This window comes from Arachis hypogaea, chromosome 3 (genome assembly GCF_003086295.3).
Source record: "Arachis hypogaea cultivar Tifrunner chromosome 3, arahy.Tifrunner.gnm2.J5K5, whole genome shotgun sequence".
In the NCBI taxonomy this organism is placed as follows: Eukaryota; Viridiplantae; Streptophyta; class Magnoliopsida; order Fabales; family Fabaceae; genus Arachis; species Arachis hypogaea.
The window spans coordinates 137,406,730-137,478,818 of NC_092038.1; the positions used below are offsets into that span (position 1 = coordinate 137,406,730).

At 30.7% G+C, this 72,089-nt stretch overlaps 5 protein-coding genes across 8 annotated transcripts; 3 read left to right on the top strand and 2 right to left on the bottom strand.

Annotated features, from left to right (window-relative positions):
* Positions 1-11,233: 11,233 nt before the first annotated feature.
* Positions 11,234-18,720, top strand: LOC112735604 (very-long-chain 3-oxoacyl-CoA reductase-like protein At1g24470). Its single transcript, XM_025785130.2, has 3 exons — positions 11,234-11,880; positions 16,129-16,198; positions 18,228-18,720. Exons 1-3 carry the CDS (start codon positions 11,234-11,236, stop codon positions 18,471-18,473), a joined length of 963 nt encoding a protein of 320 aa, XP_025640915.1. The 3' UTR covers positions 18,474-18,720.
* Positions 18,721-22,051: 3,331 nt separating this feature from the next.
* Positions 22,052-23,327, bottom strand: LOC112734336 (uncharacterized). The gene has a single exon (XM_025783596.3). It carries the CDS (start codon positions 23,202-23,204, stop codon positions 22,452-22,454), a length of 753 nt encoding a protein of 250 aa, XP_025639381.1. The 5' UTR covers positions 23,205-23,327; the 3' UTR covers positions 22,052-22,451.
* Positions 23,328-40,351: 17,024 nt separating this feature from the next.
* Positions 40,352-44,292, top strand: LOC112734337 (ultraviolet-B receptor UVR8). Of its 3 annotated transcripts, none has more exons than XM_025783598.3 (7): positions 40,352-40,579; positions 41,334-41,373; positions 41,500-41,785; positions 41,863-42,212; positions 42,309-42,710; positions 43,023-43,407; positions 43,813-44,292. In XM_025783598.3, the coding sequence occupies exons 3-7, from the start codon at positions 41,558-41,560 to the stop codon at positions 44,053-44,055; spliced, it is 1,608 nt and encodes a 535-aa protein (XP_025639383.1). In that variant the 5' UTR covers positions 40,352-40,579; positions 41,334-41,373; positions 41,500-41,557; the 3' UTR covers positions 44,056-44,292. The 3 variants fall into 3 exon arrangements, with proteins under 3 accessions (XP_025639383.1, XP_025639382.1, XP_025639384.1); XM_025783597.3 differs by having other exon boundaries at positions 40,354-40,579; positions 41,334-41,402; XM_025783599.3 differs by lacking the exon at positions 41,334-41,373 and having other exon boundaries at positions 40,427-40,579.
* Positions 44,293-44,487: 195 nt separating this feature from the next.
* On the bottom strand, positions 44,488-46,614 carry LOC112735605 (uncharacterized). The gene is made up of 4 exons (XM_029291286.1): positions 46,242-46,614; positions 45,976-46,157; positions 45,157-45,864; positions 44,488-44,631 (listed from the first exon to the last, which is right to left on the bottom strand). The coding sequence occupies exons 1-4, from the start codon at positions 46,612-46,614 to the stop codon at positions 44,488-44,490; spliced, it is 1,407 nt and encodes a 468-aa protein (XP_029147119.1).
* Positions 46,615-55,289: 8,675 nt separating this feature from the next.
* LOC112734338 (protein terminal ear1) lies at positions 55,290-57,556 on the top strand. 2 transcript variants are annotated; one of them, XM_025783600.2, is made up of 5 exons: positions 55,290-55,959; positions 56,240-56,660; positions 56,738-56,863; positions 56,948-57,092; positions 57,185-57,556. In XM_025783600.2, exons 1-5 carry the CDS (start codon positions 55,443-55,445, stop codon positions 57,386-57,388), a joined length of 1,413 nt encoding a protein of 470 aa, XP_025639385.1. In that variant the 5' UTR covers positions 55,290-55,442; the 3' UTR covers positions 57,389-57,556. The 2 variants fall into 2 exon arrangements, with proteins under 2 accessions (XP_025639385.1, XP_025639386.1); XM_025783601.3 differs by having other exon boundaries at positions 56,951-57,092.
* The last annotated feature ends 14,533 nt before the right edge of the window (positions 57,557-72,089 follow it).

Genomic DNA, 72,089 nt, shown 5'->3' on the forward strand with positions numbered 1-72,089 from the left:
TTTACTAGTGGTAACTGAGTTTATCGCAGTATGAATTTTTTTTTAATTTTATAGGTTTACAAAATAATAAGTCATTATTCTGTATTTGTAAATTCAAAAAAAAAAAAAAAACTAGCATTTTTTTTCGTAATAACATTACGGGAATATAAATTTTTTAAAATTATGTCGATTCTAATATTATAGATTATGACACAAAAAAATTATAGCATTAAACTATTTTTATAAAATAGTCGTAAGGGACAAAAGTCCCCTCAGCTAAGAAGGCCAGAGTCTCTGTAAATAAAAAAAATTAAATAATAAATTTTTTAGTTATTATTTTTATATGAAAGAGTTTAATTTTTTACTAATAATTAATTTTAACATTCGTTATCTAAAATTTGAAAAAATTTAACGTATATACTTTTATATTTAATTAGGTGTTAAGTCTTTTGCACAAATAGAATTAATTAATTTTTATGCTTGTTATTTAAAAATAATAATATTTTCTCTCTCTCTCTCTCTATATATATATATATTATATAATTTTATATTAATAGTTATAAAATTAAATCATTTTTTTTAAATAATTAAATCTTAATTCTAACTTTTAATCAAAATATTAGTATTTCTCTATGCTAAATTATATATAATAAATATTTGAAGAAAAAATATAAATATAAATTAAAAAGAAAAGCAGTAAAAATTTAAAATTAAATAAAAAATATGTAGATAATAATATTTTTTATTTAAATTATATTATATTGTTAATTTTATTATTTTGTAGAACAGAAAGGTAAAGAAAAATAGAGAATGAGAGAAAAAAAAGAGAAAGATAAAGAAGAAGAATGAGAGAAGAAATTGTTAATTCTAGAAGTTAAAAAAATTTGTATTTTAATTATTATAAAAAAAATCTGGTGACATATTTTAATTTGTCAAATTACTAATATAAAATATAAATTATATATAGAGTGGGAAGGATAGAGAAATAGAAAAAAAAAGAGCTAGATAAGAAAATGTAAGAAGGAGGTTTACTAATTTTAGAGAAAAATATTTTTTCTAAATTTTAATAAGATAATGTCATGTGACGTATTTTAATTATTAAATTAGTTAGTAATATATAAATATAATATATAATATAGCTATATTTTGCAATTAGATAATGCTATGTTGTATATTTTGATTGTCAAATTTGTAATTAGTCATTGATAACGATATATAAGAGAGATAAAGTGAGTGAAGGAATGAGAGAGATAGAAAAAGAAAGAGAGATCGAGGAGGGGAGAATTTTTTAATTTTAGAAAAAAAGATTTGATTTCAACTGCAATGAGAGATTGACATGTAGCATATTTTTGTTATAAAAATATGCAGATAATAATATTTTTATTTAAATTATATTATATTATTAATTTTTTTTTTGTAAAACAGGAAGGTAGAAAAAAAATAGAAAATGAGAATAAAAAGAGAAAAAGATAAAGAATTTAAGAAGAATGAGAGAGGAAGTTTGTTAATTTTAGAAGTTAAGAAAAAAATTTATTTTAATTATAATAAAAAATATCTGGTGACACATTTTGATTTGTCAAATTACTAATATAAAATATAAATTATAAATTATATATAGATATTTTTTCTGAAATAAATAAAAAATATTATTTTCAAAAAAAAATATTTTAACTTTAAATACCAGGATTTTTTTTTTAATTTTATGAAGTAACTTCAATTCGAATGCTCCATAAATAACAATGATAACTATTAACATCATCTCTAGAAACATACAAGAGTACACAGGAATAAGTCTTTTTTTTTAGGAAAAGAATGATTTTTTTTAATTTATAATAGAAAAAATCTTGTTAAATATGGCTTATTTGTGTACCTATATATTTTTAGAGACGATAATAATAGTTGTCATTGCCGCCGACAATGTTAAAAAAGTCATGCTTGTTGTCTGTGTACTCTTATATACTCTTGGAGACGATGATAATAACTTAGAAGTTTGAGTTGCGTCAAAATTGGGTGAAGTTTGCCAGGGTGCGGCGAACTCTATAAAATTATAGAAGTTCACGGGGGATGCGGTGAACTCATCCTAAAAAAACGTATTTCGAAAATTAAAGTTGAAATAATTTGTTTTTGGAAATAATATTTTTTTATTTGTTTCAGAAAAAAAATTCTTATATATAGAGTTGGAAGGATAGAGAGAAATAGGAAAAAAGAGAGAAAGATAGATAAGAGAATGTAAGAAAGAGAATTACTAATTTTGGAAAGAAATATTTTTTTCTAAATTTTAATAAGAGAATGTCATGTGACGCATTTTAGTTATTAAATTAGTTACTAATATATAAATATAATATAAAATATAGCTATATTTGAATTTTAATATTTTAATTTTAATTTTAATTTAATTTAAATATAATTAGAGAATATCATGTTTTATATTTTGATTGTTAAATTTGTAATTATTCATTGATAATGATATATAAAATAGATAAAGTGAGTGAATGAATGAGAGATAGAGAGAGAGGAGGAGAGAATTAAAAAAAAAGAATTGATTTTAATTACAATAAAAAATGATATACGATATATTTTAATTGTAAAATTAATAATATATAATAGATATAGAAAGAGTTTGAGGGAATAAAAATGAATATAATAAAACTAAATAATAAGTGGATAAAAGTTTGATGAGTGGATATAATAAAACTAAATAAGAATAAAAGTGTGATGATAAAAAAAAAGAAGATTTTTTATTTTAATAAATAAAATAAATATAATATTTACTGAAATAAATATTTTTACGAGAATTTATCAATTTAAATTTTTTTGTTATATCTTGTTTACTGTGTAAATGAGATAATTTTTTACGTTATACCGATATTTTAAAAAAAATTAAAATAATAAAAAATATTAATAATATCAATAATCTAAACTTTTGGCATGCAATTAGTACATAAAAATGTTGATAGAAGAGATTAAAATAGATACAATCTCACTACGTTACTAATAGCATTTCTGCCAACTCTGATTTACAACTGTATTTAATGGAAGTGTCTTTGTGAATGTGTCTAATAAAAATATTTTTTTTATGGCGGTGTCTAATGAAAATGTCTTTATAGATGTATTTCCTAGATGTGTCTCTATACATGTGTCTAAAATATAATAATTAATATTATTGATAATAAGTTGGCAGATAGTATATTGATACCTATATTTTTTCAAATTGATATGTTTAATCAAGGGAATTTAAATTGGTAAATTCTCGTAAAAATATTTATTTCGGTAAATATTATATTTATTTTATTTATTAAAATAAAAAATTCAAAAAAAGAATGCATATTAGATATAAAATTTTTTTATAAGCGTCAATTTTATAAAATGGGAAGAATAATTAAACTTATTATTTAGTCTTTCGAGCCTTAATTATTTAGAGAGTGAGCATAATCCTTAATTCACTGTAAGAGAGAGTTAGTGATTATATTTTGATAATATTAAAGAGATAAAATCTAAAATTATTTTATATAATATAATAATCATAATTTTTATATACAATATTTATAATTATATATTTATTATATTTAAAGTCATATAATTATTTTAATAATAACTAATAAATATTAAATAAAATAACTTTAAATTATTTAGATTAATTTTTTATTATTTTTTAAACATTATGTTTTTTTTTTTTTTTGGGTTAGAAAACTCAAAAAGTGAAGGGCCTAACGAGCGCGTCACTAGGCACGACTGATGCATTAATTGATTATACATTATGTTGGCTGGCTGAAGTTATGTTGACATAAAGAGACGCTCGTTATCTTCATTGTTGGTTTTGGTTTGCTAGTCCGTAGTGAATGCAGTAGTAATGAAGGGCCAAACTTATTATTCGGTGGATGCAAAGTTGCAAACCTTCTTAACTGTTTTTAACTTTTTATTTTTTTGAGTTTTCCCCCAGTTGGTCCCCTATTAGCTCAAATAAAGTAGCGTCAAGAGTCATGTGATAGATCTGCGTGGCTCAAGTCATGTTATGGATACCAACATTTTGTATCAATTTTTATTCGATTTTTATATATAGTTCTTTTTTCTGGTGACTATTTATATATATAGTTAATGCTAAAAAATAATATTCTAAATTTATATTATTTATATTATTCAATTTAATATTTATAATTTTATATATATAATATTTATAATGATATATTTATTATATTTAAAAGTATTTAATTATTTTAATAATAATTAAAAATTATAAAATAAAAAATTTTAAACAACTTTAAATTTTTTTAATTGTCACTCAAATTCTTTGTATATATAAGATATTATTATTTTTACAAAAAAAAAAGATATTAATAACCAATTTCATTTTCTGCCATTAATATAACAACTCCATAAACTTCTTATTTAATCCTTATTTTAAAGGTTTAATTACTCTGATAGTTTCTATAGTTTCACAAAACTTTTAATTAGATCTCTATATTTTTTTTAATTGAGTCCTTACACTAAATTTTTTTTAATTGGGTCCTATATTTTTTTTTCTTTTATTTGGGTCCCTAAACCAATTTTTTTTTAGTTGGGTCCCTATAAAATTAAACCAATTACTACCTAGAGGGACCTAATTGAAAAAAAAAATTGGTGCAGGGACTCAATTAAAAGGAAAAAAAAATCTTAATTGAAAATTTCGCAAAACTATAACGACCAATAAAGTAATTAAACCTAATTATTATTCATATATTGTATTATTTTATTTTTGTTATTTAGAAAGAATTTGATTAAAAATGTTTTAGGAATAAATAAGTTTAAAAGTGTGAAAGAAATATTTTTATTGAATTTTTTATATAGAAATATGATTAAAAAGAGAAGGTTCAATTATGCGGATATATCCTATATTCGATCCGATCCGCACTTTTGTGGATCGGATTCGACACTAAAAAGCGCGGATATCATATTTGATCCGATCCAATGGAAATTGTGCGGATCGGATCAAATTTTCGGCCATATCCAATTCGATCCGATCCGCGTACACCCCTATTTAGGACATGTCTTATTGAGATCGGTGTAGTTAACACACATCCTCCATTTGCCATTCTTTTTTTACTAACACCACGCTTGCCAACCAGGCCGGATACTTGACTTCTCTAATAAAGCCTTCCTCTAGCAGAGCTTGCACTTGCTCTTCGACCACTTGAACCCGTTCAGGTACTAGCTTCCTTCTTCTTTGCTGGACAGGTTGGGATCCTGGATGAACAACCAATCTATGTGACATGAGTTTGAGATCTATTCCAGGCATGTCGGAAGCTTTCCAGGCGAAGATATCTGAATTCTATTGCAGGAGCTATACAAGCTTATGCTTCAGATCTTCTACTAAAATGGCTCCTATGTTGGTGTTCTTCCCAATCTCTTTCCCGATCTGAACCTCTTCGGCATTTCCTCCAGATTGTGGAAGTAATTCTTCTTTAACTCGGACTCTCTCGAGCTCAATGGTATTGACTTCTTTGCCTTTACCTCTTATGTTCAGGCTTTCATTGTAACACTTTCTCGCCAATTTCTTATCTCCTCTTATGGTAGAAATCCCTTCCGATATTGGAAACTTCATCCAAAGATGGGGGGTAGAAACCACTGCTCCAAACTGATTTAGGGATGTTCTGCCTATCAGGGCATTGTAGGCAGATGCTACATTGACGACAACGAAGTCGATGTTTAGAGTCTTGGATTTTGTCCCTTACCAAAAGTTGTATGTAGGGGCATGAAGTCCAGTGACTTGATGGGAGTGTCCCCTAGTCCGAAGAGAGTGTCAGGGTAGGCCCTTAGCTCCTTCTCGTTCAATCTCGACTTGTCAAATATTGGTTTGAACAAGATGTCAGCTGAGCTCCCTTGATCCACCAGAGTTCTATGCAGATGAGCGTTGGCGAGAATCATAGTGATTACTACCAGTCGTCGTGCCCGGACACAATACCTTGCCCGTCCTCCTTGGTAAAAAAAAATAGTTGGAAGGTCGGCCCCTTCATTCCCGATTTGGTAGACTTCCTTCAAATGCTTTTTTCGAGATGATTTGGTTAACCCTCCGCCTGCAAATCCTCCCGTTATCATATGGACATGTCGTTCTGGGGTCTGCGAAGGCGAACTTCTTCGTCCGTGACCTTCATCATCTCTTTTTCTTTTTCCACGATTGTCCGACCTTTCCATGAGATATATGTCTAGCCGACCTTCCCTGGCTAGCTTTTCTATCACATTTTTTAGGTTGTAGCAATCATTAGTGAAGTGTCCATACAACTTGTGATATTCACAGTATTCATTACGGTTTTCCCCCTTTTTGTTCTTAATAGGTCGTGGGGGAGGAAGCTTTTCAGTATGACAAATTTCGCTGTAGACGTCGACTAGGGAAACTTGTAAAGGAGTGTGTAGGAGTGGTATCTTTTGGGCCTCTCGGGCCCGACTTCTTCCTTTTTCTTGGGTTCTTTCTCCTTTTCTTTTGATTGGTGAGGGTGCCCCAGCCGCCAACTTGGTTCTCGTAACCTGGTGTTCTCTTTCATGTTGATGTACTTCTCAGCTCGCTCTTGTACATCACTCAAAGAAGTCGGGTGTCTCTTTGAGATGGACTGGGAGAAGGATCCTTTTCGGAGTCCATTGATGAGACCTATTCTTACTACCTCAGTGGGCAGGTCTTGAATTTCTAAGCACTCCTTATTAAATACTTCCATGTAGTCTCTCAGAGGTTCTCCGACCTCCTATTTGATTCCTAAGAGGCTAGGGACATGCTTGACCTTGTCTTTCTGAATTGAAAATCGCGTAAGAAACTTGCGCGAGAGGTCGTTGAAACTGGTCACCGACCTGGTGGGAGGCCATCAAACCACTTCATGGCTGCCTTTGTTAAAGTTGTCAGAAAAACCTTACAGCGAGTGGCGTCCGACGCGTCGGCTAATTAGTATATCCGACTTTTGAAATTGCTGAGGTGATGCTTCGGGTCAGTCATCCCGTCATACAGGTCCATGTCAGGGGCTCAGGGATTTTAAAGTTTATGGAAACTTTAGCCCTCATGATATCCTCAATGAATGGGTCTTCTTCTCCCAATGGGGTGTCTTCTCGATTTTTGTGGGAATCCTTATTTCGGAGGTTGGATTCCAGCCTCCAAAGCTTTTCTTCAAGCTCTCTTCGTCGCTCGATCTTTCTCCTTAGGCTTCGCTCCGCCTCATGCTGACGTTACAGCTCCTGTTTTAGTTGTTCAAGTCGACCTTGGTGGCCATGTAATAGTTCCATTAAGTTAGTAGAGTGAGGTTGCCCATCTTTTTCGGGCTGATGAACTTTAGAGGAGATTTTTTTCGACCCCTGGGTATTCGAGGGGCCTTCACCGTGTAGTCATTCTACTCCTTGTAGAGATATTATCGCTCGGTCATTGTTGACCACGTCCTGATGCTCTTGTTCGGACTCAGATGCAATGTGTTCGTCTTTATGCTGGTCGTCCGCCATTATGCGATGATCTCCGAGTCTCCGGCAACGGCGCCAATGTTCTGGGGCTTTACCTGAAATTGGTGGATTGGGCTGTGAGGGAAGGCCCCTTGATCTGCGTCAAGGAGTCGCCGTCCGAGTTGTGTGTTCCAAGAGATGGGGGTGGTACCTGCAAGACACTCCGATGCCTAAGTCAGTAAGGGGTTAAGCAGGTTTTAGTGTATTGGAACTTAAGTTTACCTGAGGGTGTCAGTGTATTTATAGGGAAGGAACAAATAACCACCGTCGAAGTAGTTCCACTTCTAATGGTGGATAATCGTCCATTTATCTTAGGGTTGTTGGGATCTCTCTTCTAAAAGTGGGTGAGAGATTAAAGGAGGCAGTTATTCACTTGGATAAGTGCTGACTGCTTGCTGGTGTTGTTGACTCCAACTTCTTAATAGAGGTCGGATAGTCAGTGAATGCCAACCTTTTGGATTGGACCTCCTGACTTGATTGAGTCTGGCTTATGTTTTGGGTTAGGGTGTACACAGTTACGTTTCGTATGGTTTTTTTTATTAGGTTTTTTATATTTATTTTATAATTATTTTAAATTTTTGTTTTCATTTGTTTTTAGCTTTTTTCTTTTAGATTTTGATTTTTTATTTAATTTTAAATATTTTTTATGATAATTAAAATTTATATAAAAAAAAGTCCAATAGATTTTTTTATTAATTGATTATAATTAGTTGGACAGCGAGATTGTTTCTAAATTCTAAGTTTCAACCTTTCGTCCTATCCGTTCCCGTCGAGCTCTTGCGCCTTGTGGGCATCATAAATGGTGGATATATTCTGATTATATATATATATATATATATATATATATATATATATATATATATATATATATATATATATATTGATATGTATTTTTTAAAATTTTAGTGTGATTTTGTTATAAAATATTTTATATAATTATTTAATTATATATTTTTGTTAATAATTATTTACTTAATTAATATAAAAAATAACTATTTTGGTTTAAGTAGTATTACACTAATGAATATATGTATAAAATTATTTTATATTATTAATATATTAAAATTAATATATATATATTCTTAATCCTTGTTTTAATTTATATGCTTAACTATTAAACACTGAAAAAGACACGCGTATGATGACAATTTTCCATACCCTTTCTTAGAGTGAACCATATTATTGATTAAGCAATCGAACATTTTTTACGAGAACGGAAACAAATGAAGTTTGCAATTCTGCTGGGCGAAATAATTTAAGGAAGGTGTGGTGACGCTTACGTCTTCGGAAAATGTGTACATATTTTTTTCCTTTTGATTTATGCATTATTCGTTCGAACCTATTAGCTAGGATATAGCCGCAGCACATATGTATAATACTACCTATTTGATTCCATCTAGATCAATTCCTATAGTGAGCTGACCTAAAAAGTTCTTGACGTCTTTAAAAATTGAATGGATTAATTCTTTTGTCTAAATATCTCTGTTAGATTCAATAAAAAAATTTGACGTGGCTTCCGTAATACTTGTCACGCGTACGCGTGTGTTACGCGTACGCGTCGTCATGAATTCAGCAAATCCTCATTTCTTTATGAATTCTCCATTTTGCATGCTTTTTTCCATTTCTTTCAAGCCATTCTTGTCTTCAAAACTTTAAATCACTCAAACAAGCATATAAAGGCATCGAATGAGATAAAAGTAAATTAAATTTAGCCCTAATCCCATTACAACCCTTAAAAAAAGACTTCTTGATATGTGTATCTATGCATTGAATATATATTAATTGGTAGAAGAAGAGCAAGCCTTAGAAAGTAAGATTAGTAGAGAATTGAGAGAATCGACCCTCAAACACTAGAGAGATTAGAGTGCAAACACTTCCGGTGAGGGTTTGATGCTCAATCCCTTGTTCCTTACTTTCACGAGCTTTCTTCTTGCAAATATATTTATACTTCATTTTGATATTTGAATTAGTGGAATTCATAAATCATCGTACTATCTTAGCCCTACTTGTTCATATATGTTCTTAGATATTGATTCATTTTTAACCAAGTAGGTAGACGCATTTTGCATATTAGTTTATGAACCACAAGAGTTTAGCATGAGGACATGCTAATGTTTAAGTGTGAGAAAGTTGATGAACTATAATTTTATGGTTTATATTGTATTGAATTTGGTGGATTTTATCAACTTTTTTCACATTTATTGACTAAAATAGCATGGTTTTGTGAATTTCTCCTAAGTATGCTTAATGATTGAAAACATGCTTTCTAGGCTATTAAATTGCTAAATTTAATTTACTTTTCTCCCATTCGATGCCTTGATATGTTTGTTTGAGTGATTTAAAGTTTTGAAGGCAAGAATGACTTGAAAGAAATGGAAAAAAAGCATGCAAAGTGGAGAATTCATGAAAAAATGAGGGTTTGCTGAATTCATGAGAGGGAAGTCTGCCAGGCGACGCGTACGTGGACAAGCATTACGAGAGACACATCATACTTTTTCTTTGGGTCTGACGGAGGCATTTGGACGGAGGGACTGATTCGTCCAATTTTTAGGTAGCGTTTGGTAGAGAAACAGGGACTAAAAGACTGAGACTGAGAGACAAAGACTAAGAAACAAAGACTGAAATAAATTTCAGTATTTTGTTTGGTGCAAAGTTAGATATAGAAATTGAAATAAGAATAAAACTCTAATTTAATTTGCACAAAGGGTAAAATTAGAATTAATTAATTGAAATGAGGATATTTTAGGTATAAAATGTTATTAAAATTTCAGTCTCCGTCTCTAAAAATTTCAGTCCCATGTGTCCCTACTTTTTGAAAGTGCTAAAATATTGAAATTTTGGGATAGAGACAGAAATTTTAGTATCAGTTTTTAAGTCAACAAATATGATACTGTGTCTCAGTTTCTCATTCTCTGTCCAAATACCTCAAAACAAACGCTACTCTAAGAACGTCAGAGATTTACAAATATTTTTCAATGATAAAAAACAAAAATGTTCGCAAAAAAATAAGGTCATAAACTTATTTGTCCTTTACTCTAGATATAAAACTATTTGTCTATCTTAATAATTTCAGCTACACTTTTTAATTTATTCATATAATATTAATCTTAGCTTTATTTTTTAAATATTATCAATTAACAAAATCTTATATAACCATAGTACGTACCCACTTGAATATATAAGGGAAGTAATAAACGATAGTCTTTAAAGTTGTGAACCTCCCGCTAGCTTAGCCAGCTTAAATATGTGATTGTTACGTAGATATGTATTAATGAATGGACACCTAATTCCATTACTCTTAGCAAGCAACATATATTCCACTAATCTATGAATATATAAAACAAAAAACAATTTACCACAGCCATAATTCTGCTTAATAATGTTAGAGAAATAACAATTTAAAAGTATTTTATTTAATTTAATATTTATAATTTTATGTCTATAATATCTAAAATTATTTTTTTAAAATCTAATATTATAGATTTATTTTAAGAATAATTAATAAATATAAATAAAATAATTTTAAATTAATTTAAACTTATTTTTATTGTCTCCGATCCTACTAATCTAGTCGGCATAACTTAAAAAAATCTATTTAACCAAGATATCACATAATCATTTAAGTTTGATTTGACAAGAGAGTGAGAAACCAAAAGAATATAAGTATGAATTGACTACTTTAATTAGTTGAGATTTTGCACGTGTTTCATTTCCAGGAAGTTTGAGACATTTTTATTTGAACGGTTCCTACCATGAAAAAATTGTTATTGGACAGTAAGTAGTAGTGAAGAGAGAGAGAGAGAGAGAGATGGAAGAACACAAAGCATGCAGCAGTGAGCTTGCAGGTGTTAATATAATTTCAAGCTGGTGCTTCCTAATCGGCTTGGTGGTGACGCTGAAGTACTTGATCTCCCTTTCCAAATGGATCTTCGCCACCTTTCTCCGACCCGAAATAGACCTAATAGGAACCTACGGTTCCTGGGCCATGGTCACCGGAGCAACCGACGGAATCGGAAAAGCCATGGCTCACCGCTTAGCACACCGAGGACTCAACATCATCCTCGTCAGCAGATCCTCCAAGAGGCTCCAAACCGTCGCAACTGAACTCCAAGCACGCCACCCTCACATCCTCGTCAAGGCCATCCAGATGGACTTCTCCGGCGACATAGCGGAGGGTCTCCGGCAAATAGCGGCGGCCACACGCGAATTGGACCTCGGGATACTGATCAACAACGTGGGGATCACGTACCCTGGGGCTATGTTCTTTGACCAAGTGGAAGAGAAGGTGTGGAGGAAGATCTTAAAGGTGAATGTGGAAGGAACGACGAGGGTGACAAGAGCGGTGGTGCCCGGAATGATGGAGCGGAGAAGGGGTGCAATTATTAACATTGGATCTGGCGCTTCCGTCGTCATTCCTTCGCATCCTCTCTATTCCATCTATGCTGCTTCAAAGGCGTAAGCTTCTCTTTATCTTTATGGCAATAAACAATAATCAATTTTTATTCAGTTAACTTTAAGAGGAAGTATAGGGAGCCAATGGAATATCTGTACAATATGTACAATGGAGATTTAGGAATGTCCGATTTAGTATTAAAAATATAATCATTAATGATATTTTTTTATCAGCTTAAGTTTTTTGAGATGAGTGATTTTATGACATGGTATCTTTTGGAGAACTCCAAAGTCAGCTTATGATTGATGTTAATTTTTGAATGAAAAGTAATATTTTTGAACAATATGAATTAATATGGATAAAAGAGTAAATTTAATTAGTAGCATTAAATTAGAGTGTAGTGTTTTTTTATTTGATTGGTAGTTGTTCATATTGTTTAAGATAGTCATTGTTTATCCAGCACTCTCCATTTTTTAACTCATAACTCATTGTACACATTGTACAAATATTCCATTCTCTAGCGCGATTCTAACTTTATTAATTATAATTTTTTTCAGTTTAAAAATTTATTATTTAATATTTATATTTTAAGACTAAAAATTTATAATTTAAAATAAAAAATAATTTAAAAAATTTGATTAATATTAATTAAAAAGACTAACTAACGTTACTCAACTTTAAATTTCAAGAAAACAATTCTACTATTCTAGAGAATCAATGTTGTAGTATAACTATTGGGACTGGCCAATCAAACTAAATAAAACAAAAAGTAAACAAAATAAACATTACATTTTTTTAGAGGGTAAAATATATTTTTTGTTTTTAAAATTTAGTAAAAATTTTAAAAATATTTCTAAGTTTTATTTTATTCTAAAATTTTTTTATTTGTATTAAATATACTCTCGACAGCTAAAATTTCAAAAGATTTAAAATCAATCTAACAATAATACATAAAAATTATATTTTACCCTCTTTTAAATTAACCTCTATTTTCAGTTTTTCTCCTTTTCTTCTAACATCATAATTCCATCCACTCATCAGCAACCACCGACCGCCACTGTTGGCCACCATCATCGACCACCCCTCCAACTATTAATCATTCTAAATTTTTAACTCTAAATCCTAAATTTTATGATTTAGATTAGTTTTATTCCATTTAAATTTTAAATGGTTTTTAACTTGAAGTTTCAATGTTCTTATTATTTTTAGTCTTGGATATTATTTTTTAATATTTAATTGTTAGTTGATGAAAAATATCATAGTTGTTAGAATCGGATTAAATCAATTAATTTGACTGAAAATCGTTTAAAATGATGAAAACCAATAGAACTTCCATCTTCTTTGTGTGTACATACCCTTTTTGCCACTAAATTATATTGTTTGTTATTATTTTAAATATTAATTATTAATTATATAATAAAAATATATAATAATTTTTTAGATATTATTTTAATTTTATACTCACTTATATTTAAATTAATTATATTTGTTATTATGCATAATTATTAATATAAATGTATTTAAATATGTATAAATAAAAAATATCAAATATTTTTATTTATAACAATATAATAAATATAAGTTAATTAGTTAGTTATTAAAATAAAAAATATTTATTTTAATATAAAAATAAAATTAAAAAATTTTATTATGAAAATATATTAAAATTTTATATACTTATTTAATAATAACTAGATTATAACTTTTTTATTATAATTTGTTGAAATTTAATTGTTTTTAAAATATTAATCAAGATATATATTTTTTAAATTTTAATTTTAGGTTTTAGACTATTTTATATTTTTTATTTACATGAGACCGATTTTGTCAATTCAACTGATAATCGATTGAACCAATAAATCAGTAAATTAATAGTCTGACCAATTCAGTTCTAACAACTATGAAAAATATTGTCTCCTAATACTTTTTTATTTCTAAGAGTTTGAAGCCTTTATTTTTAACTAATGTTAACCAATTCTTTTTTATTTCAAATTGTGAACTATAAATTTTAAATTTTAAACTCTAAATATTAAATATTTTATCTAATATTAGGCATCCAAGCATTTTTTGAATTAATTGAATTTTTAACCAAGTTAGTACTTTTCCTTCTTTTCCTCCTTCATTATCATCATCATCTTTTTCTTCTTTTTTTTCTTTGGTGCTTCTTTCTTCAACGTCATTATCGTTATCGCCGTCGCTGTCTTCTTCTTCGTCATCCTCGTCGTCTTATTCTTCTTTTTCTCCTATAAATTAAATATTAAGAAAACTAGAGCATAAAAATTTTGATGCAAAATACATAAATTAGTGCACATCACACAAATTTTACACACAAATTTTAGTATACAATACAAAAAATTTTGAAAGACCACATATTCAAAATATTAATATCCAACCAATAATAAAATATACACAACACATAAATTTTTGTATATAACACAAGAATCTTGATACATAGCACATAAATTTTGATGTACAACATACAAATTCTTAGAGAACTATATATTCATAACATTGATTTATCGAATAAACAAAATATACTGGTAACAAAATTTGTGTGCTATGTGCAAAAAAATTATATATTATATACAAATATATGTATATTATATTAATAAGTTTATGTTATGTACAAAATTTTGTGTGTTATATCAATAAATTTTTTTTGTCTCCAATAAAAATTTGTGGATTACAAAAAATAAGAAAGAGGAGAATTGGTATTATGTTCGACATATACATGTGTTCTTTTTTATTGGTATTGCACCAATTTAATTAGACTTGATTATAAAAATAATTGTACATGTGATATCAAATTTTAAAAAAGATCGTTTTATAATAAAAAAATATTAATATTAACTGTTTAAAGTTGATTTTTATACTTTTTCTGTTTTTAATTTGTCTATTAATATTTAGAATCAAACTGGCAGATCAACGAACTATTTATCAACTAATATTAATTATTTTTTTTAAACAATTTTATTTATAATTTACATGATCATTATTCAAACAATCATACAAAATCACATATAAAAAAATATTTAAAATCACATTAAAAAAAGATTAAAAATATCTAAAGTCAATTATGGTTTTGTTGAAAATAAACCATGAAAAATTGGATGAAAATATATGATTGAAATTAAAGTGAAATGTTGATAGTGTAAATAAAGGAGAAAATTATTATTAAAGAAAAATATTTTAAAAAGACAAAGAAAAAAGTTGATTAAAATTAATTATAAAAAATTAATTCTATATGTTCTTACTCAAATATTTAATATAGGGTAAAGTATACTTTTTGTCCTTGAAGTTTTGCAGAAGTTTTAAAAATATCCCTAAGTTTTGTTTTGTTTCAATTTGTCCCAAAAGTTTTCGATTTGCATCAAATATACCATCGACGGCTAAATTTTTAAGAAATTTAAGACCAATCTAACAATAATGCATGAAAATTATGTTTGATTTACTTGTGTTGAGGGGTTGTTATTATGAAATTGTTGTTGAATTGGTCTTAAATTTTTTGAAAATTTAGCCGTCAAAGGTATATTTGATGCAAATCGAAAACTTTTGGGACAAAATTGAAACAAAATAAAACTTACGGGTATTTTTGAAACTTTTGTCAAACTTCAGGACAAAAAGTATAGTTTACCCTTTAATATATTAGTATATGCTAAACTACTTTAATTTAGTTTATGCAACAATTTGCTTCAGTTTATAAATTTTAGTTAGACATGACTATCACTTTTATTGCATATGCACGGATGAGAGTCTTTTTATTCAGACACGAGGAAATAGAAATAAATGTTAACTGCAAAAGATAATGACGTGAATAATAAAGTAGTCTTATTATACTACAAATGTACAAAATAAAAGATATACATATGTAATAAGGTACGTCATTTTAAATTAGTCAAATTTAATTCAAATATTGATTAAAATGTCAAATCATAAAACAATTACTCAATATATGTGGAAATTCACCAAAAGATAAATGTTATAAGGTGATAGTTCATTTTTAAATTCACCTTTCAGACTTATTTTAAGTGAAATTTTTGTTCCACTGTATGTTTATATTCATTTTAATTATTGTTATAAATTATGATTTTTGAACATATTTATTACGATATCTGTTTTTTATAAATTTGATAATCATGCATCTTTAGAAAAAGATATATTATTTTTTAAATATTTTTTGTAGACTTTCTTTTAAAATAATTATTAAGGAAAACATTCATATCTAATTTTTTTTTAAAAATATTTTATGTACGTTAAAAATCAATCGTCAAATTCATGATTATATATAAATTGACTACCAAAACATGCAGTTACGTGGATCAGCTATCAAGATCTCTGTACGTCGAGTATAAACAGTATGGGATTCACGTCCAGTCTCAGGTACCCACGCCACACTTCATTTTCTTTACTTGAGTAAAGTATTGTTGTCTCCAACATTTACCATAAGTTCTAAAATAGTTTTTAATATTTAAATTGGTGGATACTACAATGAAGATGACAAAAATATCTTTTCATGAAGATGCTTTGGTTAAAAGTGTGGTTTATTTATTTAGCCCCATTTTAAACAAAAACACTTTTATAAATATCAAAATCTAACCATACAATCCATCATCCAAGGGTCAAAAAGAAATATATTCACACGAAGATAATTATAAAATCTTCATGGTAGTATCCACCATTTAAATTATCCTATTTAAATTTTTAATATTTAAAAATTGATTCAATATTATTCTGTTGTTAGGAATGTGTAAACGAAATTAATGATAGGACAAAATTGAGATAATTTTAAAATATTAAAGACTTAAATAAGACGAAAACATTAGGAACAAAAATAATACATAGAAACAAATTAAATTTTAATTTTATCCTTCACTAATAATATCAATCTTTTATGGTACATAATTATTCAATTGTTTTTAATCATATCTAAATAAATTTATACATGATCACATTATTTTAATTCTAAATAATTTTTTTTATAATTTTACTCTTAAATATTGTTACTCATCATAAAATATTTATAAAATGACTAGAATCACATTACTTTATTATATATATATATATATATATATATATATATATATATATATATATATATCATTTTTTCCAACAAATTTATGTACTAGTCATTCTACAATTATTTTATGATGAGTAAAAATTTTTAAGAGTAAAATTATAAAAAAAATTATTTAAAATAAAAGTAATGTGATTAACTATAATTTACTTAGATGTGATTAAAAAATAATTGAATAATTATGTACCGTAAAAGATTGATATTATTGAAGGATAAAATTAAAATTTATTTCTATGTATTATTTTTGTCCCAACGTTGTTGTCCTATTTAAGTCCCTAACGTTTTAAAATTATCTCAATTTTATGCCGCCGTCAATTCTGTTAACCAATTACTAATGACAGGATAACATTGAATCAATTTTAAAATGTTAGAGATTTAAATAGAATAATTTAAATATTAGGAACAATTTTAAGACTTACTCCAAATATTGAGGACAAAAATAATATTTTACTCCTCTTTCTTTTATCGATAAAATTTGATAACCAGAGTCAATTATTTTTCATACAATAAATGAAATTGTGTAATGTATTAATATAAATTTAAATTAGTATATTTTACAAGTGTGATGTATAATATAAATTGTGTGTATCAATTTCTATAATAAAAAAATTGTGATTCACGATTTTAGAAATTATAATTTCTTAAAATTAAAAAATTTAAAATATTAACTCACGATATTATTTTTTATTATTTTATCTTATTTAAAATCGTAATTTATAATTTATAATTATTTTTTTAATTTTTTGTTTATTTAAAATCGTGATTCATGATTTCTTTTTATCCTGCATATCTTTCGTATCACTATATTACACCTAAATATCATAATATTAATAAAAATTACCAATAACATTCCAATACCAAAAAAAAAAAAAAATAGCCACTATTTTCTCTCCTTAGTTTTAGTTTTTCCATATCATGATAAAAATTTTCTAGAATGCTTTGGCAAAGGCAAAGGATTTATTTGAGTGAATTTTTTTAAAAAATTTTTTTTAAAAGATATTTATAAAAAATAAAAGTAATTTTATATTTAGATATCTCATATAAAAAATTTTTTTTTTTTTTTTGGTGACTAAAAAAAAAAAAAATTTTATTTATTAATTATGTTTAGTATAATAATATAAAAATATGTAAATTATAATTTTTAAAAACAATAATTTTTATAATATTTTTATTTTTATTATTAAAAATTGTTAAATATATTAAAAAATTAAAAAGATAATTTTTTATTAATATTTTTATAATAACATCCAAATAACCACAGAGTATTCTTCTTAAAGAAATGGTTTCTTTATAGAAATTAAATAAATGATGGTGTTGTCGTGTTGATGAATGAAGGTACCACTGTATGTAGCAACGAAGATGGCATCAGAGATAGCATGTATAGAGAAAGATTCACTTTTCATTCCAACACCAGAGGCTTATGCAAAAGCGGCCGTTCGTAAAATTGGGCATGGGCCAAGGTGCACTCCTTATTGGGCTCACTCTATTCAGTGGTTCTTTGCAGGCTTAGCCCCGGACCCACTTCTCGATGCTTGGCGCTTTTCTATAGCAATGCGACGCTGGAAAGGAATCAAATACTAATCCTATTATCCTATATATTAGGAAAATTATTTGACAAATGTCACAGACTTTAAACTTTAAAGTGTATTCTACATCTTCATTATATGGCGCATAATACCTATTTGTGTGGGGCTCTATGAAAGAGATACTCATCACAAGTGACTAAAAGTGATCATAGTATTATGAACCAAAAAAAATATAAGTATGATTCACATGTGATCGATGTAAGGCCTAATCAGCCATTAGTTTTTCCTATTCAAATTACGTGTGGGTGAAAGTGTTTTGACTGTTTGGGGATTATAAATAAGCATTCCTCAATTGACAAATGTCTTAATGTTTACGGCAGTAAAACGGATGTTTTGATAGGGTATGGCAAACTGACTGATAGATCAACTTGAATTTTTTTTTTCCAACTTTTATGTTTATTTTATTTTTCTATTTTTGTTTTATTTTGCCCTCCTATATATATATTCTAGTCTGTTTGACTTAACTTCTTTTAAAACACATATAGTTCTTTTTTTTTTTCAATCACGATATTCTGTTTTTTTTTTTGTGTGTTTTAAATTTTTAATTTATTCCAAATTTTTTTGTTAATTAAAAAATAATTAAAAATATTATTTTTTATATATTTTAACAGCAATTTAAGAATGAATATTGTGATAGACGCCTTATTAATGTGGAGAATTTTAAAAAATTATATTATAATTTGATTATTTTTATTTGAATTTAAATAATAGTTTTACTATTTAGAAAAGGTTAAATGAATTAGTTTAACACACTAACATAAAACATAACGAACTGATATTTTAGACCTATTTTACATCCATTTTTGAACAAGCCTCGCCCTGCTTTGCCACTCTTGGCCCCTCTGATATGAAGTGGGTCAGCCAATGACACAAAAAAACAAATTGCATATTGAATTGGGTGGAATAATTGATCGAGAATGACCTGTAAATAAAATAAATCATTCATCATCACATGCATATCCATGGTTAGTTGGGACTTGGAATTTAGACAAATTACAACAGTTATGCATTGTTGATAAGAAAGAACAACCCATAACTAATAGCTAGCCCATTTGACAAAAATAAAAAAACCAAATGACGAATTATACCCTCTGCTGCTAGTGTCCTGAGGTATATGAAGTGTTTGCTATTTGGAGAGGGTCTTATTTTTGTTTGGGAATGTGGATAACGTGAAATTCTCTTTAAGATTAATAGCTTAGAAGCTCTCAATACTGATTAAGAAAAAAGGACAATACTCACGTAAATATTAATAATGTGCATAGAATACTGATTAAGCTCTTCATGTTTATTAGTAAGTAAAAGATAGAGAAAAAGAAAAATAGAAACTCCTACATTAGACCAAAAGATTGTCGATGTAATTTCAATTTACAATAAAGAAAGGGGAGGTTAAACGATGTCATTCAGCAGCAAATTCTAATTGTGTCTCATAAAGTATGGACAGAACTATCCTAATTATTCTTGGTTGCATATTTGCATACCCCCTCTCTCTCATTAACTGTATGGAACTATGGATAGCTGAAGAGTACAACTTGATGTCTAAAGAATATTTTTCAGATAATATTGAAATAATGTTTAAACCACATCCTAATATATAACAGTATATATATATATATATATATATATAAAATGTTAACTAAAATATTGATTAATATTAATAAAAAATATATATTTCCTAACATTTTCTTTCAATTATATTTATATAATATTACTGCATTAACAAATATAACTAATTTTAAACATAATACTTAAAAATTATTTAAATCTTTGAATTTAATTTGACGATTTTACATTTTCATTACAACAAAATAAACACTACATATGAAAAAGAAAAATTTTACCATTTGTGTCATATATAAATGTATTATAATTAAAAAATGTTTATCACTATTATATTTTGTTCGTATTTTAGACGTTTAATTTATCTCCATTTTAAATTATCAAATTTTGATACAATTAGACATCTTTTAAATATTACCTTTTATTCAGTCTTTTACTAGAGAAATAAAATAAAAAATAAATAATTTTTTTAATTTTTTAAACGATTAATATATAAAAATAGATATTTAAATTAATTAAATAATAATAAATTTTAAAAAAAAAATGACTAAAGACTAAAAATAAAAAAGACAACTAACATTCTAAATGAGAAAGTATTGGGAACAATACTAATCGTGTACAATGTGTACAATAGATAAAAAAATATAATTAAAAATTAGATTATTAATTAATTATTTAATTTCAAATTTTAAATTTTGAAAGATTAGAATTAGTATTTAAATTCATTCACACTACATACGGTTATTTCTAATCTTACCGTAACCTTCAATACACGTTCAAAACTCACCGTCATCTTCTCCCGTCCTCACCTCACGTCGCTGAATTCCTCGCTGGCCATACCGACGGCGCTGCATCCTCCCATCGACACCGTCATCACCTTTGCCGGTCAGCCCAACGCGCCTCGCCCTTCGACGCTCAACGATGATTATTTTGATTGAATTGGGTTTAGTTATATATAATTAAAATATGTTAGATGTTTAATTCATTAAATATACGGATAATTATTTTTATCCTTAAGTGATGGTTCTTTTTACTAAGTAGGGATGGTAAAATGAGATGATTATTGATGAAGGTGGGTGGCTGCCAGTTAAAAAATAAGAGAGTTTTGGAGTGAAATATTTTAGTAAATTAAGATTTCATATGGTTATTTTTTTTAAAATAATTATCTAAATTTTTTAAAAATTTAAAATTTAATGTAAAATAATTAAATAAAAATTTTTAAATTTATTATTTATTTCTATTAGACTAAATATTCAACCCATTATACACATTGTCGAAATTTCTGGTTGGCTCTCTAGCAAGATTCTCTCCGAATTTATACCATGATCGCTCATTGTCTCATACATGAAAAGAGAACGTGTATCACTCAACCGTGAATGTCTTGGTTGACTTGCTGGTGATGGAGGGGATATTCCATATAAGACTAACTCTATCTTACTCAACAATATTATTAAACTAGTTTAATTTAAAGTCTATCTCCAGCGCACAGAGTGAATGGAATTAAAAGTAAACGCAATATTTAAGTGTTGTTCCTCCTAAGTCTCTGCCATAATAAGTTAATCAATGATATTAGCTGTACATTTAGTAGTACAAAAATAAAAATTAATCATTAAAATTAATTATTAATATAAAATATATATTAAAATATAATATATATATTAAAAATAAAAAATTTAATTTTAATATACTATCCGTATAAAATAGTTTTACATGTATATTTAATTACGTAATGTCACATCAATAAAAATTATTATTTTTCACATTAATAACGTGATCAAAAAAACGATGTAATTGTATGACTATATAAAACACACTGTCATTACATTAAAATTAAAAATTATATATATATAATAATTAATTTTAATATACAACTAATATTTTTGTAAGATAATAATCTACTATATCCAATAGTACTATGAAAATGAATGACACCACTAGTCGTCCTTTAATTTATAAATTCTAACATGCTCAACTTAATAAAATAAAATTAAAAAAAACAAACTGAAAGCAACTGAAGGGTATAAACAGTTATAAGTCATTGAATGGAAATATCCAATTATACTACTACACGGAAAGATGAGATTTCCAAAAGTGCTCAAAATCTTGTACACAGAGCGCAACTAAATGTGTAGTTTAAGCAAAGTGCCATCTTATCTATCTATCAATCTATGTCGTCACCTAACCAAATGCACAGTTACTATACGTTGCAATAATAACCCATGCCATTAGCCTCAAATTCCACATTCTTCATCATCACCACCGCCACCACTAACACTCTCCTCCAAAGAACAAAAGTAATTTTAAGCTTATTAAACAAAAAAAAGTTACAAAATTCACGTGTAACTGAGAAAAAAAGAAAAGAAAGATATAGAGTCGAAGAAGGTATTACAAAATGTTGGTTGTGGATGAGAATTTGTTATTGTTTGATTTTCTTGCGAAAGACGACCTCAGTGTCCAAGCCGAAGCCATCGACGTTGCGAACTTGAAGGAGGCGTGAGTTCTTGAACAACTCCACGAGAGGCTGCACGCTGAAGAGGTCGTTGGCGGAATACTTATCGGCGCGGCGAGAGAGTGCCACGTGGAGGACGCAGATACCGTTGGGCTTGAGCGTGCGCTCAATCTCTGCAACGAATTTGTGAGGGTAGAGAGCGTGGTCGAAGACGTTGGAGAATTCAAAATCGAAGGTGTCGTTATCAAAGGGTTGGTTATGGAAATCGCCTTTTACAACGAGGGGAGGGAAGGGAACAAGATCTATCCCGATGGAGTCGGTGACTCCCACGCGCCGCAAGGCCTCGACCTCCTGGCCGACGCGCGCGCCGATGCAGAGAGCCTTGGAGGCGTTGTGGAGAAGGTGTTTGTCCTTGAGTTCTTGGAAGAAGCGCGCGAAGACGGGGATCTTGCGGTTCCAATCGCGCGTGGTCCATACTTTCCGGAGCTTAGGGTTGAGGGTCTTGTTGAGCTGGTGCTGTATGTAGGCGTCGTAGGAGGTGTAACCGGGTCTGATTTTGAGGCCGGCGACAGTGGTGGTGGTGATGGAGGTGGAGGAGGGAGGAGGGTGGCGGGGTTGTGGTTGGGAGAAGAGGTGGAGGAGGAGGAGGAAGGGGAGGGAGAGGAAGAGGGAGATGAGGAAGCACCTGAGGATGAATGAATTGGCGGATGCGATTTTCATGTCTTTGCTTGGTTTTTGATGTTTCTTCTATTTTTGGTCTTTGACATGGGATTGGAGGGGCACTGAATTTTGAAAACCAGAGAGAGATGTTATAGGTAACAACCAAAGAAAGAAACAAGAAATAAAGCCAAACCAACGGAACTAACTATGGATATTGTAAACGACTCATGCATTATTGTTTCTTTATTAAGATTCTATTCTTTTTTATTCTCTCAATTATCCACGTATTCAAAATTATTTTTCCTTTGATTTAAAAGACTCTTTATTTATTTATCATTTTAATTAGTAAAAGAGTGAAATCCGATCCATAATCCATACCGTCTTTATTCTATCACTCATATTGGCTGGCTGTTTCTAGATGTGAAAATATATATGATAAATCCGCCGTTCATTATGACGAAGAAATGCGTGCGTGGGGCGTAGTGCGCATGCAGTGAATCACGGTGGCGTTGTTGCTTCGCTTTTACTGTTGCTTTTTGCAAGTTTTGTTAATATCAACTAACCAGCTTATTTTGACCTTTTTTTTTTAAGAAAAAAGAAAGAAACGAAAAGAGAATGCTGGACCATGGATGGATTTTGGAGTTAATGACAAAGTATCCTAGCTTACAGGTTATAGTTATACCTGAACCTGATAGTATAGAAAAGGAAAAGGGAATTTAATAAAGTATTATTAATGGGTCCAGTGCTGAGGCGGCAAATTAATTATGTGACAAGCAAGCTGGACAAAGCCATGATTGTAGGGAGTTAGGAGAAGTGAGGATCAAGTCAAAAATATACATGCATGCACTCATTCTTCTTCGTCCATTCAAATTGAGGAAATCATAATGCCATAAGTATGGATAGTATATATATAGAGAGGTTAGCATAATTAAGGTATACAAGCCTTATTCTTGATAGAAGGACTGACTGATCACGTGAGTTTAGTTGAGCCAGCAAGAACAGCGATAGTTACATGGCCAATGAGTTGCAGCGCAGTCACCATAGCCAAAGGCCAAAGCCAACGCCAAATTCATAATGAATTCATACACACGTCCGGAGCTAAATTTTTGTTTTTTTATTATTACCAAAAGCAGAATAAGATGGACATGGTCTCGCTCTCGTGTTGAACTTTCGCATGATCTTGTTATGTCACATTTCTTACTTAGCTAGGTCACACCTTTTAAATGGATAGTTAAAAATGCATGTTCACAAGTAGGGGTGGCAATGGATAGAACCGTGGTAGGGTTTAGAGTCAACTCTAATCCTACCCACGAGTTTAGATTTTTATATAAATTTAATTCTAATCTACTCGTGAGTTGAGAATATCTCAACTCTAACTTTATCCGTTCTTAACCCGTAGGAATCCAACTCTACCCGCGAGTTACAAAAAAGATGCAATATTATTATAAAAGTTACCGATAATTTTTTTTTGTGTGACTAAGTTAACGATAATCTAAAATAGAACTAAATTTTACGTAAAAAAAAATTAAATTATCAATTAATGGTCTTCTTTTAGTAGTTAAGGATTTTTTGCATTTAATGAAAAATTTTTAGTTTAACATTGACTTAAAATATATATATAGGATGGGATTGGTCGAATAAAATAAAAATTCAACCCGCATCATATCCGACCCACACAAGGATCCTAACCGTACCATACCCTATCCACTGCAGATCGGATTAATAACTACCCTACCAAATTAGGTAAAATCGAATTGGATATTTTCGAATAAGGTGCATATTATATATAGGTTGGAGGCCACTCAAATAAACACGCCTAAAACGTCTTTTTTTAAAGATGTTTTCATATTGTGTTTTAATTGGTTTCTGTATAATTTATTCGGTGTTCCTCATCACATATTATTAAATTCCTCAAAAGATTTTCTTTCTAAAAACACTAAAAAATATTTAATTTGGACTAAAACAAAAAAAGTAATAGATTAACTATTAGATTTTTTTAAAAGATTATTTACATAAAAAATATATCACATTCATAAATAAATAAATATATATATATATATATATATATATATATATATATATATATATATATATATATATAAAACAAGCTGCAAGCGTTTAAAAATTTTTATAAATAAAAAAATAATTAATTTATATTCGTACAATATATAAAATAATTACTATATTATTATTATATTATAGATTAAGATTCACTAATTTAATTTTTTTATTTTTAATATAAGTATTAGAAATAAATAAAATTTTTATAATTAAATGTAGTGTAACAAAATATATATAATATTAATTAGTTCTTAAAAATTTTTAAAAAATAGTTTCTCATTTTAGTAAAATAACTATTTATTAAAGTAGACAAATTAATTATTTTCTTCTCATATACGGTTTTTTTAAGACATAAAAGCAATTAATTAGGACATTAGTTAAGATAATTAAAGTCATTATTTCATTAAATTTTTAATTTAAAGAAAAATCCTAGTTAATTTTGGTATAGAAATTTTGAATTTAAAAACATTGATAAAAATTATGTTGAATTTTGATTTATTTGATTTTCATTTAAATTAATCACTACATAAGTTAAAGTTCTGTTTTAAAGTTATATTCGAGCTTTAATCTGATTTTTAAAGTTTCAATTTACTTAGTTTGATTTTTTAACTTAGGTATCCGTGACTCATATTAGGGTTTTAAATGTTTAGTTGAAAATAAAAAATAAGGTAAAAAAATTTCAATTGTCACATCAAATAGTCGCTAGAATGTATAATGTAGCAGTCGTTAGTCCATTTCAGCATGTTGTTAACGATTTTGTGAGACAGTGACAAAAATAAGATTAGGAACCAATGTGAGTCATAACTATTAAGTTGGGAGACATAATTGTTAGAACTGATTAGGAACCAATTAGGAGACATAATTTGTTGTTGCTTGATTAGGAACCAATTGTGAGTCATAACTATTAAATTGAGTAAATTGAAATTTTTGAAATTAGATTGAAATATAATTGTTAGAACTGAACCAGTGATCGAATCGATCAAGCTACTGGTTCACTGGTTTATTGGTTCAACTGATAAATCACTGGTTGAACCGATAAAACTGGTCTCACGTAAATATAAAATATAAAATAGTTAAAAACTTAAAATTAAAATTTGAAATGCATATCTTCACTAACATTTTATGAAGAATCAAGTCTCAACTTCTAAAAATAAATAATATAAAAAAAACATAAAATTTTAATACTACAATAGTATCTTATTTTGACACAATAAAAAAATAATTAATTCACAAAGCCTATCATCTAACTATAATATCATTAGATTTTAACACTAACATCAAAACAAATAACCTTAATCACAATACTAGCAATAAAATAGATCAAGTAAATTAATAAATTTTTAGTGAAATTTATATTTATATTAATAATGGTATATAATTAAAATATAATTAATTTTAAAAATAGAAAAAATAAAATTAAATTAAATTAGATATTTATGTACACTATATAATTAGTATTTGTCAAATATAATACTTAGAAGTGCAATGGCTAAGTGGCAAGTAGCGGTTACTTTTGCTCCAAGGTTCTTGGTTCGAGACCTTGTGGAGACATTTTAAAAATTTTTTCAAGCAAACCAGTTTGGTTAGACCGGTTTGCACCGATTCTTACCAGTTCACACCGATTTTATTCCTTAAACGGTCCAAAGAGTAAATCGAACTGGACTATAATCCAGTTCTAGTCTGGTTCACAAACCAACCGATCCAGTTCGGTTTTTGCAACTATGGATATAATAATGGTAATTAAGTTGACCATTCAGTTGTTTTAATGGTAATTAAAATCTAATAATAGTTTATAATAAAAGAAACATTTTTTTGCAACAATGAACCTATAGTAATAGTTAGGGGTGTTCATAGATTAGATCATATCCATATAAATCCACAGTATTTATCCGTATCTGATCTGTAATTTGAGAATATGATCTGATCTGTAAGATGATTGGATTGGATCGAATCGGATCCACACTCTAATCAGATAGAAGTAAATATGTTTAAAAAAGTAAACAAAAAAAATTATTGACTTTTTTTTATAAAAATAAATTTTTTTATATTTTTTATTTTATGGATATATTTGATATCTGATCCAAACATAAAAAGTGCGAATATCGAATTTGATCTAATGAGTTTAGTGCGGATTGGATCGAAATTTCAGCCATATCTCATCTGTAAACACCCCTAGCAATAATAACTAAAAAATTATAATGATTATATTTTTAACTGAGAGGAAGTGCAAAAAAAAAAAGTACTAAATACAAGAACATTTAATCAAATATTAAAAAAAATTTTACTTTAAAACATACAGTTGGACTTTTTTTGCTCATATATAATAATAATAATAATAATAATAATAATAATAATAATAATAATAATAATAATAATAATAATAATAATAATAATAATATGATAATTGCTTTGTATATCACACAAATATAAACGTTTTTTTTTTCTATGATCTTAACAAAGGTTTTGTAAGTCTCTAACTTTGTTGTCGATTTTTGTAGTGTTAACTCTCATATTATCAATTTGATTCATATATAATTCGGATGATAAATTATTTGGTGACGTGCTTTTTTTTTTATTGTGATATACTTGTTTATTATTATTATTATTATTATTATTATTATTATTATTATTATTATTATTATGTACATTAAAAAATAACAGGCCAAATTATTGCCATAACATAATAGAAGTATGGAAGTTTATCATTCTTCTCTAATGGAGGAAACAAAATTCTTTTCAATAATTTATTTAACGTTTAGTAGAATAAAAATAAATTTTATTAGAATAAATTTTAGTATGAGTTTAATATTTTTATTCATCATAAAATATTTATAGAATTACTCGTAGATAAATTTTGAAAAAAAGAAAAAAAAACATGATTTTTAATTTTATTTTTAAATAAACTTTATTTTTAATTTTAAAATAAATTTTATTTTTATTTTTTAATAATATTAATTTTTTACCGTATATAATTATTCAATTATTTTTTAATCATATATAAATAAATTACTTTAAATAAGACTTTCTTGTGTTATTCAATTATCTTTTTTTAAAAAATAATTAATTATTAAAATAATTAAATTTTTCACAACAAAAATAATAAAAAATTATGAATGAAAAAAATTAACCATCCTGATATTTTTTGTATTTTTATTCATATTTTAATTATAAACATAAATATAATTTAATTATATTATTTATGAAATGTGACTATAGATGTAGATAAAATTTAGTTATATTACTTATATATAGTTTCATTGTATTGTATTGCTTATAAAGTTAGATTATAATTATGACAATAGAATTGTTCTTGTATTTTTATATGTGTGATTAATTGGTGGTGTTAAAACATTACTCTTAATTATAAATAAGATTTATAATTTAAAAAATTAAAGACTCAATTAAAAAGATACGAAAAAAATGATGTTAAAATATTCTAACTCTTTAAAATAAAAATATTCGAAATTTAATTAAAAATTATTTAAAATTTAAACTCAATAAAAATTTATATTCAATGTGTTTTGTATTAAATACATTTAATAACCTATTATATCATATTATATCATATTGGTTGAAATTGGTTTTTATAATGTTAATTTTTTAATAACACTTTATTAGAAAAAACCATCTTTTCAGAATTTTTTAAAAATTAATTAATATTATATATATTTTATTACAATATATCTTGTTATAAAAAAATTATTTATTTCTAATGCTTATATTAAAAATAAAAATAAAATTTAAATTAGTAAATTTTAATCTATAATATAATAATAATATAATAATTATTTTATATATTATACGAATAAAAATTAATTATTTTTTTATTTATAAAATTTTTTAAGAGCTTATATATATATATATATATATATATATATATATATATATATATAAAAGATGAATGTGATATATTTTTTTATGTAAATAATCTTTTAAAAAAAATCTAATAGTTAATTTATTATCTTTTTTGTTTTAGTCCAAATTAAGTGTTTTTTATTGTTTTTGGAAAGAAAATTTTTTGAGGAATTTAATAATATGTGATGAGAAACACCGAATAAATTATACCAAAACCAATTAAAACACAACATAAAGACATCTTTAAAAAAAGATGTTTTAGGCGTGTTTATCTGAGTGACCTCCTTATAGGTTATGTGAAAAAAGACATACATAACTAAGGTCAAGCAAGGGGGCGGAGCCTCATTCATGGCAAGGGGCAATCACCCCCTTAAACTTTAATTTCTTTCTATAAATTATAGTTATGTTCTTTCGGTGGCTTTTATTTTATTTTTTGTTAGAGCCAACAATTCTCTTTTCACTTTTTCTTCATCATGAAAAAGCCTTACACACTTTTATTCATCTGTTCATATAGATTGCTGTATGCATAAGATGGAATTCGAATCCCAAATATTTATTTAAGCAAACAAGTGAGCTGGTCTTTCAACTAATTCAAGTTAATTCTATGTCTTTTTTTTTTATTTCTGTAATTTGCACAATTTTTTTTTTCCATGTGCACTATCTTTCTATTTTTGGAGCTTCAATGTATTATGTATATGCCAGATAACTATGGAGAGACACCAGTGAAATTTATTTGGATTAATATGAGTAAACAAAACAAAAAACAGTGATTCTTAATAGGCGTGTCGCAAAAATCTGTGAAATTGGACTGTTACAGATAGAGCTTGTGGGCCTCCTGTAATTTTGGGTTTGTTGGGAGCTATTTTGAAATTGTTTATTTTGTCTGGCCTTTTGATAATAATTTTACTTGGATTTTGAGTCCATCTAGATTATTGTTATTGCATATTCAGCAAGAATATTTACATTTTAACTCATTCTTTTATTTAAGTAAATGTTAAAAGTTTAAATTTCGTTTATACAATAATTTATCAACAAATTCTTCAATAGAGTTTAGATTACTAATCCTTTATCTTTAAGAAATCAAAATATTTACATGATTAATGACCCAAAAAATATATTTGAATTAATAGTCAAATTAGTCTCCAAAAAATATAATATTTTTCAAATTTTTCAAACTCTATTAATAATTTTTAATTTTTTATCAATTGCAATTTTTTTTCAGTGACATTGTGACAACACATATGATGATGAATTGTCTTCAGCCATGAGAACATGCTTATCAAAATCAATAAATAGTATATGGATGGGTTAAGTACGATGTTAGTTTCTAACGTAGAAATAAAAAATTTATTTTGTCATCGACATTTTTTTCGCTACAAAATGATCTCGAAGGTTTAATTTAGTTTTAAAATCGTATTTTTTATCAAATTTTTATTTTTTATTCCGAAAATATCCATAACTATAAAAAAAACAAAACAAAAACGTTGAATAAGGGGGAAAGAGGGAAGGGATTCGTGGGGGGAAAGGGGAAAGATCTCGCCGCTTTAATCTGTCGCCGCTGCTCCAATTCGCCACCGCTACTCGTCGTCGTTCGGTGGCTGGATCTCGCCGCTGCTCCTTTGGGTTTGCGGAGGTGTTCCATGGTGGTGGGTTCTGGTTCGAGACAAGAACAGGACCGCCGCTGCTCGTCGTCGTTCGGTGGCTGGATCTCGCCGCTGCACCTCTGGACTCGGCGGAGGTGCTCGATGGCGGTGGGTTCTGGTTCAAGGCAAAAACAAGGGAAGGCTTCGGTGATGAGCTGAGGAAGGAGAAGAGGTCGCGCTGTGACGGTGGCGCTAAGGTAGCGCGAAGAGAGAAGAAGAAAAGGGTTACGGCACTGTGATGGCGAATCGGCGCTGTGATGGCGGTTTCAGGTGGCTCGCCGGCTTCTGCTTCTGTTTCTGCTTCCATTCTACTTTTGCTTCTATTATGTCGTTGATTTTTTATTATTGTTGCTTCTGATTGCTTCTGCTTCTGATTGATTATATTGTTTTATTGTTGTTGTTGTTGTTCTGCTCCTGCTTCTGTTTCTGCTCTTGCTCCTGTTTCTGCTTGATTCCATTGTTGATTCATTGTTGTTGTTGTTGTCCTACTCCTGTTTCTGTTTGATTACATTGTTGATTCATTGTTGTTGTTGCTTCTGGTTCTGTTTCTGCTTCTACTTTTGCTTGATTTTGGGGAAGAAGAGAACGGGGCATTTTGGTCCGAAGGACGATTTTAAAACTAAGTTAAACTTTTGGGACCATTTTGTAGCGAAAAAAAGATCAGAAACAAAATAAAGTTTCGGCCTCTATATTAAGAATCAAAACTATACTTAACCCTATTTGAATGTTCCTCTTCAAGAATTCATGCACCTCAAATTTTTATCACCTATTTTCCAATTCATTTTGCATTTGACTACGATTTTTAACGTTCTCTTGCTAAAAATAGTACTCATAACTACTTAATACAATTCGAAAACCAAAAGTTGCAGCCTCACTCTTTAATTTTTCATTTTAATGGCGATAATTGATGCAAATAATAAAATTCCAGAAGATATCTAAATTCTAAGATTGAGGACTTAATATAAAAACGAAAGCAATATGTTCCAGCCTTAAGTAATACTATGCTAACATACTTCTCATTTTCTTTTAAAATAAAATCCGGATCATATCCAATATTAAACATTTTCTTCTATAAATATCTATAAAAGTTGTATTTATCTCAATAATTTGACCTATTTAAAATTTGTTTGGATTCTATTAAGTCGTAAGAAAAAAAAATTATTTTTCATTAGATATTAAAATTTGTTGAAAATTTTAAAATACTCCTAAATTTTATTTTGTTTTAATTTTGTCCAAAACATTTTTAAATTGCATTAAATATATCTTTGACGGCTAATTTTTCAAAAAATTTAAGAACAATTCAGCAACAATTTCACAAGAATAATCTTTAACAGAAGTAAACCAGACATAGTTATCATGCATTATTACTGGATTAGTCCTAAACTTTCTAAAAATTTAGCTATCAGGGATATATTTGATGCAAATCGAAAACTTTAGGGACAAAATTAAAATAAAATAAAATTTAAGAATATTTTTAAAATTTTTGATAAAATTCAATAACAAAAAATATACTTTATTCTAAAAAAATTTTTTATGAAAAATATTTTTTGTTTAATGTATTTGACAATATTTTAATAATAAAAATAAAAGTACTAAAAAAATAAAAAATATATTTTTTAAACGTTACAATTTACATTTTTAAATATATTTTTTATTTAAAAAAGATATTTTTAACATAATAAATAAATAAATAAATATTTTTATATTATTTTATCTAAATATAATTATTAAATAATAAGATATTTAAATATAAAATTATTTTTATCTTTTTAAAAAATCTTTTAAAAAAATCACTTGAAAAAAATCGTAAAAAGTTACCAAAACAATCCCTTATAGTATTTAGGTTCAGGTTAGATTGACTTTTAAAAAATTATTTATTTTTTATTTTTTTAACATATATTTTTTATAAACAAAATTATTTTATATTTAAATAGCTAAAAACATCTTTTATTCGTTTTTTTTCCTTTAAAATGAGATATGGTTGATTTTTTAAAAATAATTTATTTTTTAATAAAAATATTTTTTTTAAAAAAATATATCTAAATGTATTTAAAATTTAATAAAAATATTTTAGTTTTAATAAAAAATACTTTTTTTACTCAAATAAATTAATCCAAAGTCCAAACTAACACTTATGTTTATTTATGTTAGATAAGTTTAATCCAAGACAATGACGACTCAATTTTTTATGAAGCTTTGACTAGTCATAATTAGATGAGCATTATCTACTGAGTTACTCTCTCAAGGTTGCTAAAAACATCATCAATTATTACCAACTTGGAGCAAGCAAGTAGTAAAAGTTCGAAAAAATAATTTCAAATTAAATTCTACTTCTTCCAAGTTAATGGTTCACTATTAAGCTCTACAAATTTTTACTAGTCATATTTTCTTAATAATTAAATATATATTTATCTTTTTTCTATAAATAAAAATCCATGTATGATATATAATTCGAGTAAAGTATATGAAGAATATGAATTTAGATTAAATTTTTTTATTTTTTCTATTAAAAGAATTTAAGAATAAAAATATGTATTATTATTGTAGTATAATTCTTTTGTTAGTGTATTATTATTATTATATTATTAAAAATTATATTTAAATCATATTATATATTATAAAGATATTATATGAGTGAATTATCCTAAAACTAATTAATTATAGGGTTTATACTTAGAGTTTATGATCATATGATATAGAAAATAAGAGGAAAACAAATTCCGAGATTTAACTCAAAGACTCAAGTTTGTTGAGAAGTGAGAACAGAACACTAAGTAGGAGTCATGTCCTCCCAAAGACTAGTGTCTAAGTGTGGTGAGTCAGTTACTAAGTTACAACCCGTATTACATACGCGTAACATCAACAACACTAATTATAAAGCCACATATTTGTAGGAACTAGGGGTGTACATGATCCGGCCCATTTCGAAGGTCTGGCTCGATTTCGAATATTTTAGGGGTTAGTTTGGTGTGATTTCATCGAATTTAGGGCCGGGTAAGGGTCTCAAAAATAGACCCGGTCATTATTAAAGATCGGGTCCATGCCATAGTTCGGGTCGTCCGAAGTCGGTCCGATGGCCCGGTCATCATACATAATTAATATTTTGTGTTATTAGTGATGAATCATGACTATTCTTATGTGGAATTTAAGTATTGTAAACCTTAATATTTTGTGTTATCAGTCATTATAAGACTATAAGTTAATGTTTTATGTTTAGAATGCATAAAACTTTAGACTAATGCATAATAGTGTGTTATTTGTATTGATTTAAATATTTGGTATTATTAGACAATATTAGTATTGATTGTGGTTATGCTTTAGTATTGATTGTGCTTATGCTTTAATTTTGAAGAAGTGTTGGTTCTTATTATATTTTTCTAAGTGAATTTTATCATGTTAAATAATGGTTAGAGTATTGGAAATTTGGATATTTTTACATGCTAGCTTACAAGAAGGTATCAACGTAATGTAATGTTAACGGCCCGATTTTCACCCGGTATAATTGTGGCCCGAAAGTGTATTGGTTTCATCGGGTCTAGGGCCGGGTTCGGGTCTAATAAATAGATCCGGTGTATATTTCGGGTTAGGTTTTGGTCACATCAAACTCAACTTTACCCGACCCATATGCATCCCTAGTAGGAACCGCAAAACTCTCGGAGACCCAAAAAATTTTGTGGGTGTTGTTCTAAATAGTAATTCGAAGACGAAAATTGTTTTTTACGGGAATGAAGATTGAGGAAGAAATTTTTCGAGATAATTGCGGAGACCTGGCCGCCTTCCATAATTCTCAAATAATACGAAATTTAATTAATTATTTTTAATATTATTTAAGATATTTTTATAAATATTTTAGTAATTTTATTTATTATATATATTTTGTGTTAAGATTTATTTATTTTTTTATATTATGTTCTGTTATTTTATTTTTTTAATTAGACTTAAATATTAATTTTTGATTAATTTATTATTTTAAAATTTAGACAATATGTATTTATATATTATTTTTATATTTTTTATTTTTTATTTTTTTAAAAAATAAAAAGTTTATATAAGAATATAAAGAGATAAAAAATATTTTTTTAAAAAAAATTATGAAAAAATATAAAAAGAAAAATGAGACCCAATTATCCTTTACGACAAAATTAAGATGAAGACAGAAGAATTTTGAGATTCGAAGACGAGAAAGTCATATTCTGTCAAAGCTCGCTCAAATATGGGACAAACCGATCCATCCTGCCAAATTGATATCGGTTCGACTTGTTACCTTGTACTGCCAAAGAGTATACTGGCGGGTTGATGAGCTAATCTTTTAAAAAAAAAAAAACCTAAAATAATATGATTCTAAATCTCAAACACATTTAAATTACAATATTAACCATAATAATTTAATAAGTCTCAAACATCACAACAATAAAATCTAAACACATAATTCACACATAAATTTATATCAAACAATCAAACTACGCTTAAACTAAATACACAATATAATCCATAAATCAAAACATAAATCAATTGTCAACTTCAAAATCAATAAAATTTGAATCTATTTCGGAAATTGAAATACCGCCTCGTCTAACACTCCGAGGAATCACATCTTCACCTTCACCTACAATTGGATTAATACCCAAATTTAAAACTAGAGGAATAGATAATTAAACAGAATTAGTGATAGTAATCAAACAGAATCAATAATTAATAATAAACAGACTCAATAATCCAACAGAATCTTCAAGCATCAATATATCTCCCACAAAGAGAAAAATAAAAGAAAAAAAATAAACAAATAGCTTACCAGTTATTAAAGGAGGAGTTTGTCGTTGCCGAAAGAGCCAGAGATGAGCTATGAGAGGGGAGAGATGAGCGCCCCGCCGCGAATATGAGGAAGACAAAGGTGACGCAGTCGATGAGAGAACCAGGGACGAGAGGTAGAGCTATGAAAGATGAGAGACGAGCGCGCCACCGCGGATGTGAGGGATATAGAGACGTGATGCAGTTGCAGAGAGGGTCGGGGACGAAAGGGGAGAGCTGTGAGAGAGGGAGACACCTTCGCCGATGTGACTGTGTGAGAGATGTAACGACCCAGCTTCTAGCATGTCATGACCAATGCTAGCCGCTAGGTGCTACTTCACGACTTTTCTTAGAGACTCTAGACCTTATATTAAATATATACATATGAGTCTGTAGCGTTAGTCGAGATCACGTGTCAGATATATTGATATAATAACGAAGTATATAATAGTTAAATAGATAATATATACTCGAAGCATAGAAAATACAGAAAATATAGTAATATCATACATATATACCCAAAGGCTTACTTAGTACATCATGATTCACATTGGGTTACGTCGTTGCTTATTTATGAAAATATTTACAGACTCTATATTTATACTAATAGGCCTCAACTCATAAGAGTCACTCTAGTCTGGGACCCATTCTAACTTGTTTATATAGGTATTTACAAAAGCACCTAACCCTCTAAAAGTCTATACAAAGGGAGGGCAAAGACAACTGCTACTATTATAACTACTGCTGGTCATCGATCCCTGGTAGCTGAAGAAATACGAAAGTACTTTGTGGAAGTAAAAGAAGTCGCTCTGACCCTCCAGTAATGCTACTGCTACTCGCTAGTCCCAAGGCTGAAAACTCAAAGAAGATCTTGCCGATTTGCATCTGTGGAACGGGGAAGTAAGGGATGAGAACCTAAGGTTCCCAGCAGGGTACTACACCGGAAAACCTAAGAGGTTCCGTAGCCTAAGTCTAAGACTTCGCGCAGTTAGGTTGGTAAGTCACACAAACAAGTACAAGCACAAGTATATAGCAGAATAGTAAACAAACACAAAGTACAGGAAGTAGAGATAAATCACAATCACAGATAAATGCAGCAATCAAGTATGATGCATGCCTGGTCCTATACAGGCCATGAGCTCATGCGTCGGTTGGCTACCCGCAACCCGACGTTACCCGGTCCAAGTCCGGATATGGCTATTCCACTGGGTTGGTCACGCACCGGTGTCCGAAATACAATCGCGGCACTAATAAAGAATGGCCCAAAAATACAAGGTGCTCCTAGTAAGTAGCAGTCCATATGGTGGGCGTCCCCACGTTCATATAGTCTCTGGCTAGGCAGGATGAAAGTCCGCTCTGCCAGGTACTTCTTAGCACCTTGGGGTTTACAGTTTCTTCTTCCGCGGCACATCTCAACAGAATTTATTTCTAAGGGACTTCTCTTTTCTTTTTATAAAAACTTGTACTCGGATTTTTCTTAAAACGTCTCAATCTTATCGCATTTTACCATTTTGCCCTTTTTATTTAACTTTTCTTTTTACCGTTTTCGTTTCGTTTTTAATGACGCTTTCACTCCTAATGTTATTATTTTACTATTGTATCTTCATATTTTCCTAATATACCGTTTCTCCTTGATTAAGTTAATTATTCATTTTTAATTTGACTTTATGTCTGAAATTACTAAGATGCCCCTAAGTTCTCTAGTTTTTACCGTTTAACCTTATGTAGCATCAAATTTTACCGAAATAATCCTATTAGTTGTCTATGATTAAAATTATTCCTAATAATTTTATTTAATGCCAAATTTCACCCTTTATTAATTTTATTTACTTATTCTAATTACTGTTTTTTACTGTTTTACTTCTAACTTTTACTAAAACTTTTATTTAGGTCCGAAACCTTTTTATAATTATAATCTTAACCCAAATAATTTTTATAATTATTATTTTACCCCTAATGACACTAAATTCAGAATTTTATTTATTTTTTATTTAAATTAGATTTTTATCTCTCTTTTTACAAAAAAATGACCATAACACTCTTTTTACCTTTCCTTCTTTGTTCCATAGGATTAAAACTATTTTTTTAACTAATTTTTAATACTTTTCTATCATAATTTTTGTGCTCTTAGTGACTAAAAATTTCAGAAGTGCAATTTTTATATTTTTCTTCACTTTTTGTGACGTTTAAATCTTGAAACTTAAACCCCAAGCGCTTCTATGCTTCCGGCTGTTTTCACACAAAATCTAGAGGTAATACAACAATAAATTACACATATTTAGCAAGCCAAAACAGTGGTAACTCACAAAATTTCTAAAAATTCAAAACAAGCATAAATTCACCACAAAGTGGCTCATATAAGCACCGAAAACAAGCACAACCATACTCTAACTAATCCTAACCCTTACCTCTTATGTAATTCAGTTAGCAAACCTTTCTCACACTAGAAAACGTGCATACAATGATACAAGGGAAGAAACACAGCTGGTGGTGGTGAGTTTCGTTTTTTGGACCTAAAGTGTCGCAAAACGTCGAAATTAAATCACTGTGAGCTCGAAACTCCTTAACTCCTTAGACGTGCTCTATGAGTGCTTCAAGAGGAGTTCTATATATATGGAAGACAGTAAGGATTCATCATGGCTACTATTTTTTTAAAAGAAAAAGGAAAGGAGAAAGAACAAGAGTTTACGGGTAAGAGTTTGTGCTTGTATGGTTTGAGTACTTGAAAAACACATGTAGAACAATAGAAGAAGAGTTGAAATAGGGGCTGGATCATGGAGAACAAGTTCAAGAATTTTCTCCCTTTCTCTCTCAAGAATTCGGTCAAAAGAGTGTAAAAATATGTAAAGTGTTTTGTGAATTTTGTGGCCAATGCTTCCTTAAATAAAAAATCAAAGTCTTGCTGAATTTATGATGGTAAAAGGGGCTGAAATTTTCGTGGTAAAGGGCTGGAATTTAATGAAGAAGGGGCATGAAAACGAGGAAGCTTGGTCAGCGCTTGCGTGTCGAGCTTATCCACAGTTAACCGCAGTTAGTTACTCGAGGTTAAAAACACAACAGAGAGGGGTTAAAGGCTAGGATAGTCTCGGCTCAGAGGCTGAGAAGGAGAGACAAGTTACTTGGGTGGCAAGTAAGAGAATTTGGGATCTCTAGGAGTCGTTTGTGGAATACTAGTCAGAAATTTAATTCGAAATAAATTTTACCGTGTGGTAAAATAATTAATGGCTAAGATTTATTCTTAAAGAAATAAATCATGAATAGATGGCTAATATTAATCTTGGGACACAATTACCATGGTATAAGTTATTTTTACCACTGGTTTCGAAGTTTTCGGTTACAAGAGTTTTTCTCAGCGCACGCAAAATCGTCATTAAAAGTGAATTTCCGGCTCAAAAAGTCTCTAGTGAGAAAATAAACCAATAGTAATCTAATATCTATTATTTACTAGTCAAACTTGACTTAGGGGGAGTTAATTACCCTCATAAAGTCAATTTTGACCTTATTAATGGCCTTTTTCTTTTTAATTTTTAATTTTTTCCTTTTTTTTACTATTGGGTCAGCTTCACTATTTCTTATTGGGCCGTGATTCGAGATTTTGCAAAATAAATTTTAAAAAAGCCAGAAAAAACCTGTTTATCGAAAATCGGGTTCTTACAAGAAAAATACCCATGCCGCCACCAATACCCTGAGAATGCGAGAGAGCTTGAGAGACGAGAGTGAAGAGAAAGTTCAGGGTTAGGAAAGACCGGAAGAAGGAGTTCAGGATTAGGGAGACTCTATTTGTATGAAATCCTACTCCATTAGTAGTGAATTTTGACATTTTGTATTGATATTATCTTTAAAATTACTAAAATAACCCAAAAAAATGATTGTCCCTTGCTTTGGTACGCAATTTTGACGGTGCAATTTTGACATATTTTTTAAATTTGGTGAGTTTAAAATCTCGTCTGACTCATTTTTTTGTTTTTGATGTTTTAATCCGTTTGGTTCAGTCTGTTTTTTCACTTATAATTTCTAGATTTTTTTTTTTAAAATTAGAAGTGAGACTCAAATTCAAAATTTTTAGATAAAAATAGAAAAACTATATCATTTGAGATATAACGCGTTAACTTTATAATCCCTAAATTAATAAATAGAAAATTTGTATTATATCATTCGCACTATGTTATTTTTATATTTTTAAATGTGAAATTCATCTTGAGATAAATTCTAAAATCTATTAAAAAAAATACGGAAAAATATTTTTTTTAAATATAGAGTACATACTACACAGATAACTAGTAGGGGTGTTTATGGATCGGATCCGATCCGCATATCAACGGTATTTATCCGAATTCGATCCGAAAATTGCGGATATGGATCCGATCCGCAAGACTTTCGGATCGGATCAGATCGGATCCGCACACTAATCGGATCGGATTGCGAATTTTGTGTTGGTATTCGCACATCCGATCTGCATATCCGCAAAAATAAAGAAATAAATAAATAAATTTTTTTATGTTTTATTTCAACTAATAATTATCATATATGTTGTATTATTTTAATTTATTATTTAAAAAAAGTATGTTTAATATTATTTTAAAAGTAAACATATTTAAAAAAAATAAAAAAATGAATTTTATTGATAATTTTTTTTAAAAAATAAGCTTTTAAAATTTTTTTATGTTTTGTGGATATATCTGATATCCGATCCACAAATATACGGATTGAATCGGATCGAATTCAACTTTAAAAACTGCAGATATTTGATCCGACGGATAATTTTAATATGAATCGAATCGAAATTTTGACCATATCCAATCCAATCCGATTCGCGTGCACCCATACAGATAAGAAGAGAGGGCCACCGTCTTCTATCTGATGAGAATGAAAGAAAATTATTGATTATTTGATCCATCCACTGACTCATTAAACTACTAAAAGTCTAAAACACACAACAAAAATTCCACCTTTCTCTCTCTTCCCCTCTATTCCAATTTCATCTAAATTCCCACTTCCCATTTGCTTTGTTTCATCCAAATTATGCAACTTTTTATGCAAATTCTCCACCGATGAGAACTCACTTCCAGAAATCCTTCTTGATCATACGTAATCATCTTTCCATGTTTCTCTGCTTTGATCTATGACGATCATAAATGCCATTCACATAAAAAAAAATCGTTTTGAACCGTATGGTTGCTGTTCTGCTTGCCTTCTATTTTTTGTTTTCTGCTTTGCCCCATTTTTTTAATGGTAGCGTATTCAACAAGTGTCCTTGTTCTTTTGAGGTGACTATTGATTCCCTGATCTGGAAAGTCAAAAAATGAAATAAAGGAGCGATTTTTGGTTTCTGGTCTTCTGGGTTGAGTCATGTTGGAAGATTGTACATATGTATTTTTTTTTTCGTTTAATTCTTTTTGATTGGGATGATCGAGCTTTGTTGAGCTACGATGAGTCCATATGAACGGAGATTTCAGCTTTGATCAGAGAATTCTTTTATTTTCTGGTGTTTGTTTTGGCTGAGCTGTAGAACATTTCCATCATTTTGGAACAGTATACTTCTCAAAGTTTCCTCCTTTGGACTCCTCACCCTATATTTCACCCTTAATCTTTTTCATCCGGATCATCACCCTTAATCAAGTGTTTTGTAGAACGATCGGTCCTGAATTTTGGGTTTGGTATTTGTGAAAGCCAGTGTTTTGTCCTTTTGACTGTAATCGGTCACATCATTCTGTAGGTGTAAATGCATGCCTTATGATGCTTTTGATTTGCAATGCCATAGTTAATTATGCTATTCAGCCATATTATTTTCAACTGTGTGTCACATATTGAGTTCTTATGAGCTATTTATTTTTCTTTATAGGTTTGAGACCTGAGATTTGCTAGTCAATTGTATCATTGAGGTACATGCATTTGCAAGTTACAACAACATGTATAATTTCTTCACTCTTTCAGATGCTTTGATTAGAGAAACATAGTAATTATTTTAATGTAGTAATGTATTTGAACATTTTTTTTGTAATTACCAGAAGTGTTAGGCATTTTATTCTGCGAAGTTCGGGCACTGCATAAGGTGTGGCAGTGCCCATGGATGCTACTACAAGTGGAACCCCAACTATCCAATACCATAACATCAATGACCAGCAAATCACTGCCATTGTTGTTGCCGCACCATTACCAATATTTCAAAGGCAGCAACGTCATTGCTTCGGGGGCTCCGGTCCCGGAGAGTTTCCCTTGTCTGCTAATCCCTCAATTGTCCTTCATGTCCTCACAGCATGTAATTTGGATCCTCAGGACCTTGCTAAATTGGAGGCAAGCAATGTACTTTTTTGCATTTCGGCTCTCAAGTTTATGCTTGAATGCTACTGATGCTAACAGAATTTTTGCAGGCAACATGCTCATTCTTCAGGACGCCAGCAAACTTTGCTCCGGATTTCGAATTGTCCTTGTCTGAGCTAGCTGCATTGGACATGTGCCAGAAGAGAGTGATCTTTAAGCCAATGTCAATAGAACAGAGGCAATATTTGAAGCAGAGATGTGGGGGTTCTTGGAAATTGGTGCTGAGGTTTTTGATAGCTGGAGAAACATGTTGCAGGAGGGAGAAATCACAGGCAATAGCAGGTCCTGGTCACAGCATTGCTGTGAACTCAAAAGGGATTGTTTATTCATTTGGGTCCAATGGTTCAGGACAACTTGGGAATGGCACCACTGAAGACATGTGGCAACCTCAACCGATCAGGTTGGGACATTTGAAGATTCCACAGTTCTTATTGCTTATCATGTAGTTGTAATCAAATATGGAAAGTGAACTAATAGAAATACCATTACATTGCAGAGCTCTGCAAGGCATTCGAATTATACAAGCTGCGTCTGGGGCTGGAAGGACAATGTTGATCAGTGATGCTGGCCAGGTTTATGCATTTGGCAAAGATTCATTCGGTGAAGCTGAGTTTGGGACTCAAGGATCTAAGATGGTTACAACTCCACAGTTAGTTGAGTCTTTGAAAAATATATTTGTTGTTCAAGCTGCTATTGGAAACTTCTTCACAGCTGTATTGTCAAGAGAAGGCAGGGTGTATACGTTTTCTTGGGGTAATGATGGCAAACTCTGTCACCATACTGATCCAAGTGATGTAGAACCTCATCCTTTATTAGGAGCTCTTGAACATATACCAGTTGTCCAAATCGCTGCCGGATACTGCTACCTACTTTGTCTGGCATGTCAGCCCAGTGGAATGTGAGCTCCGACTGTATCCCTTTTATGTAATATACATATTAGGCAGTCTTTAATCCTTCATATTTATTCAGGATAATTTATTAGTATTCTGACTTATTCGTTGATTGGCAACTCTTATATCTCACATTCTGTTATTCTAGCTGGCTATGTACTTGCATTAAAAGTCAATTACTTCGTTCTTGGACAGGTGTTCAAGCATTTTCAACCTTTTTTCTCTTTAGTAAACTAGAATGTGCAGGTCATTTTCATTCTTATTGTAATGAGTATTTGGATTTTTATTGATTATGCAATCGTTCTTTGAAATTTTGACAGGTCAGTGTACTCTGTTGGGTGTGGCTTGGGTGGGAAGCTTGGACACGGCACAAGAACTGATGAGAAGTATCCTCGTTTGATTGAACAGTTCCAGAAGTTACACCTTCAGCCGGTGGCGGTTGCTGCTGGTGCTTGGCATGCTGCTGTGGTGGGGCAGGATGGCCGAGTTTGCACATGGGGGTGGGGCCGTTATGGTTGCTTAGGTCATGGAAACGAAGAATGTGAATCAACACCTAAGGTGGTGGAAGCATTGAGCAATGTCAAGGCAGTCCATGTTGCTACAGGAGATTACGCAACCTTTGTCGTGTGTGATAACGGCGATGTCTATTCATTTGGTTGTGGGGAATCTTCTAGTCTCGGCCATAACCCTGGAAATGATGATCAGGTCTGCTTTGCTTCTAGTCTTTTTCCCTTGCTTGATTTTGTGAGTTGTATGCTTGGTTGTTTCAAACGAAGTGTGTGTTGCACCACCTCTTCTTGATTCCTGTGATATTTTTGTACCTTGATGACATCATGAACTGATTAGTGCTCTCCCATAATTGGGACTTAAAGAACAAAGGACTTGCTAGCACTATGATCTGAGTATTCTTGGATTCATGTATGAAGTCTGCAATGAAAGTGAACAAATTTTATTGCAAATTCCCTCAAAGAGGCCAGAGCCAAGGAAAAAGTAGCACAAGCCTATATATGAGATGTTTGTAGTGTATTCAATTAATATTTATTAAATCTTTCTAATGGCTTAATTAATTCTAAGGAAGCTAATCAACCATGGCATGTTTCTTCCTTGCAGGGCAACAGGCAAGGGAACGTGTCGAGTCCAGAGCTTGTCGCTTCCCTGAAAGAGATCAACGAACGGGTGGTACACATTAGCCTGACGAATTCCATATACTGGAATGCTCATACATTTGCGCTAACAGAATCAGGGAAGCTGTATGCTTTTGGGGCTGGAGACAAAGGACAGCTCGGAGCCGAGCTTGTTGGCGACGAAACTGAAAGAGGAAAACCGGAACGGGTTGATATCGATCTTGGTTAACTTGCGCGCGCAGGGGAACGCTCCATTGTTCCACAATTGATTTGCACCATGCTGTCCTTTAGTTAAGATTCGCCATGCATGGCATTTAGGTGTTTAAATGCCTTTGTTTATTGTGTAAATAGAATCAAAGTATGCAGTTTAAAGGTAACTTAGGTTAATTTATCTACTCTTTTTTATGTTGTTGATATGAAGTCTTAGAGATTCAGTTTCAACAAGGTGCTCATAGTTTGATCTTCACTCTATAATTGGTTTTTCTAGATCATGTATGCTTAGAGAAATTGTCATGATTCTCATGCTTTCCGCGATCCAGTGCTTCTCCCAGTCCTCCAGAAGACTATGTTCTCGGCTCCATAGCTCTAGTTAATTCTTTTTATACATATATATTGAATAAATAAACAAAAGCATACATAAAAGTGTTTGGAGTGGATAAAATTACACCCCAAAATTCGTAAATATCAAAGAATTAGTAATAAGTAGTGTTCCTTGCGAGATAAAGCTTCCGAAGTATGATCGGCTACAAGTTCCGTCAAGGGCTCGGAAGTATTCTCCTCGGAACTGAAGATCTCGACGTGGGACCTGTAAAAAGGACTCCGACGCTCAAGTTAGTGCTCGGAAATATAAACCTCAACAAGCAAAAGTAAAAGTAAGGAATTTGTAGGGTTTGGTGCTATGGAGTTGTTTTTCCTAGTAGCTTATGATAACTGTTTTCTGCTTGTCCCAGACGAGGTTTGCTCGTCTGTTTAAATAGACCGCAAAGTAGAGGAATGTAGACGTTTGAGTAGTGTTCGGCTTTTTAGGGTTTGTTACCGGGAATCAATGTATGAGTTTGGTTAAGTGCGAGATTCTTGGCACTTGTGGCGTGTTTGACCTGTTCTCGGTTGTGAGATTGTTAGCCGAGGATATCGGTAAGGTACACAGTCCCCAAGCTCGGCATGGGGAACATGTTGAGCTTTCTATATCCTCGACTTGTGAAATTAGATTGTTTGGGTGGATTTAGTGCCTGGGTAGCCCCCAAGCTTAACGTGTTTCTCTGGCTGGGCTTGCGTGGTATGGGCTTTGGATGTTGGGCTTCATTTTTTTGAAAGTGAAATAGAAAAGTACGTCTGCGCTACTGCTGGGGTCGAGTAAGACTTTCTTCACGAGGAGATCCCCTGCTTGGACTGAGATTACCACCGGATCGTCTAGGTTATCCGACCTTGCTTGGTAGTCGGATTGTTCGAAAGATATGTTCGGTGTTCGTGGTTTGTGGGCCGTCGCCTCGTTTGTTTGTTGCATTGTTAGCATTTCTCGGATTCGGCGTTTGCGTGTCGAGTTGGTTTGACCACCGCTTGCAAATTCTCCTGAGATGCAATTTATAACTCCTCTTGGCGGCGGAGGTTGCGTTCTGAGCTTGTCTGGTGTGTTTGGTGTTCGCTCTTGGCGTCGGTCATTGTGACCTTCTGAAGTTGGTCGGGCTTTGCTTATGTATTTGTCCAGGTGTCCTTGTCTCGCTAGTCTTTCCAGGAGGTCCTTGGCAATGATGCATTCGTCGGTTGTATGCCCGAACTTCTGGTGAAAGGCATAGTGCTTCGATTTGTCGACGAACCTCTGGTCTTGATATGAGTCGGCCCTGCTTGGTGGCTTGATGAGCTTGTTATGTAGTATTTCTTTCAGGATGTCCTCCCTTCTTGTGTTAAATCTCGTGTATGAGTCAAATTTTGGGGTTAACTTGAAAGGCCTCTTGGAGTCCCTTGTTTGAGATTTGTCCTCCTCTTTTCGGGGCAGTTGTTTCTCATTCCTCCGAGTTTCACGCAGCTTCTCAATTTCGATCTGCCATGTTGCTTTGTCTCGGAATTCTTCCAACGTCTTTGGCTTCGCGATGGCTATGGCCTCCTAGAACTTTCCTGGTCGGAGGCCGCTCTTCAGGGCGTGGGGCTGTACTTCAGGATTGAGGTCAGGGATTTCCATGGCGGCTGTTGTGAAGCGTGTCATGTAATCTTTCAGGCTTTCATATTGTCCTTGTCTGATCGTGCTAAGGTAGTCTGAGTCCCTTACATAGATCTTTGAGGCTGCAAATTGATTGATGAATAGCTTAGAGAAGTCGTCAAAGCTGGTAATTGACCCTACAGGTAAATTAGAGAATCATAATAATGTGGCACCATCTAAAAAAGTGGGAAAAGATCGGCACAGAATGGGATCGGAGTCACTGTTCAGGAATATCATAGATTCAAATTTCGTGACATGAACTTTGGGATCTTCGATCCCTTTGTACGGTGCCAGAGTCATAGGGAGTGTGAAATTTTGAGGCATTTTAAAACTCATAATTTCTTCAAAAAAAGGGTTAGCTCGTCGTCTCCCTGTTTTCGGGGGTGTTTTTCCTACTTTTGCATTGGATTCCGACTGATGCTCTTCGTGCTGTTCAGTATTTGCTTCTTTGTTGACATTCTTCCTTTCACCACCATTTTGTAGTGTAGCTAATAGTTCGGCCATGCGCTGATTCTCTGCGAACAAAACGGCGTTGGCCGCCATAAGATCAGCATTGGTCCGAGAATGTGGTTGGGTATCCGACAGATCCGTCATGCTTCGATTTCTGAAAAGAAAAGCAGAGCACGAGGTGTGTGAAACAGTGTTATTACTGGGAAGGGAAATAAAAAAGGGGGTTAATTAAATCCGGCCCACGGTGGGCGCCAAATGTTCCTTGCGAGATAAAGCTTCTGAAGTGTGATCGGCTACAAGCTCCGTCAGGGGCTCGGAAGTATTCTCCTCGGAACTGAAGATCTCGGCGTGGGACCTGCAAAAAGGACTCTGACGCTCAAGTTAGTGCTCGGTAATATAAACCTCAACAAGCAAAAGTAAAAGTAAGGAATTTGTAGGGTTTGGTGCTATGGAGTTGTTTTTCCTAGTAGCTTATGATCACTGTTTTCTGCTTGCCCCAGACGAAGTTTGCTCGTCTATTTAAATAGACCGCGTAGTAGAGGAATGTGGACATTTGAGTAGTGTTCGGCTTTTTAGGGTATGTTACCGGGAATCAATGTATGAGTTTGGTTAAGTGCGAGATTCTTGGCACTTGTGGCGTGTTTGACCTGTTCTCGGTTGTGAGATTGTTAGCCGAGGATATCGGTAAGGTACAAGTAGTATAAAGAAGGGATAAGTATTTTTTTGGTCCCTAACGTTGAGGGTCAGAATCGAAACTGTCTCTGGTGTAATTTTTGATTTAAAATCGTCCTTAATGTTGTAGTTTATTTTAAAATCGTCCTTTCTAATAATTTTTTTTCTAAATGACAAAAATACCCTTTCGTCTTGTTCTTTTTCTTCTTCCAGGAGAACCTTTCTTCTTGTTCTTCTTCTTCCAGAGGAACAAATTCTTCTTCCATTAACAAATTAAAAATACAGATTCAACAAAAAAAACACACAACTCAAAATCAGAAATTCAAGAAATTCAAAAACAAATCAACAATAAATCCAAAATAAAAAAAAGCAACAGCACAACAATGATGAACCAATCCATCATTCAAATTCAGATTCAACAAATCAACAATGATAAAATTAGAAAATAACAAATTAAAATCAGATTAAAAGTAGAAACAGAAGCAGACCCAGAAGATGTAAAAGCAGAAGCACTCATGCAGAAGCAGAAATTAAAGTAGAAGACAAAGCAAAAGATGCAGAAGCAGAATATCCAGAAGCAGAAGCACTCAAGCAGACCCAGAAGAAGCAGAAGACGAAGCAAAAATAGAGATCAAAGCAAGAAGCAGAAGCGGCGAGGTGGCAAGGAGCAGCGTCGGCGGGGTCTCCCTCCCGGTGATGACGTGACAGCGGTGGCGAACCCTCAGTCACAGAAGAAGAAGCAGAAGCTCAGGCAAAAGCAGAAGTTCAAGCAGAAGTAGAAGAAGAAGAGGCAGAAGAAGAAGCAGCGCCGGCGGGATCCTCCTTCCCGATGACGACGCGACAGCGGCGGCCAACCCTCAGTCACAGAAGAAGCAGAAGTTCAAGCAGAAGCAGATCCTTCCTCTTCTCTTCTCCCCCGTCGTAGCGCAGCCCCTCTCCTTTCTTGTTTCTTTCAGCGACGGCAGCTCCAAGCTTCGCCGGCGCCGTCCCCCTCCCCCTTCCCCTTCCCCTCTTCTTTTCCCCTTTCCCCTCTCCCTCTCCCTCTCCTCCCCCCTTCGCGTTTCCTTCCCCCCCCAAAACGCGTTTCCAATTCCCTTCCCCCCCCCCCAAAACGCCTTCTTTTCTTTTTTTTTATTTTCTATTTTTTTAATTAAAGTAGGAGTAAGGGTATTTTAGGAATAAAATTAAAAATTTTATTAAAAAGAACGATTTAAATATGAAAAAAAATATTAAGGATGATTATAAATCAAGAATTACATTCGGGACGGGTTCGATTATGACCCTCAACGTTAGGGACCAAAACAATACTTATCCCTATAAAGAATTAGTCGAATAATGAAGAAAATAAAGACAAGTAAAGAGTATATGGTTGTGTTTTGTTTTGATTTCCGAACAAAACAATCCATCAAAACAGGACATTGAAAATTGAAGATAAATAGTAGAGACATAAAATTTAGTATTTTTGTATTTTGTTTAATGATAATTGAATATAAGATAGAATAAATAATAAAAAAGTTTAATTTATCTTTTTTTTTTCTTCATTCATAATTTAAAAAGAAAAATAAATGATAAAAAATATTATTATGAAAATTGATAACAATAACAAAAAAAATATAAGTTGTATTTCTGTCTAATGTTTCTGTGTTTTAAAATACACTAATTTAATATGGCAAGATATAATATCTTTATCTATGTCTCATAAAAAATACGATTTTATAAACAAATGCAGCCTAAATTCAAAAAAATAAAATAAAATAATAAAACATATAATTATGAAAAATTGATAACGATAACAAAAAAAAAATATAAATTGTATTTCCGTCCGATATCTCTCTATTTTAAAATACTCTAATTTAATATCACAGAATATAATATCTCTATTTATGTCTCATTTAAAAAATATAATTTTATAAACAAATACAACCTAAGTTAAAAAACTTATTAATTTAATGTCTTCTTATTTTATATTCTATTATTTGGTTTTTACCCGAAGTTAGTCCGCTGTTTCAAATTATTAAAACAAGTCGCTTTGACGTAGATTAAATTTAAAAAATGTGGATTAAAATTGACTTTACTTCCATACATGAAACCAAAGCAGTTCAATATTTGTTGCTCTTTAGTTTTTTTTTTTTTTTTAAGGAAGAAGGTCAACACAGATATGTGGATTATAGTTCAAGCGAAAAAATTAGGTTTAATTATTTTATTAGTCCTTATAATTTCACTAAATTTTTTAATTAGGTTATTAATTGTGAATACCTTTAATTTACGAATAAATATTCAGTTAACTCTAACATTTTTTATAATAAAAAAGACCTAATTAAAAATATGAATCTAACTGAAAAAAAAAATCTAATTATAAATTTAGTAAAATTATATAACCAACAAAATAATAAAACCAAAAAATTAAAACAAGCTATATCCAACAAATACAAACACTATTTTAGCAAACACAAAGGTATATCTCCACATCAACACCACACTCTCATAAAGGTTTTCAAATTTCCAACTCTACTGTCGGCATTCAAGGAGCTGGTCCTTTGCCACTCTTCGCAGCTCACAAGGATTATTTGTGGACTACTTAGATAAATAATACACAAAATACCCAGAATACACCCACATTATTTTTAATTTCAAGAATACAGAGTTTATTATTGGTCCATTATTTCGTCTCCAAAAACACCTCTATTTTTAGTAAATCTCTAACTAGCATCTTAATGTACGGGGGACGAAAATAAGTTGGATGGCAGAGTATTGCAATATTGATCCAATTAATATTTTTAATGCTTTACTAATTTAAGAACACGATGATAGTTTAGGGTTAAACTATTACCGAGTTGGTATATTAATATTATGCACTAATTTTAGCGAAAATGTAAATTCGGAAGGGAAAAAAACTTCAGCTAAGGGTTTAATTTAATTGATAATTTTAAAATACACAATGTAATTTTCAGTTGTCTAAAATAAAAATAACTTATACTTCCTAAAGAAAGGAAAACTAAAATTGATCCTGGTGGTGGTGCTTGCTAACAAAATATTATGCCATTAACTAGTCAAATATGTATGCAACCAGCAAGAATCAATTTCATGTCCTTATACAAAAATAATAAACATATCTAATGTTAAGTAATTATGTAAAATATATCACATTTAGTTATTGTTTCAGGGGTAGTGGCTCTGGGGTATGGATATGGAAGAATCCAATAATATGATGAAAATCAGTCAAAATAAAGCATAAGGTAAAACATTGAAAAAGAGAGTGGAAGAGAGCTCAACGCAACATTACAGAAGCTAAGGAATGGTTGGGCAAATTTAAGGACAATGGAAATACGTGGAGAAGAGACAACATCATGCAAAGCATCAAACACTATCGGAATCAAAATATTTTTGGTAAAAGATTGTGGAGACTGGAGACTCAGGCTAGGACAATAACTTGGGAATTCTCGTGGACGTGTGGAGCTGCTCGACCACGACCATTGATTATTAATTATTAATTCTCTCGGATATGAATTTAAAGCCAATAACTATGTCTTCAGGATCGAGGCTTCTTTGTAACAACAGCATAAATGATATCAGGTTTGGCTAATACAGGATATATGTTAATCTTATTATTAATAAAAGAATTTTTTTTTTTTTTTAAATTTGACATATTTTCATAAAAGATTTCAATTAATAATCTTAAGCTATATATTAACTAAATATATGATAAGAAAAAATTTTAAGAATTAATAAAATTTATTTTTTTTATCAGTATTTTTAGTCATTAATCTAATATTTGTTAGTCTAATAATCTAATAATATATATAGTTTACATTTTTAAATATTACTAATTAACTATTGATAAAAAATAATAAATTTTGTTAGTGTTTTAATATTTTTTATATAAAAATATAAGCGCAATAATTAAAGCTTATTAACCCTACATAAATAATCATTTTGTATGGCCAAATTAAATCAACAAGCGGTAGTCAAGTAGAAGTACATGTAGTCAATGGGTAAAAAAAACCAAGAAGAACACTTGTGTCGGTCGGAGACTATAAGTGAAGAGGAAACAGACTCTTGCAGGGAATCCAAACATATAAGTTCCACTGTTTAAGCGACCCCTAAAATTAAAGATAGAGACAGTAACCAAATACATACATTGTCTTACATTTGATGCCATGCCATGCCATGCCATACCATATAAAGCATGGTGATAACAAAAGAAGCTATCATTAGACTAAGATCGGATTAGGGCCCAGCAAAGTAAGGGCAGATCCTAAAGGAGCGAAGGGGTTCACAAATTCATGGAAATTATATTTGTACGAGACACTGTGCAAGAGCAACACAGCAACATCTCAATTATTATGGTTCTGCTTCCACCTTATGTGTGTGTACGACTAGCATTAATTGCAATCAATTCTCATTCTTCACGAGCCACGTGTACGGATTACAGTCAATGCAACACCACAAAAAAGACATGCCAGTCCAGGTTCCAAGGTCCAACAGCCAGCCGGCCAAGCCACTATATAGTGTTCATAAATAATGTTTGCGCCCCAAATCTTCAAGAGAATTACTGTGTTCGGTCACATTCAAACATATTTCACTGTATTTTTAAAAAGACGACAATAATTTATTTTTATATTTTTAACATATATAATGTTTAAAGTAAATCACTTATATAAACCAAACTAATGTCAATATTACGTAAATTACTCAAATCAAATAACGTTATATGAATGTTTCAAATCATATTTCTATATAAATTAAATTAATTTAATTCGAATTACATAACCTAGTAGTAAATCGAAATACATGGATTCGAATTACATGAAAATATTATTTTAAATATAAATTGAATTGGTTAAAATTGAATCAATGTGATTCAAATTAGTATGGAACAATATAAATCGAATCAAAAAAATAGTAGAGGTATTTTAATAAATTTAAAAAATAAAAAAATAGTATTTTATTTTATTTATATTTATTTAAAAAAATACCAGAGTTATTTAAATTTTAATTAAAGATACTTGATATTAAAAATATTTTAATAAATTTTAAAAATAATATTTTATTATATTTCTATTTATTTAAAAAAATTAGAGTATGATAAATTTAATTAAAAATATTTAATCTCAAAAGTATTTTAGTAAATTTTAAAAAATAATATAAAATAACAATATTCTATTTATATTGGTTTATATATACTAAATTTAGATATTAGTATCTTGATTGAAAATTTTAAGGGTATTTTAGATTTATACAAAATTTTCAAAGACAATAAATTTAAACCAAACAAAAATTAACACATTTTTAAGTCATGAATTTTATTTTTACAAATCATACATAGTATAATAATATCTTTAATAATATTATTACAAAAATCATATTTCTAATAATATTTATAGACATAAAAATTAATCTTCTAATCACACACACTTTCAATGATATGAATATCATATTTGCTACACATCAAAATATTATTATCATCCAAGTTCAATCAAATAGACTCAGCATCAACAAAAATTACTCTCATTAAAAGAATGTAATTATACGTGCGGAACTTTACTACTTCTTCTTCTTCTTCTTCCTCCTCCTCCTCTTCCTCCTCCTCCTCCTGCTCCTCTTCATATTTTTTATTTTTCGCATATTTTCTCCTCATCGTCATTTTTTTGTTGCTGATGTTCTTGCTGTATTTTTTCGTTTTCTCCTCTTCTCTTTCGTAATTTTGCAGCATTATGTGTTTCTTCTTTTTTTTTGTTTGATTTTTTTTTCTCTTTTTCTTGTTTTTATTCCTCTCAAAAGAGTGAAACAAGAAGAATTATAACAAAATGAAATAAGAATAAGATAAAGAAGAAGAAGAAGAAGAAGAAACAGTAAAAGATGAGGAGGAAGAGTTTTGAATTGTGCAAAACAACGAGACCAGATGCATCTTAGTTCACTCAAAAATGAACCAAAATTACATCCAGAATATGCTAAAAATTAAATTCCGAATGAAACGAAATTACTTAATGATGACGATACACAAACAAACTCATTTTAAAACAAGCACAGACCAATTGTACCTTATTTAAATCCAGAATGAACTGAAATTACTTAATGATTGCGTTCGAAAATAAGCACATAAACAAAATTGAATGATCAGAAATCCACTCAGAAATGAACCGAAATTACATTTAGAATGAACCAAAAATTAAATTCTGAATGAATCGAAATTAATTAATGATAACGATACACAAACAAACTCGTTTCAAAACAAGCACAGACCAAATGTACCTTATTTAAATCCAGAATGAACCGAAATTACTTAATGATTGTGTTAAAAAATAAGTACAAAAATAAAATTGAATCATGAACAAAACACACATCCAAATCCATCAAGTGATTTTGCAATATTATGTGTTTCCTCTTCTTTGTTTGATTTTTTCATGTTTTTATTATTGTTAAGAGGGTAAAATAAGAAGAATTATGAGAAGTAAAAACAAAAAGGAGAAGATGAACAAGACAATAAGAAGAAGAACACGATGAAAAGTTTCGAGGAGTTTTTTACTCTTATTTTTTCTTTTTTGCTTGATTTTTTTCTCTTTTTCTTGGTTTTATTCCTCTCAGTAGAGGATGTGAGAAGGGAGAGTTTTGAATTGTGCAGAACAATGAGACCAAATACACATTAACTCACTCAGAAATGAACCGAAATTACATCCAGCAGAATGAACCGAAAATTAAATTTTCAATAACTGAAATTACTTAATTATAATGATACACAAACAAACTTGTTTCAAAATAAGCACAGACTAAGTACACCTTATTTAAATCCATAATGAACCGAAATCACTTAATGATTGCATTCGAAAACAAGTATACAAATAAAATTGAATTATCAGAAATTCACTCATAAATGAACCGAAATTACATCCAAAATGAACCGAAAATTAAATTCTGAATGAACTAAAATTACTTAATAATAACGATACACAAACAAACTCGTTTTAAATCAATTTTGGATCAGACAATGTCATTGATATGACAAAGATTCGATAATAATGATAACAATAACGACGATAACGATAATGACGATGCGTATTAGAAGAAAATGCCAATGACGATAACGATGATGAAAATGAAGGAGAAGAAGAAATTCTAATGAGAAAAGGAGGAGGAGGAGGAGATCCAGAAGTGGTATTATAATGACGACGGTAATGAAAAAGAAAAATAATAAGGAGGAGGAGGAGGAGGAGAAAAAAGGAAAAAGGGGAGAAAAAAACATTAAAAAAAAACCAGATAAATTTAAAAGATTTGGTTGAATTTAATTGGTTAAATCACTTGAATGTGAAGCTTTATTGTATTAATATTGTATATTCACTTTTCATTTCTTTAGTTAACCCGCTCTCAAACCCCACAAAATGTGCTAAAGTATTTAAACTTAAAGATGTATTTTTATAAATATTTAGTTGAATTCTACTAATTATTGATTGAGTATTAGTTATGGGTTAATTATATGCAAGGAAAATAATAAACATCAATATCTTTATTGTTAAAAAGATAGACAAAATTAATTAGTATTTATTTAAGATAATATTCAATTTAATTTTAGCATTTAAATAGTTAGATTATTTATTTTAAAAGATAAAATTTCAATAAATACTATTTACAAGATTGTTTTTAGACTATTTGAATGTCAAAATAAAAATGATGTCGTTTTATAGAGTCTAAAAAAGTATTCGACTGTCTACGTCAATATTTTGTTAATGTGTTAAAAATTATTTTAGAAACTAACATGAGTCACAAGAAATTTTGAGAGTAAATAAAAATAATTAAAATTTCAGACACTAAATTAAGATTCGCATACAAATTTAAGAATCAAATTGAGTATTATTTCACCTCATTTTTAGAAATTATTAAATTAATCTTTAAATTTACAAATGATTTTTTAACTTTAATTTAGCTATGATAATACACTACTGACATAAACTGTTGATGACGACAATTTTAAGGAGTGTTAAAAATTTGAGAGAGTAAATTAGACATTAATTATCTCTAATTTAAATATAAATAAAAACAAAAAATAGTAATTATGTAACCATTTTTTCTTGTAAAAAACTCTCAAACGATGAAGTGGGTGCACTCAACACATATAGTGTATGTCTTCGACTTACACGTAGAAAGACAGAGAGAGACAAAGTGCATTTCTCGCAACTTTGGGTTGGGAAGGAAACAAAAGGCAATCACATCAAAAAAAGAAGGAAGAAGCACAAAAGACACACAAACCCATTACCATTTCTTCTCTTCCTTCTTCTGCTTAATTGCTTTTAATTTTACACTCTCTAATGGGAAACTTGGACCCCACGGCCGAGGAGTTCAGGCCCAGAAACTATACCCACGGAGCTCCGCCTCCAACTCTTCTGAGGCCACCGGCACCACCTCATTCTCAGCCGTGGTACCCTTACTTAGGTCATCAAGTTGGGGTTTGGTGTCCCACGTCATCTCCTACGAGGTCGCTGATGCTAGGCTTGGTACCCTCCGGAACGGTGGTTTCAGAAGCATGGTTGATGAGGGAGCTTGGAGCGTTCGGGGACGTGAGAGGGGTTCGGATGGAAGGGGTTGGTGAGGGAATGGTGATTGCCATGGTTGACTTCTATGACCTCCGACACGCGGAGGCTGCGTTCACCGCCATTCTGGGCCACCACATGAACATGCATGACTACGCCATGGCGGGTGGTGTGTTGTGGGCACAGTACATGGTACCCTCATGGGATGATGGGGATAACCAAGGGACGCTGCTGATTTTTAATTTGGATTTACATATGGACGCTATCGCTGTCACTAGTATCTTCCAGCCTTTTGGTATTTTCATTATTTTTCTTCTTTTTAGTTCCGACTTAATTATCAATTTATGAAGCCAAAGGCCATGTTTGTGATGTCTTTTAAGTGGACCGGAGAGGTTGTCGATCTACCATTAATTAGCACGCATATATGATATGATATGGTATGACATGTAACATGTTACATACATACATACATACATATGATAGTGACGTGTCTCTATCCAAAATCTTTATGACTACACTTTTAACTTTTGATGTGTTTGACTCTGATTTATGTTTATGTTATTATTTTGAATAAGGTGCTGTAAAGGAGGTGAGGCATACCCCACTGAAAAAGAACCAAAGATTCGTGGAGTTCTTTGACATAAGAGACGCAGCAAGGGCTTTGAAGCACATGAATGGCAACCACATTCATGGGAAACCCCTCATTATTGAATTCGGACGGCCAGGAGGAGGACAGTACCGGAAATCAGGTGTTGTTACCAAGGGTTGTTGTTATGATGATAAAGATAATCCTAGTGGGGGCGAAGAAGAGAGAAACAACCGGTGTGATGATGAGTCCATTGTAGGAGACACGAAGCAGCCAAGTAGGCGTCATAGGAAGGGAAAGCATGCAAAGAAGCAGCATCATCTTGATGAAACTCGCCGCTTCTTAATCTCTGCACATGATGGAGACTCTAGAACAACCGTCATGATTAAGAACATACCCAATAAGTACAGGTAAATTTAATTTTATTCAACTTGAGTGGAGGAGAGGAGGGTTAGTTGTTGAGATTGCTTGTTGGATTATTATGCAGCCAGAAGCTACTGTTGAGCATGTTGGATAACCACTGTAATCATTGCAATGAGAAGATTCGGGAAGGCGGCCGTGACCACCAGCCCTTGTCCTCCTATGACTTCCTCTACCTTCCAATTGATTTCAAGTATATATTTATTCGTTCACTTAATTTTCAGTACTCTTTAATTTGTTTGTGTGGAGAATTTGATGGTGATGAATTGGAATGAAGCAGGAACAAGTGCAATGTGGGATACGGGTTTGTAAACATGACGTCTCCGGAGGCAACAATGAGACTCTACAAGGCCTTCCATGGCCAACCTTGGCAAGTTTTCAATTCAAGAAAAATTTGTGAGGTTACCTACGCCAGGGTCCAGGTATTATTATTATGAACTAGAATTTGCCTGCATTCATTGATTATTATTAGAATAGAATATGATTTATTTATTAGCTTAGCCTATGCATAAAGGGATTGGAAGCATTGAAGGAGCATTTCAAGAAGTCCAAGTTGGGATACGAGATGGAGAATTGCCTGCCAGTAATGTTTTCACCTCCTCGAGATGGGAGGCAGCTGACACAGCCACTTGCAATAGTTGCTCATGCTCATCACCAATCACTCATTGTTAGTAGTAGTACCCAAAGTGACGGCGTTGAAGGTCAATCATCATCATAACGCTGACATATATACTCACTCAAACTACTGTATAATGGATTCCATTTTGTGTCAATATCTGTATTTAGTTCCCCCCGTCCAATCCTACCTCTTTTTTTGTTTCTCTCTTTCATTTACCTGCTACCTTTCTTTGTAACTTGCTGAATTTCTAGTTTTACTCCATGTCTACTTACTCTTATTAGGAGACCTAGATAATATTACAGTGATTATATAATGGAGAATTTCCAAGTTAGTATTTTTGGCGATATTTAAAAAAAAAAAAAAAAACTCTAGAAGAAAAATAAATAACATATTAATAAGTTATCTTTAGCTTTTATGTAGGGTTTGGGATCAATGAATATAAGAAAAATATTAGCTAATATTTAGGAGGTTCTATTTAGGTAACATACACTTATTATTAAAGAGGAAAGTAGTAGGAGTACCTTCCTAACTTATTGTTATTCATTACCATTGATAAATCTGAGAGCCAACTGTTCCTATAATAAATAAATGATGGGATTAATAGAGTGAATGATACCTAAAGCAGTGGCATTAGCATTAGCTCCAGGTGCAGGAATAAAATAGAAAAGAGAAGCAGTGAAAGACAAGACAAGATGGTTGATTGGGAGTGACATAATTGATAATAGAGCATGGTGCACTTATGGTATGGACAAACAAGGTCATCTCCTGGTTGGACACTCACACCCCCATACCATGTTACTATCTCGCATTTAGAACAAACAGTGGCTAAGCTAGTTTCCATTTACTACTACTACCATTGCTTTGCATTGGAAACACAATTTTTGTACCCAAGTTTCTGTCTTTAGAATAACTACTGTGCGCACAACAATGAGCCATCTGAAAACCAAACACACGCCCATAACTTACTGAATTATGTTGAAATGTTGTTTGATTTAATTGTGCTCTCTAATATGTTCCATCCTCAGCCAACCAAGTGCATTGACTGCTACCCCTGACCCATTTCTAAGGGAGTACAATACAAAATTGTTTATGGAATGTTATCAAGCAGTAAGGGTAGGATTTTCGTAAGCGTCCGGTAGGGTGGAGTCAAACTTAACTAACAAGAGAAAGTTATTAATTAATAATTTAATATATTTTTTAATATAAAAATAAAGTTTATTTTAAATTATTAAATTATATAATAATATTATATTTTTTTACTAATTTACAGATAAAATAAAATAGAATTAAAATTAAAGTTAAAATATTTTCAAATTTAGAATGAAATAAAATAAAATTTATATAAAAATCTCAATTTACTAAAATTAGTTATCTTATCCATTGAAGAATTTTTTTTTTCCCTCAGGTGAGGAACAGACGTGGCACAAGATAAACTTGACACATGTTCGGACAATTATTGCTACGTTCTCCCGCTCTTTCTAGTTTCTGTGCTTATGCCACGCGGTTTCTCTTCTTTTTAGATGGTTAATTAATGATAATAAATTAATAATATGTTTTAGTTGACATTTAATTATATTTTTTAAAAATACCATTTAATGGATTTTTTTATTGATCTGAATTATTGGGCTAACATTCTTGAAGGTTGTTGGGCCCTTTTGTGGGTGGAGCAAGGCAATACATTTGGACCTAATAATAATAATAATATCAAAAGTGTAGGTGCTTTTTTAGTGTTTTTGTTTTTGATATTAGAGTAGCAATGGTGTTTTTTCAAAATGTGTGTTAATGGGATGTTATTCTCAAATATATGTGGAACCATTTAATTAGATAAACATAAATCCGACCGTTTAATTTGTGAGAAGTACAAAAATCGGATCGTCCGATTTGTGAGGATACAAAAATCGGACTGAAGGATTTGTGAAATCGGATCGAGGGATTTGTGAAAGAACAGAAATCGGACCGAGGAATTTCTGTTAAAAAAATTAAAAAATTTGAAATATAGAAATCAAACCCTCCGATTTGTGTATCTTCTACACTTTTAAAAATACAAAAAATTATAATATTAAAGTATATCACCACTTTTACTTCCATATAAAAAAAAAGCCGATTTTTTAAATGTATTGTGAGTTTTTGTTCAATTTCTTTGTCGAGAATACTCCAATATGAATGTGAACGAGAAACCATTATAATATTCTAATGTCTTTTAATTTATAGGAAAATATTTTTAAAAAATTGGGTAAAATAATTATAATACTTTATTTCCCCAAAAAAAATGTATAATAAAGCGATTCAGTTAAAAAGCTTAAAAGTTAATAATTGAAAAAAAGTTTATTAAAAACTATTTTATAGACTTAATATCATAACATGTTTAAAAAAATAATCACTCAACAATTTTGATATTGAGTAATATGAATGATAATATTAATGATAAGAAACAATAAAAAATGATTTTTTTTTTTTACCGATTCTTACCGATTTTCATTTTAAATGGTTATAGCACTAGATTGGACCGATTAAATTTCGGTTTATCAATTTTTCAATTGAATCGAACGATCCAGTTCTTACAATTATGTTCCCAACAGTGTCAAGCTCAACTTGAGCCATATATATTTCTCATCAGTACACTTATGAAGGTGTGAGCTTATATTTGGTTTTGAGTTGTCATCACTGTCATCGTCATCGTCATTATTACTGTCGTTGTCTTTTTTTGTTATTATTTATGTTGTTGTTTAATTATTTTTTTATTATTCTATTTTATTATCATTATCATTATCATTCTTCTCCTCGTCTTCATCTTTTTCTCCTATAAATATTAAGATAACTAGAATACAAAAATTTTAATATACAATACAAAAATTTTTAAAAGACCACATGCTCAAAACATTGACACTCAACTAATAAAATATACACAACACATAAATTTTAGTATACAACATAAAATCTTGATACATAACACAAAAATTTTGATGTGCAACATAAGAGAGTTTAAGACCTGGCCTAGACTCGAGGCATATTTTGTCGGGTTTGGGTATGCCATTTCTATCTGGTGTTATTTTTAAGGTTAGTTTAGGTTATGCTTTGGACTACTCGACCTAGCCTGAAGTTGCTTTTTATAATAAAAATATATATATTTAGAGTGAAATTAATAATGCCATACTATACTTTTATACTTTAATATTTTTTATATTATCCAGTATTATTTTTGTTTTAAAAATAATTTATTTTAAAAAAAGTCTAGGAGCCAGCAATTTTATTGAATTTTGGCCAGCATGTAACCAGTAGAGAAAGGTGAGTCATTAGATGAAATCTCACACCAATCTCACACCATTAAATCATCATTGATAGCTATTTGATGGGTACCAATCACAAAAGTTGCTGGTCCCCTAGCATTGCTCTTTATTTTGATATAAATATAATATAATATTTGTTAGATTTAATTTTTAAAAGTAAAATTTTATTACTTTAATATATAAAATTTACAAATTTGTAAATTCTAATTTCACATCGGGTTGATCCGATTTATTTTGGGTCACTTTTGGGTCATGTCAAAATAGATTCGGTGACTTTTTAGAGCCATGTTTGGGTCTAGGGCTGGCAATGGGTAGGGTAGGATAGGGTTTGGACCCTACTCTAACTCTATCCGCGACTTGAAAATTTTATTAAAACTCTACCCTACCCTACCCGCGGGTTGAGAATTTTTCAACCCTAACCCTACCCACACCCTAAAATTCTAAACCCTACCCTACCCTACCCGCAGAGATATCAAAATTTTTTAAAGTAAATATAAAATTCAATCATTTCGAATTTTATAATATTAATAACATAAAAATAAAAAATTAATGCTCTAAATTACTAAAATAACTAACTAGTTTTAGTGGTTGTTCACTTATTGTAAGTCATTACATAAGAGACGTTGTAGGTTCAACTCTCACTTCCTTCACTATATACCTAATTTTTATAAAATATGCGTTATATATGAGTTATATCTGAGGTGCGAGTCCCGTACCCTACCCTACCCGCAGGCATACCCGGACCATATCCTACCCTACCCATAACGGATCGGATAGCCTGCCCTACCCGAACGGGTTGGACCGGATTGGATACCCGCGAATAGGGTATGAATTGCCAGCCCTATTCGGGTCTACTTAAATCCGACCCGGTCCATGAACACCGCTAGTGCATCACACAAATTTTTGGAGGGTTGTACTATATATAGTTAGAACATTGACTCACCCAACAAACAAAATATATTCATAGCAAAATTTGTATGTTATATGCAAAAAATTTGTGTGCTATACTATACTAATAAAATACACACAATATATACATAAATTTTGTTGTGCATAGAAATTTTTAGAAGACTACATATTCAGAATATTGACTCCCCAACTAACAAAATACATTCGTAGCAATAATTTGTGTGTTATGTGCAAAAATGTGTGTTATATATAAAAATTTATATGCTATATCAATAAGTTTATGTTATGTGCAAAATTTTATATCTTATATTTCAAAAATTTGTGTGCTATATCGATAAATTTTAATTTATGCTCTCCAACGAAAATTTATATGTTGCATAAAATACAAAAGAGGTGAAATAGTACATATATCCGTATTTTTTTTATTGAACTTACACCAACTTAATTAAATTTAGTTAAAAAAATATTTGTACATATAATATTATTTTAAATTTATCATCGTATCGACATTAACAAAATATCCCCCAAATTAATGATGCCAACAATACCTGTAAAATTTATTTGAATAAAGAAATTAAAAGCTCAAAATCTTTCCAAATTACAACTATAATAAGTGATGAAAAGCAGACATGATAAATTGTATAGCTATAATGGGACGGAATAATTGGAATATGGAGACAAATATAAATGGTTCCAATCCTTAAGGTATGATGTGTTGAAAAAGTAATAATAACACTTTGTAGTTTATAGTGACTCAATAATGCAACATAGGGATAACGCACGTAACTTGCCTTCAGAGTTGTCTTTACTTTGAACATTAAAATAAGAAAATTATTTAAATAAAAATATTAAAAATATTTTTTTATAAAGATATTTTATATAAAACTATAATTTATATATTTTATTATATTTTAAATAAAAATAATATTTTTATAATATATTAAAATTTAATTTTATAATTCATCATTTAAAAAATAAAATTTTTTTAATATAAAAATAATTATAAAATCTTCGTTAAAATACCCACCTTAAATATGTAATTATCGACGGAGAGGGGACCAAAAAAGGTTCATTATTTTGAGTTTTTATATTGCATGATGCATCAATCCTCGCACCATTATTTCTCAAAAGGCGATTTCCCATTGGTTGCTAGTATCACAAAAACTGGCAGAGACTAAAGAGCGAGCTTCAATTGATGGATAAAGCTAGCATCGCTGGAGAAACCAAGAACAATAATAAGACAACCACAAAATTCGCCTTTTTGGCCTACTATATATTTATTGTTAATTATTAAATAAATGGAATTGCGCTGTGCCAAGTCTCACTCCTCTCGTTTCTCAATTGTATCTGCATGACTGCATGTGTGAGAAGTGTTAAAATAATCTCAACTTGGACAATAATGGAGTGATGGACATTGGCAACGATGATTAAAGAATGCGTATTCTACACTCCAAAACTGTGTCTACCAAGTATATCTATACTGTACAGTAGTACAAGAGAAATTCTTGGCCGGTGATACTCCATTATTAGTTGGATACTTGGATTTAATCATGCTTAATTAATTGTTAAAATTAAATTATATTTTAAGATAAATCAAAATTTTTTAGCCATAACTAGTTAAAATTTTTTAAATTAACTTCATTTATATAAACTTAAGGTTTAATTATTATATAGGTTCCTATAATTTTACCAAATTTTCAATTAGGTCCCTAAACATTAATTTTTTTCCATTTAGTCTCTATCGTAACAAAACCGTTTGAAATAACAGAATATTCTATTCAAAAATCAAATATTCTCATAATTGAGTTGGAATAGCTAATTAAACCCACCTCCATTTTTTTCAAAATACCAAAACAACCTTGCATTTTGTCCCAAAATTAAAGAACCATAGTCAGCGCTTGTTCTCTGAAGTAAGTGGTGTTTCTCCTCCGTTCGTCCATCTGTATTGTCGTCGTCGTCGTCGTCGTTTGTCGTCCTGAGTCTACGCTGCATTGCTCTGCGTGTGTCTGCTCTGCTCTGCTCTGTGACTTCCGTCGTGCTCCCTCACCGTGCCTCACCTCACCAGCAGCTGACCATGATCCTCTTTCTCACCCAACAAACTGAAACTATGAATTGAAAAGAAAAAGGTTTTAGTTTCTTATTTATGGTGGTGTTTTATTTCTTTTTTCACTGATGATGGTTTGGGATCCTAGCCTTGGCACTGACATGTATTGGTCAATTGTAGTTAGTCTGGTGAGGTTTTTATAGTTTTGATGGATTTGGTTTCTTCAAGAATGATTTATTTTTTGTTTTATTTCTTGAAGTGTGGAGTTTTTTAGTTCAATTTTACCCTCTTCTGAGTATGATCAGTTTGGTTTATAGATTGAGAGAGATTATTTTTCAACAGTTGTAAGTTGTATAGTCCCTTCCCTAAGAAAAGAAAATTAGTGTATTGTGGCACATTACACTATTACAATGTGATTGTAGAAATGTTTATTTGGAGTTTTTTTTGTTTTTTTTTTTTTTTTATATAGCAACTAGTTGTTTTCTGTTTTCCCTTTCATTTCTTCATCTCTTTTCAGGTTTATTCTTCTGTCATTGATCTGTTAATTTTATAGTGCACCAGAGTTCATTTGTGTTTATTTATATTTTCAGTTGTTGAATCTATTGACCAAAAATGGCCCAAACCATGTTACTTTAGTTACTAATCAGTGAAATGGTGAGAATTCTCTTGAATTGATTGACTTGTCTCATGTCTCAACAGTTTACTGCATTTCTTTTTCAAAGTCCCAAGATTTACGATTATGATTTATGAGTCTTTTAAGTATTTGGAATGTTGGCTCTTATGCGATATTTTGTTGGTCAGCAATTCAGAATTATGAATAGGGATTATAGAAATATCTTTCATTGGCTATTATGAATGCAAGGGCAATCAAGCTTTTTCTAAAAAATTGGTATCATGCAATTTTTAAAATTTTCATTGGTTTGCTTCAATAATATGAAGAGTTTAAAGAATCATTGAATAGGAATTATAGAAATATCTTTCATTGAATATTTATAGTTTCATCGAATTTTTAATTAGGTCTCTATATATATTTTTTTCAATTGGGTCCCTAGAAGTATAAAAGTAATTTCACAATTCATTAATATTTTTTTTTTTTACGTTTAACGTTAGTAGGGATTAAATTTGATGGTAATCAGTGGCTAAGAGAAAGAGGGTTGAATCTTAGCCCCTTTTTGCTGAATATTAATTTCTATTTTTTCAAAGAAATTTCAGGAGATATTTCTGCTTTTGTCTTATAACCAGTCAGGAGACATTTTCTTTTTGTCTCATAACGGGTTAGGAGATATTTTTTATTTTTGTCTATAAACACAACAGAATCAGAATAGGACTAGAAGAGAAAGAGAGAATCACACACAGAAGTATCATGGTTCAACTGCTAAGTGCAATGCAGCCTACATCTAGTCTCCATCACAAATTGACGGAATTTCACTATAATCATCAGATTACATACGCTAATTCTTCCCTAGGATCTACCCAATCCTATCTGGGACAAATCCAGATTCTATCCCTAAATCTGAACTTGACTTGGACTCCTACCAAGCTGTCAACCGCAAAGTGCTAACCCAACTTGCAAGCGAATTTCCACAGGATCATGAAACACAACATACATATGTATAAAGAAACTCTAAGACATCTATGGCTTTTTCTCTAGTATTGATCATTGCCTTTTTTCTCTCACTGGCTTTTTCTTACAAACCTCACTATGTTTGTCTTTTACCATGAGACCTAGATAGACAACACTAAGAAAAAGAAAACAAAATGAAACTCATTGAAGGAGAAAAACTCAGGAAGCTTGGGTAGCTATGAGAACTTTGTGATTTACACTTTCTCTCCTTATCTCAACCCTTGGCCGTTCACCCTTATTATAGAAGGGGGAGTTTTCAAGGTTGAAACCGGTTCAACCAAGCAACTTCTTCTCCAACCCAGAGTAGCAGCGGTTCGGATAGAGAGAAGAGAGAGGAAAAACCGAAAGCAAACCAACATGCATGTACCTCTCTCAACCCTTCTCATCAAGTTTATTCCTTCACTCTGAGCCATTGATCTTGACTTTGGCTCCAAGAAAGAACTCTGACCCTTGATGAATCTCTGATCCATGATAGCTCCATACTTTCCTTTTTGCTTCTTCCTATCTTGTAGCTCCAGAAGCTATAAGGAAAGAAAAACGAAAATGAGCTTTTGTCACTGAGATCTTCTTCTCTGACTGAGATGGATCTTTCCTATTCTTGGCATGGAAGATCTTGAAACTCTTCTTGAAATCTTGCCTTCAATGGCAAAAATCTAACCATACCCTACTTCGAATCTTCCTTTTTCACTGGCTTTCTTCATCCTAGCCTTTTCTTCTTCCATAGGCCACTGTTAACTTTTTCTCTGATAGCTTGTTTTCTTTTTTCTTCTTCTGATTGATTGACAATCGAAAACAAGAGAGAGAGGAGAGAGAAGAGAGAAAAGACTTTGGAAGCAACGGAATTAAGGGCCCGTTTGGGAAACTCCAGAAGTAACTTTTTTTAACTTTTGACTTATGAAAAGTAGTAGTATTAATGTCTGGTGCAATTTTTAAAACCAAATTACAACTTTCTAAGAAGCTATTTTGGAGCTTATAGAGAAGTTAAAAAAAATGACTTCTCTGATAATACTTCTACTTTTCATTATATTTTTATAAAATAAGCACTTTTAGAGTTAAAAATCCAAACAGAAAATAACTTATTTATAAGTTACTTTTAACAGAGTCATTTATTATTTAAGTTATTTTATCAAAAGGAGCTTAATTAAGTTGGTTACCCAAACTGGGCCTAAACCCAGTTGAATTCTTACTTCCAGTTACCTATGCATGCATTTAATCAATTTGAATTTTGAATTCCATTCCACAATGTAGTAGGTAACCGTGGAGCTTTCGATGTAAATAAATTGAATTGAATTGATTTTCAGTTACCAAGGCATAAAGTTAATTGAGTTGAAAATAACCATGGTTCTGAAAACCGAACCGGACCGGCCGGTTCAACCGAAATAACCGGAAACCGGTCATCTAGCCGGTCCGGGTAACGTCAAAAACCAATAGGCAGAGAACCGGTGAAAAAACCGGTCAAACCGGCAGTTAACCGGTGAACCGGGAGAACCGTCTGGTTTTTTGACGGTTTTATGGTTTGCACCCTGAGAGGCCAAACGACGTCGTTTTGAATTTTTTTTTTTTTTTAAAAAAAGGAGAAAGGCGTAACACCCAGTGCACCCACTAACCCTAATCAGTTTCCCCTTTCCCCTTTCCAAGTGCATTCAGCAGCCATTCACCCCCCATTGCCACCAAGCTCCAGATTCGAGAAACCACCGAGCCACCCACAGCCATCCACAGCAGCCGCGACCACCACCGCGTTCTGCTTCTAGCTGAGCTCGCCTCGTCGTCGCCGAGCTCACGGAGCCCCCCTCCTCGTCGCCGAAAGTCGCCGACACCGCGTCTTCACTCGCCGCCGGTAAGACTCTGTTCTTGACTTCTTGTCTTCTTGATTTATTTGCTGCCTTCTGGGCTTCTGAGTTCTGATTATGATTTATGAGCTCGCCTGCTCTATGGTTGAACTTGCTTCCTTATGAATTTTGATGATGATTTATGAGTTCTATGCTTCTTGATTTTGATTTTCTGATCTCGCTTCCCTCTGAACTTGCTGCCTTCTGATTATGAGTTCTGTGCTTGAATATGTTTTGCTGCTTCATGATGAATATGTTTGCTGAATATAATTTTTTATTTTGAATGCTGTATGAATTGATATAATCTTCTAGGTTCTGAATTGTTATCATTTTGAATTTTGCTATAATTGTTGGATGTAATTTGTAATTTGGATTTCTAGATTTTGGATTTGGATTCGCTTCTGAAGTCATGACAAATTTCTCGCCCAATTCAATCAATCATGTCATTCACAAATTCCTCGCCCAATTCAATCAATCATGGCATTCACGGACATGTTCCTGCATTGAAGTATTTTTTTTTTGTTAATCTATGTAAGGCAGAGGTGTGCGTGCTCTGGGTCACAAAGGGTGTTGAACAGAACTTTGGAAAGGAGATTAAGGAAATGATGAGTGGGCACTCGAAAGAGAAGGTTATAGTTCATGACACTGCTGTGCTTGGCAGGCCGAACGTGTCTGAGATGAGTGTCAATGCTGCCAACAACTTTGGTGCTCAAGTCGTCATTGTCACAAGCAATCCTCAAGGAATCTGAGATGTTGTCAATGCATGCAAAGCTAATGGAATTGCAGCCTTTGGTCCCATTTGGGATTCCTAGTTCTTCCATCTCTAATATATTGCTTCTTAATTTTGTTTAATATATTGTTGGTATGTGTTCTTGGTATGCATTGAAGTATTTTTTTTTGTTAATCTCTTTGTATGTTGTGTTCTCCTTGGCTACATAAAATCATTTTTGGTATGGTAGAAATTTCTAAGGTAATTGTTGAGAATATAGTTTAGAAGGTTTTTTATTTTTATTGGTACCATTTGTTTCTAAATAATGGAGATCCTGTCTTAATTATTATGAATGTATTATCTCTATTAGTGTTTTTACTGAGCATCTTAATGTATTCAGGGTTGGTATTTTTAAGAAACCTGTTAATATCTAATTTTGAGGTATAACACTTTTAGTCTCATGTTGAGGTATAACTTCAAAATTATTTTCATATTAAAATTTTTAGATTTAGAAATTATTAAATTTAAATATTGAAAATTATATATTATTTTTAATAATTTTATTTATATTTAATTAAACCGGTTGAATTCCGGTTGAACTCCGGTCGAACCACTGAACCAGTGAACCAATTGCCTCACCGGTTCATTGACCGGTCCGGTTCTCGCAACCTTGAAAATAACCAAGGCATGGAGCAACGAAACATGCTTTTGAAATTCTTGGGCCACTTTGAGTTTCTTTACCTTTTAGCCACATGAAGTGAACAATTAATATTGGGCTTTGAGAGACTTGGGCTCCTTTGATTTCTTTTCTCTTTTAATATTCAGCCACTTGAAGAGAACAACTATTATTAGACTAAGCATGTTTAGTAACTAAATTGGATTTTCATCACTTAGGCTAAGATAACAATTTTATTTTTCTTCCTACACACTAACAAAAATATCAAATAACCCATTGGAAGCTATTAAATAAAACACTTAATAATAATTTTAATAATTTTTTAATTTATATTTTAATAATATTTTATCATCATTTAATTAAATATAAGTTTTTCAAACTCAACAAAATTAAAAAAAAAAATAATGTATAGAGACCCAATTGAAAAGAAAAAAAATATAAGGACTTAATTGAAAATTTGATAAAATTATAAAAACCTGCAAAGTAATTAAACCTAAACTTAATAACATTTTGATTTTTTAGCTCACTTTTCTATCACTCCACTTATCACACTCTTAACGGGCTCCACATATTAATTATAATATTATATACCTAACTATTAGGCATCCTTCAAATTACTATTTAATATTTTCTTTTATAATTTGAATTTCATATTTAAAAATGCAATAAAAATTAATAATAATAAAGAATTATAATAATAATATTCTTGAAGTGACTTTAATTGTAAGTAATTTGCATAAGATAAAAGTTTCATATAACCACTAATTCCTTTGTTTCATTTCATTATCATTGCAGGAGTAGAAGAAATGTAAAGGTTGCATAGGTTCAGAGGCAAAAATCACTTTAGTGTAATTGAAGCATAATCAGAAATGTTAATATTAAGTACCTAAAAATTACGATTTTAGTGCAATTGGAAGTACAATTGTGATAGGTTAAAGAAATTCACAAGTCATAGTTATCATTTCAAATAATATGGCATTTAAATTTAACCTTAACACGGTGTTTATATCGGAAGGAGTTGAATAAATTGAACAACAGACAGATTTACCCGATAAAGTTATTTCCAGTCAACCAATTTTAAAAAATATGAAAAATCACACTAACTCTGATGAGATACGGTAATAAACCGATTCAATTTTTTTTTTGTGTGTTTTTATGTGCGGTTATAATTATACTATACTAACTAGTGTCCTACCAATTTTAACACTTTATTTAATGCATAACATTTGTAAAGTTCATGCTTTATGTCATCCATAAGTTCTTACAAATTAACATTCTTAATTACACGAAAGTAACATCCATGTTAACATAAATAATATCTATAATGACATGAAATTAATACCCAAAATTACAGTAGTGTATTTTAGTTATTATATTCGACATTGAAACTAGCCCTTATTGCATAGGTAACTATCAGGTTGAGTTTTGATTGTTATTATTTTTTTTTCAAGTCATAAACCAAGCTATTGGTGACGAGGAGTTAGTGCCTAAGGAGGGGACGTGTTTCGACACATTAGAAGATGTGTGCGTATATTATTACCAATATGCGGCAATGACTGGTTTTGTTATCAAAATAAGAACCACCGACCGGGAGACTGAAAACGGTCAGAAGGTGTTTGTTAATCAGGCTTTGCATTGTGACAAAGATGGATACTGCACATTCTGTGTAAAGGGACCCAAGAAAAGGTAAACAGTATCCTCAACAAATTACAAAGCCCGTTGCTATGCAGCATTAAACAAGATGACAGGACAGTAGAAGATTTCTTGAGTAGAGTTATCCTACACACACCTGCTTAATCCGAAGCTATCTAGCATGTTCTCAACAAATCTTCAACTAAGTATGCATGTGAAGGATCTGATATAGCAAAACGACCAAATTGAAATTAGACCGAATAAGACATACCAGGAACAAGCCAATGCCGTCGTTGGCCCTGCCAACCTCACTTTTACAGAAAAGAATTTTAGAATTACATCAATCATTGCTTACATGTTTCCAAGTGAGACAGATCCAAAAGAGTTAGTTAAGCACTTCTCATAGATGAAGGAGCTAAACCCGAAATTTTTTCTTGAAATAGATGTGGATGAAAACTATAGCCTCAGAAATGTGTTTTGGACCGATGCTCAGTGTAGAGATGCATGGAAATATTTCAGTGATGTCGTGACGTTTTGACACTACTTACAAGACTAATAGTTACCAAGTTATTACTTTTTTGTTCGATTTAATTAGATTTTTTTCAGTTAAGACATTTGGATTTTACACATATATTACATGTTTTTATATTTTCATCGTTAAGGTACGACATATCGTTCGGGTCTTTCATAGGTGTCAACCACTATAGGATGTCTACGCTTCTTGGATGCGCATTATTGCACAATGAGAAGACTAGTACATTCTAATGGATATTCCAGACTTGGGTGAAGTGCATGGAAAAAGCCCCCGCTTGTGTCATAACAGACTAATGCCTTCAAATGTGTTATGCGTCAGAGGTCACCTTGCCAAACATACCCTATAGATGGGGCATATTAAGGCTAGATGCAACTTACTTGCCTTTTTTCTGAAGGCCCTTCATCAATATTATTATTTGTTGCCTTTCCAATAGGTGTATCGAGCATAATCTCATCTCCCGTGAGCGTTTTCTTACATATCTTCTTCATACACATTGTCTTCTCCCGCAATACATCTCTTTTTGGAATCTTAATTGCAATTTCTGTTTAAATAAATTGGAGGTTGAGTAACTAAAGGAGATAATAAAAATGGCACCTAACATAAAGATCAAGTAAATCTAGTACGTTCAAATGTATACATGATTTTAATTCAAAAGTTTCTCCAAAACTTCTAAGTGCAGAGTAAAATAAAGAATAAATAGTAACATCCGTAATTTGAAATAGTTAATATCCATAAGACCATGCGGATAACATCATGGGTCATGCATACATAACATCTGAATCAAAACAAAAAATATCTATTCGAACTCCTATTTAAGGTAAGTAGTATTAGCAGTAGTAAAATCTTTATTCATTGGCAATACCACTAAACAAACTATCGTACAACTTATATATTAAACCCAAAGCAGCTGAAAAACAAAGTATTATAGTATGCATATGAAGTAGAGTAGAAATGATGTTATACATATTAATCCATGCATACTCACATAAGTTTTAAAGTTCTTAATTTATGAAGTGAATAATTAAAAAAATAAAAAGATACATCTAAATGTGTAAGGTCAATTGCCATACTCAACATAAATAGCTACAATAGTGTTTTAATGATAAAGTAGATGTTTATAGAGAAAAAAAGTTAAAGATAAATCTATAAATTAAAAAAATGATATCATGCTTCTAAAATTAGATAGAAAAAATTAATTATAATTGCTATCCTTAGCAACTAAGCTCAACATTATATCTAGAAAATGTATATTAAAATTATTAATTAATTATTTTAATACAGATGTCCAAATTAAAAAAAATGATACTAGTATACTATTAAAAAGAGGCATGTTAGAACAATAAAATTTTATATTATAACTAGAAAACCATTAATTTACCTTTTCTCTGAAGGATTTTCGTCAAATTTATTAGTTGATGCATGTCCAACTCGTGTATTGGTCTCAGTCTCATCCCCGTGGAAGTTCCTTTACATGTCTTCCTCTTACACCTTATTTTCTCTCTAATACATTCTCTTTGATACACGATGGTGCTTTTTCTAGATCAGACTTCATTCC

Coding starts and splice junctions, on each gene's coding strand:
- LOC112735604 (XM_025785130.2), top strand. CDS start 11,234: ATGGAAGAACACAAAGCATGCAGCAGTGAGCTTGCAGGTGTTAATATA. Junction 11,881..16,128: donor ATCTATGCTGCTTCAAAGGC/GTAAGCTTCTCT, acceptor CAAAACATGCAG/TTACGTGGATCAGCTATCAA. Junction 16,199..18,227: donor GGATTCACGTCCAGTCTCAG/GTACCCACGCCA, acceptor TGATGAATGAAG/GTACCACTGTATGTAGCAAC.
- LOC112734336 (XM_025783596.3), bottom strand. CDS start 23,204: ATGAAAATCGCATCCGCCAATTCATTCATCCTCAGGTGCTTCCTCATC.
- LOC112734337 (XM_025783598.3), top strand. CDS start 41,558: ATGGATGCTACTACAAGTGGAACCCCAACTATCCAATACCATAACATC. Junction 41,786..41,862: donor AGGACCTTGCTAAATTGGAG/GCAAGCAATGTA, acceptor GAATTTTTGCAG/GCAACATGCTCATTCTTCAG. Junction 42,213..42,308: donor TGGCAACCTCAACCGATCAG/GTTGGGACATTT, acceptor ATTACATTGCAG/AGCTCTGCAAGGCATTCGAA.
- LOC112735605 (XM_029291286.1), bottom strand. CDS start 46,614: ATGACGGATCTGTCGGATACCCAACCACATTCTCGGACCAATGCTGAT. Junction 46,158..46,241: donor ATCTATGATATTCCTGAACA/GTGACTCCGATC, acceptor ATTTACCTGTAG/GGTCAATTACCAGCTTTGAC. Junction 45,865..45,975: donor TCCCTGACCTCAATCCTGAA/GTACAGCCCCAC, acceptor GCAACATGGCAG/ATCGAAATTGAGAAGCTGCG.
- LOC112734338 (XM_025783600.2), top strand. CDS start 55,443: ATGGGAAACTTGGACCCCACGGCCGAGGAGTTCAGGCCCAGAAACTAT. Junction 55,960..56,239: donor TAGTATCTTCCAGCCTTTTG/GTATTTTCATTA, acceptor ATTTTGAATAAG/GTGCTGTAAAGGAGGTGAGG. Junction 56,661..56,737: donor AACATACCCAATAAGTACAG/GTAAATTTAATT, acceptor ATTATTATGCAG/CCAGAAGCTACTGTTGAGCA.